The 51,369-nt window shown below is 36.7% G+C and overlaps 2 protein-coding genes across 3 annotated transcripts; one reads left to right on the plus strand and one right to left on the minus strand.

The window, feature by feature from the left end:
- Window positions 1-314: 314 nt before the first annotated feature.
- LOC149775897 (putative methyltransferase DDB_G0268948) lies at window positions 315-47,043 on the minus strand. 2 transcript variants are annotated; one of them, XM_089942936.1, is made up of 6 exons: window positions 47,011-47,043; window positions 41,448-41,508; window positions 18,283-18,967; window positions 17,386-17,483; window positions 3,690-3,821; window positions 315-3,040 (listed from the first exon to the last, which is right to left on the minus strand). In XM_089942936.1, exons 3-6 carry the CDS (start codon window positions 18,958-18,960, stop codon window positions 2,929-2,931), a joined length of 1,020 nt encoding a protein of 339 aa, XP_089799062.1. In that variant the 5' UTR covers window positions 18,961-18,967; window positions 41,448-41,508; window positions 47,011-47,043; the 3' UTR covers window positions 315-2,928. The 2 variants fall into 2 exon arrangements, with proteins under 2 accessions (XP_089799062.1, XP_089799063.1); XM_089942937.1 differs by lacking the exons at window positions 41,448-41,508; window positions 47,011-47,043 and adding an exon at window positions 30,436-30,578.
- LOC149775898 (uncharacterized) lies at window positions 22,398-38,511 on the plus strand. The gene is made up of 2 exons (XM_089942935.1): window positions 22,398-22,644; window positions 35,772-38,511. Exon 2 carries the CDS (start codon window positions 36,786-36,788, stop codon window positions 37,959-37,961), a length of 1,176 nt encoding a protein of 391 aa, XP_089799061.1. The 5' UTR covers window positions 22,398-22,644; window positions 35,772-36,785; the 3' UTR covers window positions 37,962-38,511.
- Window positions 47,044-51,369: the final 4,326 nt, after the last annotated feature.

The raw sequence follows: 51,369 nt of genomic DNA on the forward strand, positions 1-51,369 counted from the left end.
ATCTTCACCTATCAATGATAAAATTTTCTACCAATGGTGGGTTTGTCTATTTTTTTCCATGTCACTTTTGTTCAAACAAGTGACTTTGGAAAAGCAATATGTCCTAATGTTTTACTGGTCCCATCTTTAGTTCGTTATTGTTTTTTTCTTGCAGTGTGTAATGTCTATAATGCAGTCGAAGTTGGGTATGACTGCATTGCTTTCTTCAGTATCATGTACGAGATTATGTATTGCAATGTAAATTAGCTATGCGTTTAATGTGTGAAGTGCTGTCGTACATACATGCAATTTATATTTTTAGAATAAATAACCCGTTCACGTTACTGTTTTATTTGCCTATTTGCCAGAATAGCTAATTATATTTAGCAAACTTTCAAACATAAATGAAGTTTCTTATATTTAGTACCACCTCAGCCAATACACACACACACACACACACACACACACGGTACCTGACATTCGACAGTCAATGACAAAAAACCAGTATCGGTATGCAAACACGAAAAATGGCGGTAACCTTTAGCAATCAATGGCATACAAAAAAAGAGCTTTTTTCTAGATGAAGCAAAGGTACAAATAAGCAATGGGATTCGTGCCGGTGGATTAGACACCGCCGGGCCTAAATTTTCTTCCTATCGGCAACTTGTTGGAATTTTATTTTCTGCCTGACTCTGACAGCATCTTCAACGACATCAATAATATGTACAGTATGCAGATAAGAATTTTGTTATATATGAAACTGATATGCACTTTGTTATAAATTAAACGAATGAAAGTGTAAGATACATCATAGAAGACGTACTTATGAAAAGATAGATAAGAAATATGACAATTTTGTTAGTACAATGCATGCACAAAGAGCATATTAATAATTAAGATATCAGAAAATGAGGGCAAAAAGATTTAAACTACATAAAATACATAAATAAAACAGCATAAAAGCAGGACTTGAAGAACAAAAACTCAGTAAAACCTGATATACACTGAGAAGGTTGCCGCTGATAGCTAAATAAAAGGACAATAATCACATTTACATTGAGGCTCTTTACTCTGTCCAAATCAGCCAGCAGAATTCTTAATTTTTTGGTCAAACTGTTTCTGACTCTAGGGACTTTACGTTTAAAGAAAATTCGCCGTACCTTTTGCTCTGTACCCTTGGTATTGTGGTCCAGAGTTGGTGTTTGAAATTACTCAAATATGACCAAATTATTCAAGTAGTCAGGTGTTTTTTTGTTAAGTATGTTGTATGCTTAAGCTGCCATGTATTTTAATACACTAATACGTAAAGCGGGAAGATGTGATTGTCTTCACAGAAAATTACATGAACTATTATAATTATGAAAATCCAGTCGTACTGTATTATACTGCCAAGTAAAGGCGAAATGAGTGTCAGAATTTGAAAGACAGTTGTTAGATGCATATTACAATATGTTTCTATGGAATAAGGGTTTCGTGTTTTCACTCAACGTCGCCACCCCACCCTCTGTACACAGAGTAAGCTTCAACATAGCTAACAGGCCACAAATATCTCCTAATCTACGGACTTGATGTAATAAAACAAATCTATCTTTTGTTTAATCCACAACATCAAGAATATTATCTAATCTGACACATATGGTGTTTATTTTTACCCTTGTGTCTTGTTTGCACACATATCAGTTTAAAGCATGATCTAAATATAATTACTTACTGACGGTCCCAAGACCCTATTTGTTGTAATTCAGACAAGCTGTTTTTTTTTACCACTACATCTTATGCACACACACTCACACACACACACAATATATATATATATATATATATATATATATATATATATATATATATATATATATATATAGAGAGAGAGAGAGAGAGAGAGAGAGAGAGAGAGATACACGTAAGTACAGAGCTTAGAAACGCCCTTTGGTTGTAGTACGAACTTGTTTCATGTTAAAGAACAATTTAAATCGAATACCAAGATTTGTAAGCATGTAAAACAGTTGTCTTATCCTTACGATTGGCGTCCTGGATTTTTTTTTTGACATTAAGGAGCCCTACTGTACAAATTTCAACGTTATTAGATTGAGCACGAGCCTAGTTTCACAATTTTTCGACATTTCGAATGAAACAAGGTAAATGAAAGCAAAAGAAAAAAAATTGGAAAAATCATGCAGTAGAACCCCTTTAAGAAATACTATCTGTGAAGATTAGCTCTGATACTTACTGAATGAAAAGTGGCACTATTGACCTTTGACGTAACGCTAAGAACGAAAACTCTAGTAGTGTTACTGAAACACATTTGCGTTTTCCGATAGAGTGCATAGCATTTGAAAATTAAAGTAATTGTATATATAAGATTTCTAATTCTTTATTATCAATCAATACTAAATCAGAGAGACAGATAGCGGAACAGCAAGCTAGCCCTCCAAATAGAGACTTACATACGTACGTAATTATGTCAGTACATAGACAATACATGCATACATACATACATACATACATACATTTGATCATGCTCGGCTAAGACAAGCAAGTGTAACGTCCTCCAGGACGCGTAGAATATGAGCAATTTTTAAGTCACACGCTACGATGTCAATATTCGAGTCTCGGATTCGGCTAAAGTGGGTATGTGAGAAAGCTTGCCAGTAGCTTATCGTGGGTCGATGGTTCTTTCCGGGGGTTTTCCCGGGTTTTTCCTCCGCCATTACTATCGTGTGCTCAAAAATGGCGTTAAACCCTACAACAACAACAACAACGATATCAATAAGCTGATTAAACGATGTCCCGGGCCATAGGTTGCACATGCACGGGCTAAGATGAGACTAGACATACATATAACCAGATATAATGCAGTCCTAAAGTGATTTCAAATGAAAACCTTGAAGCTTTATTGTTTTGTTGAAATGTACTAATAATAATGACATCACTGGCGCTCCAAGAAGAGTGTCACAGAGGCTTGGTTCCAATCAGCATAAACACTGGCCATTTGACACGCATAATTTTGTTACTTGGTATACTCACAGGGTCGCTTAAACCCTCTTCATATATTGTCTTCAATCTGCAAAGTTAACAAACATGTTGTTAAATGAAACTTAGGCATTTAAACTTACATTGTCAAGTATACACGATGCAAGCTACAAGTTCTATCTCAGCCATAATGTTGGATAAAAGCAAAAACTTACAAATTCGAGAAACTATATATGTTTCGAACATTTTTATAAACGCGACGACTACATCACTGAATGTGAGTGCGGTAAAACACTTGTAACTGATAATCTACAATGTATGGTATTATTGCGTATACTCGTATTTGACCCGTTTTAATTCTCTTATCTCAACAAAGGACCTCTTACATAAAAGAAAAATTGTGCGTGAAACCATGATGGGAAAGGATACTGCAAATGGCATATCGTCCAAAAGATCATATATTCATTTTCAATAATAATAAGGTCAGGTTACATTACCTTTGAAACATATACAAAAAATCACGGCATCATCATACAATGCTGGAATAATGTCGAGAAAATAACACATCCGGCACATAAAACTGAGGGGTTCAGTATTACAATAACTAGAGTGAAATAAATAGTAGAAAAGAGAACTAGAGACAGAGAGCGCAAGCGCGCGCGCCTCTGTGTGTGTGTGTGTGTGTGTGTGTGTGTGTGTGCATGCGTGCGTGTGTGTGTGTGACTTAAAATTACACGTACTTCAGCTTTAATTGATTGAGAACGTCAGTACCCGGGTTGTCCTTCAGATACTTTTGCCAGCCTGACCACGTTGACAGATAGCCAATGTACTCATCTAGCGTCATTTCCTTGTAAATCAAATGACTATCGACTCTGAAAAATAACACGTTATGAAGACGGTGCAAGTACCAAATGAATTTCTACTGGGAAAAAAAAGAACAAAACACATATCATTTTAATAGTATTTAAAACAATTGTATGTATGTATGTATGTATGTATGTATGTATGTGAAAGCGATAAGCAGGAGAGGGATTCCGTGTGTGTGTGTGTGTGTGTGTGTGTACGCGCGCACGAAAGTGATAAGCAGGAGAGGGATTCTTTTATTCAGAGGGAAATAAGAGTCAGGAATAATGCTGATGCCATAGAAGAGTCCGAGATTATTTCGCACTGACCGCCACGGGTTATTCACCACCACCGTTTAGCAAAGAGCTATGATCAATTTGTCTCTACTCAGCAACATTGTGACTCGGATTATGTTCCCAGGAGATAGATAATAAGAGGAGAATATATAATGATCCTGTCTATGAATCAGATACCTATCCTCTCTCTCTCTCTCTCTCTGTGTGTGTGTGTATGTGTGTGTGTGTGTGTGATTTAGACTTTTAACGTAGCTTTAACAATTTTTCAGTAATATCGTTACGATAGCTGTAGTGTGGCAGTTTAAAGTGATGTCTAGCCTGGGGCATCATGCCGCAGACATGTAGCACGATGTCCCACCCAGTCACATTATCCTGACACCAGGCCGACCAGTCCTAACACTAACCTCTTAATGATGAGTGCCTAGCGAGACAGCTGTTAGTACTATTTGTATAAGTCTTTGGTATGACTCGGCAGGGGTTCGAACCCACGACATTCCGCTTCCGGGGCCACTAGGCCAACGGCGCGGTCTAATGTTCGTTCCTGTTTATGAGTGAGATACTGGTACTGTCTAATAATGAGATACTGTATGTGAATATGATACAGATCCTGTCTAAGAATCGGATACTGATCCTGTATATAAACCAGATACTGGTCATATCTATGAAAGAGATTCTGATCCTGTCTAATAATGACATATTGATCCTGTCTATCAATCTGAGTCACAAGAAAATAAACCTATACAGAATAAGGTATATAATTAACACATTCCGACTCTGATGACTTATTATGTTTTAAAGTAAAGTTGATTTGGTTTAAATATATGTTGCTGGGACTTTAACTCTAGGACCAACAAAATGCATGATAACAAGTTGGCAGGTATGCTAGAATAATACATGCCTGGTAAGTTTTTGCATCTAGCTTCTCGGAACAACGGTCAAATGAAAGCATAAGGTCATGTACATTTAGTACTCATGGGCGCCTGCATGATTGTTTGCAGTGGGAGGGGGTCAGTCAGTCACGTTTGGGAAAGTTAGTATAGTAAGCAGTCTGAACCTAAATCTAGCATTAACTAAGCGTTTTGAACAGAATCTTGTGACATATTTTCAGCTTCATTTGCATGATTAAACGTGTCGGAATTTATATATACTGACGAATGTTCGAGGATTCGGGTTTAAGCGAATTTGCTTTTGTAAAGAACGGAGGCATAATACTAGTCGATTATATATCATGTAATTAGTCACTATTTGCAGTTATAGTCAATAGTTTAAGATTTATCATTTACAGACTTATATTAGTAAACGATTTGACGCTTTTTCAAAAGTGTGTCAGTATGTCTAATCATCCCGTGATGATAACAAACAAATAGATTTATATTATGGCTATGCACTATGCGACAAAAATAGTTACATTGTTATCAATTAAATGCCCATATTTCGCCTGAAGCTATTTTTATAAATAAAAAGTTAAAAATGGTAAAAGCAAGGAGCCATGATAATCTATTTAATAAGCTTATGGTATATGGCAAGGTAGTGCTAATAAACGTGTGATATATGGTAAGGTAGTGCTAATAAACTTGTGGTATATGGCAAGGTAGTGCTAATAAACTTGTGGTATATGGCAAGGTAGTGCTAATACACTTGTGGTATATGGCAAGGTAGTGCTAATAAACATGTGGTATATGGCAAGGTAGTGCTATTAAACGTGTGGCATATGGCAAGGTAGTGCTAATAAACTTGTGGTATATGGCAAGGTAGTGCTAATACACTTGTGGTATATGACAAGGTAGTGCTAATAAACATGTGGTATATGGCAAGGTAGTGCTATTAAACTTGTGGTATATGGCAAAGGTAGTGCTAATAAATTTGTGGTATATGGCAAGGGAGTGCTAATACACTTGTGGTATATGGCAAGGTAGTGCTAATAAACATGTGGTATATGGCAAGGTAGTGCTCAAACTATATCAACTCTATACTTTTAATGTCATTTTCTGTAAGGGTCGCTTCCCAAATATGTAGTTAGTGTGTACTGTTTTACCTATTTACAAGAAAAGTTCTGTAAATAACGTAGAAAATTACACGGGTACCGCCCTTCTGATCGTCATGGGTGAATTGTTTAATAGAATTCTAAAAAGCAGATTTGTTAATCATGCAGAGAATTATGGGGTGTTCATCAAGGCGCAGTCTTGTTTTAGGACAAATGTGTCCACAACTGGTAATATTTTGTTTTTACATTTCATAGATTGATAACTCATTACAATTATTTAGGTAACATATCTGTTTTGTGCTTTTGTCGAATTTACTAAAGCGTTTTATCACATTGTTTCCCATATTCTACTGTACTAATTACTTAAGCTAGGAATAAAGGTAAAATGCATAATATTGTTATTCTGTGTTTGAAAATGTCACAAGCAGTGTAGTCGATTATGTATCATATAATTACATGATTACCTTGTCCGAAAAATATGTATTTGTAACAGGTATGCATCAACGATATGCTAACATAGGTATGGAACAATTCAGGAAAATTTTCTAATAGGATGCTCTAGTAATATTTTCTGAGTTAAAACAGTGCCTACAATTGGGCCTAAGTGCATATTAGGTCCAAGTACATATTAAGCCTAAGTGCATATTAGGTCTAAGTACATATTAGGCCTAAGTGCATATCAGGTCCAAGTAAATATTAGGCCAAAGTGCATATTAGGCCCAAGTACATATTAGGCCTAAGTGCATATCAGGCCTAAGTGCATATTAGGCCCTAGGACATATTAGGCCTAAGTGCATATTCGGCCTAAGTGCATATTAGGCCCAAGTACATATTAGACCTAAGTGCATATTTGGCCCAAGTGCATATTAGGCCCAAGTACATATTGTGATAAGTGACTCCTAACAGTTAATACAAACAAGTATCCCTCAAAGTGTAGGCGCTATACTGGCCACAATGAATGTACAGGAATTAAAGACATCATCATTTCATCCTTTTAAAAACTGAGTGTTGAAACTGCGTCTGAATTTCTTTAGCAATAACAGATTTCCAAATTAGCTGCTGTGGTGGACATAACGGGTGTCAGATTGGCACCATTTTCGTTGAGGACCAAGCAGACATCATTGAAAGTGTTCGGACGAAACCCCCATGTCAATATGACCATCTATGCATTGGAAGTAGTCATAACGGCGATAATGCCATATTAGATATAAGAATGGTACAGGCCAAGAAATGTTTGGTGAAAACATGACATGTTGATAAAACATCATTTTGGAAGGAGTACAGATAACAGTATTTTCATGATGGTCACCACGTTGTTTATATTGTCTATACTGATTGTCAGGTAGCATCATTTTCACACAATAATAACTTGTTCTGTTGAATACCCATGCCAAAGTGACCTTTCATTTAACAAGAATTTTGGTAACAAGATTTCCAATATTGCCCTCGTGGTGGCCGTATTGGATGACTGATGGTGAGCATTTATATTTAAGATTAAAAAAAAGACATCATATCTTGTAGTGAAAACCTTATGCTTATTTGCATTTCTGCTTTGGAGTAGTATCGATGACAAGATTCTCAAGATGTCTGCCACGTTGGCCGTATTGGATATCAGACTGGCACCATTTCCATTTAGGAAGAACTATATATCATAAGAAGTCTTTTGGTGAAAGCAAAGTTGTCGAAATGACCAGATATCTAGGAGAATTGGTATGACAAGGTCAGATGGACACCATTTTTATTTAGGACCAACCATATATCATAAAACGTCTTTCAGTGAACCCCCAAGTTGATATGACCATATAAAGGAAAAGTAGTGATAACGAAACTTCCAAGATATACTATATGAAGGCCATATTGGATGTCTCAATGGGAACATTTACATTTAGGATCAACTATCCATCATATAATGCCTTTTAATAAAAACCCAATGTTGATACGACCTTAAGTTCAAGGGAAAAAAATGACAAAAACATTTTCTAAATGACCTCTGTCGCGGCTATATTGGTTCTGCGAGAAGTACCATTTGTATTTAGGGCCGAATATACATGATTAGAAGTCTTCTGGTGAAAAGCAAGTGTCAACATAACTTTTTGTTCAGAAGAAAATAAGATAACAATAAGTTCAAAGTGGCTACTGTAGCAGCCATATTGAAAATAAGACTGGCACCATTGTCATTTAGGAACAACTAGATGCCATCAAAACTATTTCAGTAAAACCTCTCGTGTATATATGACTATCCATTCAGGAGGTATATGGATAATAACTTTCTCAAAATGTCCGCTGTGGTGACGATAATGTGCATTAAATCGGTACTGTCTTTTCAGTTAGAACAAACTATACATCATAAGAGATTTTCTGGTTTAATCCCCATGTCAATATTACTTTCCGTTCGGGAGGAGTAACTTTGACAATATTTTCCTGATTGCTGCTGTAGCGGCCATATCGGATGTCCGATCATCGTCATTTTCACTTAGAATCTACAAGGCATCATAACAAGTCTTAAAGTCATAACCCAATGTTGATATTACAATTTATTCAGGAGGTGAATCTATAAGTAGATCTTCAAGATGGCCGCTAAGGCGGATATACTGTATGTCCGACTGGTACCATTATTACTTTTTTTGCTGTTGAGTTTAATTATAGTAGCGTGCGCACAATTGTGCATGTACCACTCTTTTCTGACTGCTAGTTGTTCCTGGGGAAGGGGATGGTGCCACCTCCCCCAGGCTTTTATGGATTCAAGGAACCCTGATAGTTTGGCCTCAATCTGTGGGTCCATAAAGGTCCCTACAGTTGAATGGTTGGCTGTCATTAGTGGGAAGGAGAGCTCGGGAACGGTCCTGCTAGCTTTACATCGCTGGTTTCTTGTGCATTTGCCTGGTGTTTCTTGAAAAAAAAATTTTTTTTTTCTTTTTTTTTCCAAAATGTTCTAAAAGGGGGGGGGGTTGTTCTATGCTGTTTATAGAGGTTCTTAGTAGAAATCATGTATGAAGAGAGATTTTCAAGGTTATTATGGTATTACTACTCGAGGTGTTTAGGGTGTGTTTCCTACGTTATGTTATTTATAAGTTTTTAGATATTACCTCTTTAAGTTATTTATTAATTAATGTTTTTAGAGATTGAATGTTATTTATACTTTATTTAGCAAGAGACCGGAGTCCTAGCCGATTACACGGTTCGTTAAGTACATCTAGGACCGGAATCCTAGCTGATTACTCGGTTCGTTAAGGACATCTAGGACATCCGATTTTGCGGTTTCCTTAGTTTTTTATTGGTGCTTCGTAAGTGAATTATTTATTAATACTTTTATAAAATTGAAAGATATGTTATGGGTTTTTATGTGGTGGCTTCTAAATTTATTTAGCTAGTTACTGGGTCTTTTGGTTTTGTGGGGATAGTAATTATATTTTGTTCCTAAGTCCTGCTGAGTCTATGAATTGATTTATATTTTTATATGCTGATTGTTTATTTTTATTAGAGTCCATGTGTGTGGTGATCCAATCTCATTTTGGTTTTTGATAAATATTTTCCGAGCGGGTTGATATTTTGGGCATATATTGAATACGTGGTGTAGATCTTCGGTGGTGTGGCAGTTAAAGCAGTTAATGGTTGCTGGTTTGGGTCCTATAAACCTTCCAAAACTGCTTGCTAGTTTAGTTTTTCCAGTTATTATCCTGTTTATGGTTTTCTGTTCTAAATAGGTACCCTTAGGTAGCTGTGTGTTCTTATCTACATTTTTGGGGGTTTCATGGTGCTTTTTACCTTTTGTGGAGGAGTTCCAAAAATCTTGCCATGTTTGGTCTATATATGTTTGTGCAAAGCTTATTGCTTCTGTAGAGCTATAGTTAAGCTTGATAGAGTTTTGATCTCCTAGTTTGGTTTTTGCAACTTTGTCTGCTGTTTCGTTGCCAGAGATTCCAATGTGCGACGGTATCCACATGAGCTCGACTAATTGATGTGCTGTGGTGATATCGTCGATTAATTGGCATGCTCTGTCGAGGAATTGTTCCCTAGAATGTGTGTTGCGATTTTGGATCGATTTGATAACGCTTAGGGAATCGCTTATAATGACTGCTTTAGGTATTTGGTTGTCTTTGATCCATTGTAGTGATTCAAGTATAGCCCAGAATTCAGTGGTGTAAATGGAGCAATAGTCAGGTAATCTGGATCCCGTTTGTATATTGAATTAAGGGATGACTATTGCTGCTGCTGTTCTTGGTGGGTTGTTTGTTTTTGATCCATCGGTATATATTTTAACATAGTCCGGGTATTTTTGGTTGATTTCGTTTACCAGTACAGGTTTTAGTAAGTTTTCTTGTCCTTCTTTATTGCCTAATTTAGTAGCTTCAGTGTTAATCCTTGGTGGTTTTTGTAACCATGGTGATTTATTCTGATCTGTATTGTTTGTTACCTGTTTTTTTTAGTAGAGGTATCCTTTCTCTTAGTTCAAGGATTACTTTGCCACTTGGTGTGATGGGTATGATTTTGGGTTTGAAGACAACTTTACACTTATTTATAGCTATTTTGGTGGGATGGTTGTCTGGGTGGGTATCTAATCGAATGGAGTATCGGAGGAGCAGTTCTTGCCTACGTAATTTTAAGGGTAGTTCTCCTGTTAGTGTTTGTAGTTCTTCTAATGATGTTGAGGGGAGTGTTCCTGTGCATAATAGTAAGGCTTTTCTCTGGATAGTGTCAAGTTTTTGTAGTACAGGTTGCTTGGCCGAGTTATATGCTTGGCAACCGTAATCCAGTTTTGATCTAATTAGGCTTTTATATATCGTGAGGAGGGTTTCCTGGTTGGATCCCCAGTCAGTCCCTGTGATGTTCCTGAGTACATTGAGATCTTTGTTACAATTCTGGGTGAATTGTTCAATGTGCTCTTTCCATGTGAGGTGGTTGTCAAAGAACATTCCTAGGAATTTTACTACTGTTACGTATTTGATTAATTGATTTTGTATATAGAAGTTTGGATAGACTAGGTTGTTATTTCGTTTGGGGGTGAATATGATTGCCACAGTTTTTCATGAGATATTTTGAAACCCCATTTGTCCGCCCATCTCCCTATGTTGTCTAGGCTCTGCTGGATTTCTTTAACTACTGTGTTATTGGCAGGATTTCCATTCCTCCATATGCCACTATCATCTGCAAATTGTGACAAGTTTATTTTTGCGGAGGCTGCATTGAGGTCAAGGTCGTTTACCATTTGGTTAAATAGTAAGGGACTTATTACACTGCCTTGCGGTGTTCCAGTTTCAAGTGAAAATTCTTCCGAATGGGTGTTGCCTATTCTTGTGGTAATTTTCCGGCCTGTGAGGAAATCGCCAATCCAATTGAACAAGCGTCCAGTTATTCCAAATTAGTTTAATTTGGCCATTAGTCCATTGGTCCATACTAGGTCGAACGCTTTTTTTTTCTAGGTCTAAAAAAACTGGTATGAGGTTGCGATCGGTTTTGCTATGTGCGTTAAAAGCGAGTTTGATGTCTGTTTCCAATCTGAGAAGTTGGTCAGTGGTGGACCGTTTGTTCCGAAAGCCACATTGATTTATGGAGAGTAGGTTATTGGTTTCTAGGTGGTGTTTTTAACCTATTTGCGATTATTGTCTCCATTATTTTGCAAATATTGTTTGTAAGGGAGATGGGTCGGTACGAATTTATGTTGTTGGGATCTTTACCTAGCTTGGGGATTGGTATTACTATGGCGTGTTTCCATTTGGTGGGTAGTTGGCCTTTATCCCATATCCTATTAAAGAGTTTGATTATGGCTATTGTTATATTGATAGGTAGTTTTTTGTGGATAATGTAACCTAACTGATCCTTACCAGGGGATGTTTCGTTTTTGGATCGTAGGACTATCTTCCATTCATGTACTGTGATGTCGCTATTTAGGTGAGATTCTTTTGTTCCTTGGTCTTGAAACATTTGAGGTTGGGTTCCCTCCATTAGTTTTTTGTGTTCTTGAAAGTTTCTGGTGTGATTATTGTTGCTACTCATGTTCGAAAAATGCTTCGCTAGGAGGTCTGCCTTATCTTTATTTGTTATGGCATTTTTAATTTTTGGGGCTGAGGTAGTTGCTTTCCCTTTTATGGCTTTTATCTTGTCCCATATTTGTTTTGAGTTTGATTTTAGACTCAGTTTAGAGCAAAAGGTTTGCCATAGATTAATTTTAGCAGTTTTTATAGTTTGTTTTAGTGCTTTTTCTTTATCTTTATATTGCTGGAAGTAGATAGAATTTTTGGTGCGTTTATATTTATTTAAGGCCCTTTTTTTGTCTTTATGTGCTATAGTGCACTGTTCAGTCCACCATGGTACAGGGTTTTTATTTTGGATATTAGTTGTCTTTGGTATGCATCGGTTAGCTGCTTCTATAATTGTGTCTGTTATGTTATCATAATACATGTCAATACTTGGGCTTTCTAAGTTATCTGGATTTACTCTAGCTAGTAATAATTGGAATTGATCCAAGTCTGCCTGTTGGTGCCTCCATTTAGGTGGGGTTTCGTTTGGAATGTGTTGAGTTTTTGTTTGAATATTGATTGTGATGGGAAAATGGTCACTTCCTAACGTATCTTCCTGATCCACCCACCAATTTGTGATTTGAGCCAATTTTGGGGTAGTGATGGTTAGGTCTATGGCTGAGAGAGCGCTATCCTCAGGGTTTAATCTAGTGTTCGACCCGTCATTTAAGATGACCAGATTGTTCTCAGTTATCCATTTTTCAACCATTTTCCCTCTTTGATCTTTCTTTTTACCTCCCCATAATTCACTGTGTGCGTTGAAGTCGCCACAAATCATTAGATTGTTGTTGTTGTTATTAGTGATTGCCTTTAGTGAGATTAGGTTGGTAGGGCAGAAGGTACCCCCTGGGTCGTATGCATTTATTATCTGCCTGTTTGTGGTTCCTATATTTATCATTACTGACATTATTTCGATGCTATTATTGATGTTTAGGTTAGGATATTCTATTACTTCATAGTAGATTAGTGTATCTATTAAAAAAATTGCTAGTCCACCCCCTTTCTGCCCCATGGGTCTGTTTTTAAAGATTCCCTGGGTATAGCCTTGTAGTTTGGGCTGGCGTTTGTGTTCTTGTGTTATGAGGGTTTCCTGTAGGCAGATTACGTCTGGTTTTACGGCCGTATTATTCAGTTTGTTCTGCAGTTCTGATAGGTTTTTAAAGATTCCTCTGCAGTTCCATTGCCAGATGGTGATTTTATTATTTTTTGTACTATTCATTTTGACGTTGTCTTTATCTGTTAGTCTTGTGGTCCAATCAGCTAGTATGTGAAAATGGTTTTGAGGGTTCTCATTATGCTACTGAGATCTTGCATTAGGGTTGCTGTTGTTAGGTTCATTACTTCCTGTATTAATTCTGTGTTGGGGTGTGGGTTAGGTTTGGGGATGTTTGGGGTGAGTTTTGTTTGTATCTGGAGTGTTATCAGGGTGGTCATGGTTTGTTACAATGTGGGTTGTAGTTTTTGGTTCTTTTGTTTCCTGATTCGAGGGTATGTTTTGTGGTGCAGTGTTTTCCCCTCTGATTCTGCGTGGAGAGTTTTGGTGCTCATTGATTGTTTCAGAGGTAGATTTTGGTGTGTTGGGGTTGTTTTTACAAATAATGTTTATGGCAGAATGGTAGGTGAGGTGTTTTTCGTTCAGTAAGTCCACTATTTGTTTCTCTTTTATTGCAAATCTGCATTCTGCCGATCTAGGATAATGGTTTTCTTTACAGTTAGCACATTTTTGTTTAATTGTGTGGCATTCTCCTTTGTGTTGACCTCCGCAGTACTTACATCTTGGTTTGAATCTACATCTGAGGGCATAGTGTCCCCAGTGCAGGCATTTGGTGCAAAATCTTGGCCTATTTATGTAGTTTTCCAGCTTATGGCACACTCCTGACTGTCCTAGTTTTATTATTGAGGGTATTGGCTCGGTAGCCTCTATAACTGCTTTGTTTGTTCCCTGTCCCTTGTGATTTTTAAGACGATATACTTTGGTGGTCTGTGTTCCATTTGCTGTGAGTTTATGAAGTAGTAGTTCATTGCTTATGTCCTTGTTGTATCCGTTTAGTGCTATTACTTTTTTAAAGATAGTGGTTTTAGTGGGTTCAGCCAGATTAGTTGTGGTTTCACTGTGTTTGGAGTTCGAAGTGACTCGTGTTTTCCTCTGAGTGCTATGGTGTCTCTCTACTTTGATTTTTATTGGGTCTATAGTTTCAATTTGGATGAATTTTTCCGGCTGTTGAATTGTGCTGCATTGGACAATCAGGTAGTTTCGACTTGGTCTTATCAGTTTGAATTGTCCAGTGTGAATTTTGGCCAGTGCTGTCATGATACTATTGGTACTTAGACTAGTAATTATGTTGCACCTGCTGCTTATGTATATGGTGTGTTCGATGGAATGATAATTGTAATTTTTGTTTTGGGGGTTATGTTTTTGTTTTATTTCCTGTTTTGACTTAACCTTACTTGTGGGGTTTTCTTTGGTTGTTTTGAGGTTTTAGCGGGCCCTTGCCATTACTTAGGTATGTGTTTTGGGTTGTTTGGGGTCTTTAGGTTGCCATATTATTGATGCTGCTGGGTAGTTTTGTAGTGTCTAATTCATTGGATTTGTTCCCATAGGTTGGTGGTTCCCTTGCTGTTATTATCCCAGATGGTCCAGGAGTTTGGCTTGAGTGTAAAGTTTCTTTCCTAATGTTTTGATTTATTGTTGTTTGCTTGATTTCCTGTTGTTGGTTTGTTTGCATGTTTCTAGAATTGGTTATTTCATGTTTGGTGAATTTTGGGGTGCTGGTTATGGTTATGTGGTCTAATTGTGGGGAGTTTAAGGTATGTAGGTTACTGTCAAATTCATTTGTTAAGTTTGGAATAGTGGTGTCTATATCTTCATTTGTGTTTGGTTTTTCCGCTTCCTTGAAGAGGATTGGCGATAGTATTGGCATTGTATTTATATTGTTCCCTGGAGTGTAGTTTTGTATTTCTAGTAGTTTCTGTTGGTGGGGTAGGGGTGTGTTAGTTATGTCTGCTGGTTTGTGGTTTGTTTGGTCTGTGTTTGTGACCAGAATTTGGGGTCCCAGTGTGAAGTTGGTTGTATTCGAGTTTGCTGTGGTTGGTACGACTTGCGTTAATCTTACTTGTTTTACATGCTTTATTGGTGCTGTTTGGAGTTGTGATACATGCAATATTTTTACTGATTTATTGATAGGGTTGTTTGGTGGTTTGTGTGTTTGGGTGTTTGGACTGAATAGAGCCATTTGTTTGGACCTAGTTTGCATTCTTCTACTTAAATTGCGTATAGCATTGAATGATGACTTATCTTTTGTTTTTGTCCTAACCCAGTCTGCTCCTCCGCTAGAAGTCTCTCCTTTGTTCCTTTGTTTTCTGTTACGTGTTCGTATCGTTCCTTTGTTTGAGAGTTCCTTTGTTCTGTGCAATGCCTTTATTCACGGCTTGGCGGTTTTCTAATCGTTTCCTCTTCTTGGTATTATTTCTTTGCTCTTGTTTTCATGTTCCTTTATTCTATTTTAATTGGTGATGGTGGTGGCCGCACTCAGTAGAACTTTTAAAATTATACACCAAGCCGGTTTTACACAGTAAACAAATCAAGCAAATTGAGAGATAGTTTTCAAACTTGACTATATGGGAATGTCCATTATTACTTAAGACCATCTAGACATATGGTATGAATGTGCGTGCAACGTTTAATAGCAATCCGCAACGGTGTTGTTGTTGTTGTTGTTGTTGTTGTGGGCTAATGCCATTATTCAGCACATGATAGGCCATACATGTCGGTCATTATATATGGTGGAGTAAGAATCAGGGAAAACACCGTGGAGAACCAATGACCCACGGGAAGCTATTGCCAAGCTTTCTCACGTACTCACGAAACTCAAACCCACGCGGACAAAAGTGAAATGTCAGTGATCTGTAAAGGCAATCGCTTTAGATTACTCAGCCACCCGAGGTCCCAATCCTCAAACTAGTGCTTGAGAAGTAGCAATTATAAACTCTAACGACGGACGGACGATGGACAACAGACTATCACAGTAGAGCTAACAAAACAAAAAATATGGTTTCCAAAAATGATGAAACAATAGCACTTGACGATTTATTCTTCTGTATACTGAGTTAGAGTTAGAGGTCGCTAATACAATGCGTTTCTGGAATTGTCGTTACAGCTCAAAGTTCTTACATTTCGACTACAAAATTTAGGTGCGCAAGCAACAGAGGCATTATTTCAAACGTTTATACACTTTTGGAAATGTTCCCCCCTTCCAAAGGTAAAAATGTTAAATTTCGGTCACATTCATTTAGCCAAAAAATCTTAATTATTGATCAGATGCACATTCATTTATTGACGGAAATGCTGTGGAATGGCTGCACTTTAAGTTTACATCTAGTTAATCTCTACAGACTCTCTCTTATATATATATATATATATATATATATATATATATATATATATCAACAAATTTTGACGGTAAAGAGCATTTATATATGGAAACTCGGAAATACGGGTGACTTCTAATACTTTACATACTGAGCCAGGAAGATTGTAAGAGTCCATAATCTACCGCACTAGATCAAGGGACTTGTATTTTGTGTAATGTGCTGGAAAGTGAGTATCATTTTGTTTTAAAATGCCAGTCTTATGTGCCACTTAGAATGAAGTATGTGAACTTTGGGTAAGCCTGAGTATATTGCAATTTCTCAATTCATTAACTCGATAAACTCAGACGTGGTTACATATATGTGTGTGTGTGTGTGTATGTGTACATGTGTGTGTTGATATATCTTTTGTATTGACTGAATACTTTTGTACATGCGGTTGATTTCTTTAACTTTATATATCAAACATGCCACCATTATTTTCTGTTACAAAGTTTGGAGAATATATATATATATATATATATATATATATATATATATATATATATATATATATATATATATATATATTCTTGCTGTTGGTCAATCGGCTATATGCAGATTATCACATCTGACTACATAGATGCATAGACAGGACCTATAAGATAAATGGGGTGTCTGCTTAAACTCAGGAGAGGAAAAAGTGCAAGAAAAAAAAAACCCACCTCGAATTGCAACAAATCAAGCCAGTACGGATCAAAAATGGCAGGTTGAATATTAAAAATTAGTGGATACGAGAATGATGCCGTCTGTTCTGAAGCCTTTTCACTGATCTCATAAAAGTGATATAAATCCATGAATACTAGAGAACACACACATACATGCAGACGCACACAACCATTTGTTTTCATAAGGTATATTATAGGGGACCAACAACTTAATTCCATACCTTTTCCATCCTGGAAACGGAAGCCTGAATCTGACATAATGATCATCTACGTGATGTCGCTTGGGGTCCCAGTGCCCATTTAGCGTACCCGCATAAAACTTTAAAGAAATTATATAACACGAGAATAGTATTAAAGGAAAATAACATACCACAAAATTAACATTTAAGTATATTACCTCCAAGTTATTAATATATTCACTTCGTTCATATCTAACAAATAAAAACGAGAAGAAAAAAAACGAGAAAAAAACAAACACCAAACGAGTATTATGTTCCTGATTTTGATTTACCGTGCATAGATAACGAGATACATTTATGAACCCAGAAACCCAATGATAAAAGTATCAAAATTCCAGTTTAACGTTGTCTACCGTTGCAAAGGAGTATTAACTAACCTTTACAATTAGCTTAGATTTGCATGATTTGGAGCCTAGATGTTTCAACTCCTAAACGGAATAATTTCGTACTTTATTAAAACTGATAGACAAGATTATTTTGCTAAGGCTGTATCTATAACCTTGATAAAACAATATCCAGGTTGTTGTCTTGTCACACGATCAGTTCAAAGAAGATACCGGATTATAAAGTTTGGAAAAGTGTAAAAGTTCAGTCATAAAAAAAAAAAAAAACATTTTCTTTAAATTGAGTAATTGATCATAATATATTTGATTCCCTATTTTAAAAAAAATGCATTTATGGCAAACATGTGATTCGCCGATGTCTAAGTTTGATCTGAAATCATACTGCTATATCAAAATGTAGGAAAAGCAAACGTTATAAACTGTAGACGTGATCAAATGGGCCAAACAGTTGTACATTATGCATTCTAATGACTAAGAAATTATTGCTTCATCTATGGTTAGATTTCTGAAATACTAACCAGTCAGCAATTCTTACCTGACTTTGCAATGCGTCTGCTTCCGGTATATCAAGGATATTGTTACCATATCCATAGGCAACGAAGACGCCACCTGGTTTCAAAGTCCTCTCGACTTCAGGGTAAAACTTATCGAGATCCATCCAATGCAGAGCCTGGGCCACAGTGATCAAATCTACCGTATCATCTTTCAGAAAGCTCAAATCTTCTGATGGCCCAGCTTGAAAAGATACGTTACTCATATTTTGTGGTGCATGTTTGATCTGTTCCTGGCTTATGTCTACTCCGATCACCTTCTTAAAATATTTTCCAAGCGGTAAGGTGCTCTGCCCTGAACCACACCCAACATCCACGGCAAGTTCAAGCTCTGCCTCTCCTAATCCCGACGATTGGAAACAATATTTTAATATTGTCTCATACACAGATTCAGGATATGTTGGTCTGTATAAAGCATATGCCTTGGAGTGGTTACTTTCTTCAAAATACCTGCATGCCATATTGTTATTAGATCTGTGATAGCTCCTTTGCAGATAAAATGCAGTATTAGCTGATGCCGATCTTTGGAGGAAATTCCTGTCAAAGTTCCTTCTCAATCTATATGTAAAAGCATTTTCAGAAAGTGCTGCTTTCGTCAAAATGGAGGTCGAGACAAACGTTCGCTTTGCATGTGAAAAAACTACAGTCAAGACAAATTCCATATACTTCCTGAAAATAAAAATTTCATTTGCTATATTGGCAAAAGCTAACTATATCGAATTTGACCATCGGTAAATTTACGAATGGCATTCAATCCTGATGAAAATTACGAACAAAAGAAACATTACAATCGAGAGAATGTGCCTCATGCATCAGTAAATCCCATTCAGATTTTACATAACTAGAACCATTGAAATAATTAAATACATTTACAGTTATGTATTGGCATTTAAAGTTTGCTTTTAATTCCAATTAAGAAGCATGGATACACAATATAATATAGAATAATATAATTCTATTGTTCTACCAATAAATTGACCATGTCGGTAAATTTTAATTTCACCTTCCACGCTTAAAGTTGCAAGCAAAGACATGCAATGTACATTTTGTTACTAAGAATACGCAAAAGGCCATTTTCAAATACAAATCGGAAAGACAAAAATTTTGCGTATTCGTTAGATTTGCCAGCTGTGCTAATTTGTAACATCCAAATCATTAAGCGATATTGCAATTCAAGAGCTCTTCAGACTCAAACTTATGTTTATCAATACTGTCTTCCTGGTGTCCGCCAAAAACTTCTGGATTTTTCTACGAACGTGCACTTTTGCGTCGCATTTGACAACAAAACAACCTTTTCCACAAGTCATTTTGAAAATTTTAAAAATTTCTTTACACTTAATAGAATTTTCAAAGCGCTTCTGACCGGTAAATTCGAAAATGTGAGATCCTCTTAGATAACAATCACCTGCATGTTTCGATATATAAATATATGTATACAGGTGAAAGATCGCACATAAAGTAAAATGATTTGTGAGAAAATGAATTAGTCTTACACTCCTTTTGCTCGAGAAGTGGACTCTAGGCGCAGTAAGGTTTAAGAGTTAATTGCTAGGGATTTTCCTTTAAATATTTGCAACCTCCCATTGATAATAGATATTGAAACCATTCTTACACAATTATATACGGGCCACAGGTGACCGAGTGGTCTAAAGCACACACCTTTACCGATCGCTGCTATCTCACCTCTGTGTAGGTACCAGTTTCGGGGTAGTCTAATGTGAGTACACTCGTATGGAGACTGAATAGTCTTACGTTTTCTTTCACTATGCGAAATTTTAAGAAAATTCGTATCAGTTGGTATGCTTTTCTGCTTTCTAAAACTTGATGTTCATTTTGATTCCATAGTTTTACATTCGAACGCTATGCTAACTATGAAAAGGTGGAGTGGAATCTTCAGCGAAAGAACATATGCTGCAAAATAAAATAAGGAATCGGGGGACATAACGTATAGATTATGACGCGGATTGCTGGCAACCAAAGTCAATAAAGGTATCATTATTATACTGACTGACATACTATATCTGTAAGTAATATTACTAAATATTTGTTTCTTTTTGTAGGTTTTAACGACCTTTTTAACACATTATTGGCTATAACATGCTGTGGTAATGTGAGCTATGCGTATTTCCCAAAAAGCAAACAGAACAAGCTGACCTGGGCAGGTATCAAACCCGCGACCTTTGATTTGCGAGTCCGTCGCTCTACCAATTAGGTTAACGCGGTTCCGTTAGAGACAAGCCGCGGAGAACAACTCATCTAAGCGATAACGCGGAACAACTGAAAATAAATCTTTCAAGTTTAAATCGAGATATGAATGAAATCAAAGGAAGCTTATTAACGTTTTGCTGCGGTAATAAAACTGAACATGCTGGTCAGTCAGGGGCCATACCTCACGTAAATGATTTAGTGATTCGCTGAAAACCAAAGTTGGACAAGGCCGCACAGATTGGAAGCTATATGCTAATATGGTTCAAGACCAACACTTGTTTGTGAATTTACCTTGTAGAAACCAAAGTCAGAAGGACGAACAATCTGGCATCAAAAATGACCAAACCCATATAGATACATGCAAGTGTATTAAACAAAATTCATACCAAATTGCATTAGAATATGTTAAATGGTTATGGCGCTATCACGCAAGCAACATCACGTATGAAGGCAAATTATGTCAACAGGTATTTGAACATACTAAATGCCAAGAGTCATAATTCCAAGGGTCATAATTCTATTCAAAACAAAATTAAGGCAAACTCATAAAATGGCACACCTATGTCCTTGATACAATATACACAACAAACTGGATCAGAATTTGCTGAAAGGTCCCCACACTATGCTGATTATAAAGATCTGCTGTGGTGCAGATTTAATACTAATAGTAAAGGGGATATAACTCAATCAACACTGAAACTAACACAGCAAACTATTAGGACTCAAGGCATTCATTGTATCAAAGAGTCTACAATGGGTGAACATGAAATAGAATAATACTATATATATATATATATATATATATATATATATATATATATATATATATATATATATATATATATATATATATGGGTGTGTGGGTGTGGGTATGAACGTGGGTGTGGGTATGAACGTGTGTTTGGATGGCCAGGATTAGTTGATAATAAAAGCAACATTTTATTGACATTATTCTTTATAGCGTTTATTTTTTTAATCTGACAAACAGACTGTTTCATTAATGGAATTTCATTCCTTTTACAGACCTGGGGTTGGAAAACCTATACTGAAATTAGCACCTGATACTTTGGTGCGGAACTGAAAACACGTTTTCAACATGTAAATATAGAAAATGCTCATATGGGTTTCTCTACAGGGAAGCTTGCGTCAAGGATATATATACTGATAAATATAGACTTGATCATGATTATTCAAAAACATAACGTTATTAAACTGTTAAGATTATGATGTTTCAAAACGAATGTTTATAAATGTTTATAAAGATCTGCTGTAATAGTGTCGTAAACTCAGCCACATTTAGATCTATGAGGGAATATACACACCAGGCTTTCCTAATAACAAATGCTCATCAATTCTGGTCACATAGAACTGTAGTTTATATATATATATATATATATATATATATATATATATATATATATATATATATATATATATATATATATATATATATATATATAATGCAAAAGATGAAATCCTTAAAAGACACGTCTACGCGTCATAGGAAATACAAATACCAAATTGTATTCACTTATGTGCAAGAGTTGCTCTTATCTATTGGTTACAAGGCGAACGGACGGACGGAAAATATCTCTATGCAAGGCCCTTAACACCCGTTAATAAGTAAAAATTCAAATTCTCATTAAAAAAAAGAAGTTTGTTTATATAAATTTAACGCACAAAGGAAATGCTCCACACGTTTGTTACCCCACATGAACCCCAGAGCGGCAACCCTTATAATGTGATTGTCGTTCGATAAAGCAAATTATGTCAACAGGTATTTGAACTCGACAATAAAATTTAGTCTGCTCCCATCGGAATAGTGCATACTGATAATCGATCACTGCATATTATACAACAGGTCTTTATCAAATATTTTCCTTAACACTAAATACAACTCAAAATCGACTCGCACGCTTCATTTCGTCCCTGCATAAAGCGCTTGACGGCAAGGCTGACCTTGCAAATATATTCCTTCCACAGCTGACAACACATCCCGTAAGGTCAGGTTTGGATAGCCGTGTATACATAATGTGGTGAACTGTCCTTGAACAGGTGTAAGAATGTGGTTTTAACATGGAAACAAGACTGCTGTTTAAGCTGCAAAATGAATGGCTGAATAAGAAAGAATGGCAGTGGTATGTACATTTCCTCATTATTTCATTATTACGGCGGTGTTAAAAACATGTATTGTATGACAGGTACACATTCATGAGGAACTCGTCCAGGTAGACGACTATCACTGACAGGAAGATCGGTAGCCTTCAGGTAAATAAATAACGCCGAGTTTACACGTATTTGTAAGTCACTGCAACCAAATCTCTAATCAGTACAAACTTATGCAGGATTATGTTTCGATCAAATCATGCAACGATATGCGTCACTTGAAGTGGTATTTGTTATGCCAATACAAAATTAATTTAATTCACCGAAATTACCAGCGCGTTGGACACTAAAAGATGTGGGAAAGTGAAGGCTAGCGATACATTACGCTCAGCAATTTAAACGCTGTGCAGATTTTCACATGTTTCATCATGCTGTCAAATTAGAATGTTTGAGCATTATTTCAGTCGATTACATAGTTTCTGACTTAATTGGTGGTAATATATGAAAGCAGTTTTATTATATATTTCATAATGACATACTGATAATCAGTCGGATACCACATTTATCGTCAGTGGTGATATGACCTTGGAACTACTTTCTTTTTCCATCAACTATAAATATATCTGCCGTTTTGTATCTTATTCAAAGTTGTATGTCCACCCAACCACCGCCAGCCAACCCAACCCCAACCCCCCCTCACAAACATAAAACATACCCCAAAAGGAACTCACAATAAAAAAGTAGGCATCAATTTAAAAAAAAATTCCTCCACATGTATCGTTCAAACTGTAACTGAACTTGCACAACCTGTTTTCCTCCATACAACGGTGGTTATGCCATAGAAACACGAATTTCGCAATGATTTGTCTGCGATGACCTCTTGCCATGTACAAAATGCGCGTTCAAGGCATGACAATGATGATGGACTGTTAAGTGTCGCCTCACTTTGCAAGTTACAAATAACACAATTCCATGATAAACATTGATGAAAGTGTATTTAAGAAAAGTGCCAGAGGGATGGGGTGGGGTGATGTAACAGACAAACACAAGGAGTGATCTTATATCGTTTTAATCAACCATTTATGGAAATTAAATTATAATCCTACGTACATAAAAAAAGAAAAGAAATTTTTTTTTCAGTGTAGAATTGGTGAAATGTATCATCCCTTTAAATAAGAGCACATGTCTGCCACGGGTTAATATCCGTATGCCTAACACGTTAAGTACAAACAGAAAGTGTGTGTTCTGTGTTACTTTTATCATGGCTTGAATACAACAAACTGGATATTTGTATATGCTTGGAGAAAATAAGATTGATTGATATAGGGGTGGATGTTGGCAGCCCTGGTGACCCACACAGAGGATGTCCTCCAGTGACCGGGAGACCGTTTCGCTGATGTCTGCAAGCAGTTCGGGCTCACCATCAGCCTGAACAAGACAAACATCAGCGCGCAAGATGCCACAACTACCCCATCCATCAAAATTGACGGTGTCACCCAGGAAGCAGTCAACAACTTTACTTACTTGGGATCAACCATCAGCAACACTCTCTCGCTCGATGTGGAGCTGACAGAAGACTTGGAACGGCAAACACCATCATGGCCCGACTAATGAAGAGGGTGTGGGAAAACAACGCGCTGACAGGACACACCAAGATCCAAGTCTACCAGGCTTGCGTTCTCAACACCCTACAGTATGGAAGTGAGACCCGGAGTACCTACATGAGGCAAGAGCTCCGGCTCAACTCCTACCATATACGGTGCCTAAAACGCACCCTGAAAATCAGCTGGCAAGACCGCGCCCCACACAGAGAGATCCTGCAGCGTGCAAGCATCCCCAGCATGTACTCCCTGCTGAGCAAACGCCACCTTCGATGGCTGGGACACGTCCGACACATAGAGTATGGGAGGCTGCCAAAGGACATCCTATATGGACAGCTGGCCACTGGCACCAGATGAGTCGGCCGCCCCTTACTCCATTTCAAGGATGTGTGCAAGAGGGAACTACAGGCATGCGACATTTCATCGGACGGCTGGAAAGTGCAGGCTGAAGACCGAGACACCTGGATAATGACGGTCCGCAAAGGCATAGCAGTCGCTGATGTGAGGAGAGGCCAGCTGGCAGCAGAGAAACAAGAGAGAAAGAAAAGAGTGCGGCAGAAACCCCAGTTACTCAGACTACCCAGTACGTCTGCACCAACTGCAATAGGGACTGCCACTCGGGCATATGCCTGCACAGCCACAGCAGACTATGCCAAAATTCCAGAGACAGACGACAGTCCAAGGGCGCTACTCGCATGGTCTCCCGAGACTGAGCCGCCAATGATGATGATGGATGTTAGCGGCCCTGGTTGACATAATTTAGCTTTCTTGATAAGTGTGTGTGTGTGTGTGTGCGTGTGCGTGCGTGCGTGCGTGCGTGCGTGTATGTATGTATGTATGTACTATACAGTAAGTAATTACTCGGTACAGGTCATAATTATTTCACAGTGGTTAAGAGGATTCATAATACATCACGTGCATTCTTTTTAATAAGTACTTAACGACATCAGTCATTTAATAAATTGCTAATGAGATAGAAAGCAACCTTGAAAGTACAAGTTCTGATTGTTATGAAATACTTTCCGCTGTTAGTGTTTGCTGCATACTGATAATGGGACACAGCTGAAAAATGCAAATCTAAAGCGTTTAGTATAAAATGGACATTTCGTTTTCTTAATATTGCATTTTAATGGACATATTTTCATCCTTTTAAACTTCCGTATGTCGAATTCAGTGGAAAAACCATTGCTAATTGGATGATTATATTATTCTAAATTATTAATATTTGCACATCATGTCCTTTTGTGTGCTGAGATTCCTGGCAGTGTTTCTCGTAATACATGTTTTAATTTAGTTTTCCGCAAATCGTCTGAATAACATAAACTGGGTTAACTTTGCTACTTGATCATTCTGTTCAATATCGGCCATAATTTCCCTACATTACTGAGAAATCAAGGGTAAGAGCTATGGACTTCTGTCATTAGAGTCGGTGCGGGTCCATATTTTTTTCTTCTACCGGTTGAATTTGAGAAAAAGATTTTAGTTTTACTTAAAATGACAATATTGCCCTTCCTTAGTGTAACAACCACTCCGGTGGCCTAGTGGTTCGAGCGTCCGCCTCGGATGTGGGAGAACGTGGGTTCGATCCCCGGCCGAGTCATATCAAAGACTTACAAAAATGGTACTAACAGTTGCCTCGCTTGGCGCTCAGCATTAAGAGTTAGTGTTAGGACTGGTCGGCCTGGTGTCAGGATAATACGAATGGGTGGGACATCATGCTACATGTCTGCGGCATGATGCCACATTGCTAGACATCACTACAAACTGCCACACTGCAGACATCGTAGCGATATGACTGAAAAATTGTTAAAGCCACGTTAAAAATCCAAATCACACACACACACACCTTAGTGTAACTTGTGCTTTTTTAGGCTAAAAGAAGAAAAAGGACGGGTGGGGTGGGGTCATGAACCACTCGCACTCTTCTTCAGCCAGTGAGCCAGTGAGATAAAAGGATCTACACAATGAATATTCGGGTCAGTTAATATATTAGTCATTAAAACCCTCTTCAACCAATGACAACCATTCGTTTGACAAAAACAATGTCTTCCGGGTTCCTCCAATTACGCAGTCTATCGAGACATCGTCTCATTAACCTGAATATGGTATTGTATAATTAGAAACGAGCTTTAACTTAGACAGAACTATTTCTTGTTTAAACACTGTATCTGAACTTTGCTAGAATTTTACTACAACTGTCCAAACGTTTGGTAGTTGGTAAACTGACTCGTATGACATTGCAGCTGGTAAATTACCTATCCTTCTCGGTAGAATAAAATGAATTCACAAAATTTGGATGAATTACTTCAATGACGCACCAATATAACATATGGACAGGAAGTCGTCATTCTCTTCGTTAATTATAATCGTTAGAATCCCTGGAAACTGTAGATGTGCCCTATTTTTTCTTGTCGAGATTGTCATCTTTTCCAATTAACATCACGTTCACTGACTTGTATCATTTGTTTTGTCAAAGCTAAAGATCATGTTATGTGTACGGTAGACGTATACACGTGTTCTGAGAAATCTTAAAGAGACACAAGGTTAAATTGTACTAACTGTGAAAGTTTGCGCAGAGAAAAAAATCAGTGCACACGCATGTTGTGATCAGAATAGTACCCTGATTATTAAAATCAATTTCTTTTTCCTCATATCTTAACATTTTCAAGTTATTGTTCAGGCCACACTTTCAATGAACATAACAAAATTTCTAAGTTTTAAAACATCTTTCATATTACTTGTGCAGTTCTTTTCATTTGCTATTTAAAATACACTGTTACGATTTCCTCAATTTGAGGAATTTTTCAACTATTTATTCAAGATTTAAAAGGTTTCCATGTATTAAATTTTCAGACTAAAAGGTAGATCTGAATCACTTCCACTTCGTTTTACTCTTGACGTTATTCTATTCATACTTGTATGAGTAACACTGTTTGTTATCTTGGTGTAATACTTGTGACGGATTTTAATAAATCATGCAATTCTATGCCAGAATTATACTTAAGTTTGCGCATGCGTCTCAAAATCAAACGACAGGCGATTTATATTTTCTTGTAAAAATCAGAAATATTTCGGTTTTAGGAGAATAAATAAGGCTTTGGTATTCACTTAACTTTAAAATATACACGCTTTTTCCATGCTTGCATTCTCTGTATGGCCTTAGAATTGTGAGTAGGAGGTATACATAATGAAACGCTAATGTTGATTTACCGTCCTTTCTTCTTTCATGCAATTTACATTAGTGAGCACCAGAAAAAGGCAGCTGAAATTCACGACAAAAAAAAAGTATCTTTTTTGACAACAATTCGATCTTTACATTATGATGATTGAAAAACCTTTTAATCTGAGATAAAATAAGAGAGACTGTTTCTCACACAGATTTCATTTACCCATCTCCAGTGCTCGCAACCATGGACCATGACATACGGGTCTATCCCAAATCTATCAAGACTCCCACGTGATCTTTCTTTATATCTGCGTACGCAAATTGTTTTAAATATATTCTTACACATTAATACTTTCCCCTGTAAAAGTAGTGCCACTTTATGAACAAACATATTACCAAGTTTGGTGTAGCAAATAAGGAGTCACAGACGGGCGGACTGGTTCAGGCCCGGATTAAGGCGGGGGGGGGGGGACATTTAAGATAAGGGGGCCCTTACAGGTCTACAAATACATCCTCAAAACAGTCTTTAAGCTGTCCTTTATGTGTATACTTATTACAACAATATTTGGCTAAGTATTAGAGGGTTTAGATCTGTATCTGGTTTATTTAAACACGTACCCCTGTGCCCCATTTCCCCTTAATCCGACCCTCGATAGACTGACGTGTTATATTATTTTGAGACTTTTCTGATGGAATTATATCTACATATAATTTACTTGTACGCGTTAATTAAATATCAGCGTAACATTTGTCCTCACCGTGGCAAGAATCAATAACATTAACAGTTGTCAGTCATTGTTCTCATTCCAATCGACCGACATGTTTGCTCATTCGGAAAAAAATCACAAACTGTATATCCTATATCACCGTCGCCCAATATCATCGCCTGAAATGAGCATGCAACAAAAAACGAATCACGTTCAGAAAGTCACACGAGGTTCTGTTGCGAATATAGAACGTCCAGCATAAGACTGTCAGAATGGGTGAGTGTAATCGCTTCATTCCTACAAAATAAAACTTAGAAAGCTAACGTTTTACGATGCTAAATACACCTTATTAGACTAAATGACATTAACCACAAAATGTCTTATCCGAGACTTGGAAATTACAACAAAGAGTTGATCACTGAAAGCGTTTCCCAGGAAATGTCTTTTGAATTTCAGGCTGAAGTTTTTAAGAGATTATTCTCCTTTATATTACTGATTCAGATAAACGTATCATTTATATCTGACCCCGGGTGGCAGAGTGGTCTAAGGCACTCGCCTTTACATATCACACATCTCATCTCCGTCCGCGTGTAAGTCTCGGCTCCACCAAAGTGGGTATATGAGGAAGTTTTCTAGTAGCTTCCCATGGGTCATGGGTCGGTGGATTTCCCCGGGTTCTTCTCCCACTAAATATACTGGGCGCCATGTATAGCCTATCATTTGTTGAAAAGGGGCGTTAAACATAGAACCAAACCAAACCACTTTATATATGGTTCCCGTGGGTACTAGAATCCTGAAAAAAGTTTTGGAATTCAAAAAAAATATCAAGGTCCTTGAAAAGCGTGGGATTTCTCAAAACAATGCAATGTTTCGGAAAAGTCAGGAATTTCTGACAATTGAGTACAAACAATTGATAACTAAATTTCACTGAGCGCCAAGCATCGATTAAAAAAAAATTATTCGAGCATAGCAATTACGATTGATAAACGGCTTCATTTCATAGTTATTCTGGACTTTGTGTGGTTCTTGAGTTTTGTGAAATGACCTTGAAAAAGTTTTGGAAAAGTCATGGAATTCGGTTTTGCTAAGTCTGCAGGAACCCCTTTTATATCTGTTCAAAATGTGAGGAGTTAAAGAAATTACAGCATGATCTCGGCGTGGATCCTTCAACATACAAAAATCGCAATCAACGAAGTTTGAATGACGACCTTCTTTTCTTTAAGTGCTTATTTCTGAAATGTAATCTCTTTTGCAACTTATCAACACCGATCAATAAATACCAAAACTGGAAAACTTTCTTTAAATTTACACAACTCGATATCGTTCCTTTATTTTCATATGTCTCGAAGAAAAACGCCAGGAAAAATAATGCCATTGTATTGTCAAATATATCAGTTGACTAGTACTAAAATTTATAGCCTTATGAAATCATATCTATTAATTCAGTTTGTTATGATTTTGCATGAAACAGGTTAAATACAGTGGTGACTTACACGTCATGAGACAAGATAGACAACCATGAGCATTTCTCGTAAAGTCCACTGGTTCAATTATTTTAACTATGGTAGAGCTTGTGACAAACGGAGTGTTGAAAGACATTGTCTCTGTCAATGTCCAAAGTCCGACACTGTGAACATTTAATTAACAGTAAGCAACTCTGTCTTATCCAGATTTTAAAATGGTAATAATTTTAGTCATATTTAAAGGGGAAATACAGCGACAATTTTCTGGTTTGCACCTATTGCTTTGTAAGCAGATGGCGCCAATTATTTTCGGGCATTGGCCTCAGAGTCGAAGATTTTATAACGTGATTGTCTTTACGTTTGCCGGGTATCTGAAATCCAAACTCCACAAACACGAATTAGACTGAATCTTAACGGGGGGAAAACACGCTACACTCCCCCCATCCCCACCCCCAAAAAAACAAACCTTAATGATAAGTGTTCAACGCGTAGTTGAGTTTTTTTGTATCGAGTATGTTCCCTCAAGAAAATAACCGCTTCGGTGGCCTAAGTGGTTAAAGCGTCCGCTTCTAACACAGGAGATCGCGGGTTCGAATCTCGGCAGTCATATTAAAGACTTATAAAAATTGTAGTTGCAGCTACCTCGCTAGGCGCTCAGCATCAAGCACTTAATGTTAAGACTAGCCGGCCTGGTGTAAGGATAATGTGACTGGGTAGGACATGATGATTCATGTCAGCGGCTTCATGCCCCAGTGCTAGACGTCACTATAAAATGCCTCACTGCAGAAATCAAACATCGTCGCGATAGAACCGAAAAAGTCCATCGCTAAATTGCTTTAAAAATCCAAATCACACGAACACCCTCAAGAAAATAAAATAGACTCACACGCTTCAAGTCTTCTTTTCCTACAGCGCTTATGACTAGGTCAACCCGCAAATGTTCGCCATACCGTCTACTTCACAACCAGCAAAATCAGGTGTGTATATCTACCGTATTTGCTCGCTTATAAAACAATTCCAGTGGCAAGCTACATAGATCCAGATCTGTCGTCGTATAATGCACTGGCAGATATGGGTAGATGTAGTTTGTTGAAAGTAATTAGTAGAAAACAACATGGACCCTGTTCTTTTGGCGCATATCAAGGTCTATGTTATCTTAAGTTTTGCTCGTATTATGCGTATAGACGGTATGTACACTGAACTTTATCCTTACATCGATGTATGATAATATTGTTCCAAGATTGACAGGAGACTGCGGTAAAATATGTATTTATGTACATTAACAGGTACATATACCCGAGACAGGCAAGTTAACCAGACCTATCTCAAACACCGCACGGCAAGGTTATTTCTGTCATTAGGGAAGATTATTTCTATGTCATTAGGTCAAGTTTGTTTTATGGGTTTAACGCCATTTTCAGCACATTATAGGAAATACATGACGACCAGTATATGCTGTGAAGAAAAAACAATAGCAAGCACCACGGGTAGCTACTTGCAAACTTTCTCACACACACTCGACCCCACGCGGACATAGGTGAGGTAGCAGTAATCTGTGTAGGCATGCGCCTTAGCCCACTCGGCCACCCATATAACTTTTGTTAGTCTTAGATACATGGTGCTACAGAAATTGTAATTGTTACACAATGAACAATGATTCGTTTTTGCTAATATTGTATAGCAAAGCAGTCGTTGAAGTCATAAACGTCCAAAAACTTGCCCATTTTCTGAACCATGATATCTTAAAATATCATTCACTTTATGAATGAATCATTGCAAAGAAATCTTTCATCATCATGTATAAACCAGTGTAATATCTAGAGATAACGGGTAGGCAAGTGGTTCACTTTAAGTGTGCTTGAAGTTTTCATGCTTTATCCACGGTATTTGGACTATTTAAGCTAAAGTGGATTATTTGCACCAACGGTTCCTATCTAGGATGGGAAGTCAACAGATGAAGCTGAAGTTAGAAAACGAAATTTTTCTCATCACTAAAATCAATACAGCTCATCAAGGTTTGGATCGGTTAGTTTAATGAAGCGCCAGTATATCACCTATTGATTGGAAAACACCTTTCTCTTGGTCGAATGATTTATTTATAATCGGTAGAATCCCAGCAAAAAGTAGTTGTGCTCAATTTGTACCTGCCAAGTTATCTTTTCCTCAACATCGTCACATCGTTACATACGGGTATCTACAACGGATGAAGAAAGTGATGCTGCTATTTTTACTGTGGATGAATGAAATGCATGATAAATCTTAGATAAACTGATTACAACTATTTCTGCAGTCTGTCCAGTGACCGTATGTACACAAGTGTGAATACAGAAGGCTTGATTCGTTTCAAGAAAAAGGAGGGACGAATTTTCGAAGAATGGGGATATTTTAAAAGCAAAATGATGAGATTTTTGTAAATTACTGAAAAAAATAAAACCTTTATTTGACTTACCGTCGTAAATTCGTTCCTGCTGGTCTTTTTATTCCAGCTTGCTTAGACATTCGTAAAACCCTGCTCCATGTCATAGAGACCATGTCAACTTACAACGATAGGGTCGTACATATTTAGTGTAACCGACTTTCAACATAAAACATAAAATAAAAAATAACTTAGGAAAAATAAAGAGTCGGACAAAAAGTAGAAAAGTAGGAATAACTACGGCCGCTGGAAAATCTGCGTATAGCAAAGAATCAATATACATATATCGTGTACTTAGGACAGTGCCTTAAAACAACAATTAATTTGCATATCTTGAAATTTTGGACGGTGTGCTTTGAAACTATTACTACTAATGTTGATTTATTGCCAAAACTTTTATTGCAGCTTTTATGATGGCACTTGATAAACCATGCGAATTATTTCCGTGATTTCTTTTCATTTTGCAACTTATGTTTTGAAAATTCTACATCATGTGATTTACATAATCTAAAGTGACATTTTCTGAAGCAATAATTAAAATATTTCTTAAAATTAATATTTACAACTAGCGGCTCAAACAGGCTCGACTGGCCAAAACGAATGACCTGAAATTGTTAACTACTCAGTGTTGAAACCATGTTTAGCAATATAAAAGATAAATCCGTCAATATGACAATCCATTCAGGAGGATTAACGACGCTAAATTTTCAGATTTTCAAAAATGTCTACCATGGCAACCATATTGGAGGTTATTCGGCACCATTTTAATTTAGAACCAATTTGATATATAATAAGTCTTACGATGGAACTGCGTGCAGACATTACTTTCCACTGAGGTGTAGCGATAACAAGATTGTCAATACTGCGGTCATATTAGATGTCAGAATCACAGCATCGAAAATGTCTTGTAGTAAAAAACAATATTGATACGAATTTCAATTCAGACATGGTGCCCATATTGTATGTCAGATGGGTATCATGTTTATTTAGGATCAGCTAGACATTATAAGAAGTCGTCTAGTGAAAACCCCATGCTGATACTACCATTCATCAGAAGGAATAGCTATGACAAAGATTTTCAAAATGGCCGCTGTTGTGGCCATACTGCATGTCCAGGATGCACCATTTTCATTTATGACTGACTAGATTATGGGATGAATATGTGTGCTTAAAGTGTCATGGCAATCGTACAAGTAGTTTAGGATACGTAGCGATAACAGCCTCGTACTAACGGACGAACGTTGGACGACGGACGAGGAACAACATTCTACCCCATTAGCCCTTCTGGCATATCACAAGTAAAACCGACAACGGTTTTCGAAATATGACAGAGGTTCATACCCATAAACGTTATGTCTCCCTTTATGCTAGTGAAACAATTTTTAAGACTTTACAATATGATATTTTCTATGTAGCAGAATTGTTCTCATTCTCTGACATTTTTAGTTCACTGTCGTTTTACCCATGTTATGTCACACGCATTTAGCTACCGCCGACATTTTTAATTAACTGTCGTTTTACCCATGTTATGTCACACGCATTTACCTGCCGGTAACATCTTTAGTTCACGATCGTTTTACCCGTGTTATGTCACATGCATTTTTACCTGCCGCTGTCCGGAGTGCTGCTGCATATCATTTCATAGAAAAAAACTTTTTACCTATCGATCGGCGTTGAATTTATTGACATGTTAAAAGAAATTATAACAGAATACTGAGAGTTTCAAATACAACTCTTAAATGAAACTCTGTCAAAAATTGCTGGTACAACGTAAGTTTTAATGGAAGACGCTTTCATGTAACGTAAACAATCTAGGAGAAATACTACACAAATGACTGAATATATAGTCGCTACAGTGCTGGTTCAAAGTTAGTAGCTACCCCGGCGAATCGTCAGCTACGGTGGTGTGTCTTTGTGCAAGAAGGCACTTTACTCTACTTGCCTCGGCACTAAATAACTTATATGTGTTGTTGTGCCGTAAAGCACCAAACCAAATACCATTATAAATCATTGGAAGTACGTTGTTTATAGATTTTCAAAACCTTTCAGACATTAACATCTAACAGACAAAAATGCTTCTAAAACAAATATTGGGCGAGGTTCACAGTCAGCAGAACTAGTTAAGGTCTTCGCACTTATAAACACCTACATTTGTCTTTCGTTCTGTGTCCCAGCTTTCAAACAAGAGCTCGCTAGTTCGAAACTCGCAGCATCATCCCACTTGTTCTGATTTTTACAAAACTTTTTTTTGTATTTTAATGTTAAAATTTGCATTCAAACTCGCTCATCACAATTTTTTAATCTTTTGTTTTACTTTTTATATTCCCGTCCTATGACGTGAAATTTAGCTTGGAGAAAACTACAAACTTAGAACCAGTCAGGGCTATATTTCTGTCTGTTGTTACTGAAATAAATAAACTAAATCATCTTTACCGTGACAAACTTTCTTTCATTATTATCAGTACATTTTAGACAGAAATAAAAGAAATATATGTAAGGTTTGTACATTACTGAATTTTCAAAAACAAGCAACATGTCGATCGTAAAGTTCTCACGTTTTGTTAGGAGTGCCCCACGCTTTTTACATGTTACCAGTATTCGATATTTCTTGCAAAATGTCATACGCAATTTGGACTGATAACGTTCTTGCCGCTCATTTCATGCTATGTTTATTCATGACGTACATAACCTTTTCTGAATGAACTTTCATCTTTGCATGCAAGTATTGTTGCAGCTTTTGTTAGAAAGGACACAGCCAGTCTAGTGAGACGATACTACTTCCGTCAGCCGATATGAACTGCGATGCCGAAAGGAGTTATTAAAATGACAATAATTAAAGTCTGGGGAGTTACATTTTTACATTTAGGAGAAATGAAGCAGCAGAGTATGGTGACTTCAGATTATATAATGTGTCCAGAAAATAATACTTCAAAAGATGAATAGCACTGAACACCAGGCTTATTTGGAGCTCCGGTAGTTGTCAAAACCAGGGAATACACACCAGTCGATGGAGGGGGGTGGGGGTGCGCAACATGTATTCACAATAGCAGTATTTGATATTACTGGCGAGTAGAAATTTCCAACATTCAATAGGAAATATTAGAACAAACGAGATTATTGACCTTTCATGGTCGTACATTTACTATAATAAGTTATGACTGAGGGAAATGACCACAGTAATGCTTAATTGTCTATAACATACATACATACATACATACATACATACATACATACATACATACATACATACATACATACATAGTCAAGCTTGTCACAAAAGTTACCTTTATTAAGTAACCACTTATCTTAAACAGAAAAAAAGTATGTTAATTGTAGAAAGAAGCATCTATTGAGCAACCACCTTCCTTGTCGGGCCATTTTTCTCACTTGTCAGAGGATGCTACCTAAGACCTAAGATATGGTTAACATTCGATAAATATCTAGATAGATAATTTGGGGGTGGGGTCGACTACCCAATTATTGTTTTATATAATATACATTCAGTTAGTGTAAAATATATATTCCCTTAGCATATGGAGAAAGACAATAAGCTTCATTGCGTGAAAGTCAGTATGACCATATTTATTAAGAAAAGTTTATTAGGATAAAACTATTTACTGTACTTATCAATTAATATTTATTTCATTCTAGACATGTATGACATAATTACATAATCTGGCTATATAGGTAGCATACACTGTCAATGCAAAATGGCGTTAGACATTAGTGGTGCCTTAAAAATGTCAAAGAATTCTTGCATGTTAATTTTTGAAAAATTTATTAAGAATATATTTTTTCCCTTACAGGCCGAGTTCGTAGTTTCCTGAGCAAGGAGAACTCAAGGACATATCAATGAATCAACAAGCCCAATCATGTGAATTGTTCTTTTTAAATCTTACGGCTGTTACGTGCCATTGTAATGCCAGGATTGTAATGATATCCCATTAAACCCAATGCAGACATAACCCTAAAACTTATTAAGTGAGCAATTTCAAACACTTTTAGACAGCTCTTACCGGTGTGTGAATAATGTCTGAAATTTCAGTGCAGAATGCGCCGTAGAAAACAATGGCTGAAAGCAAATATTGATCTTGAAAAAACAATTGTGTATGGCTTTTCACGATAGAGAAGTGGCTGTCATATCAGTAAAACAGCGGTACCAGTTAAGTCAATACCTAGATAGAACAAATTCTTTTAAATAAGATTAAAACTGCTGAATAAGCATAATATTAGACTCGTTTCGGGTCAGACACTACTGTTCTTCATTGATTTTGATATAGAGCTCTTCATCTCGAGAAATCGAAGTATATGAAAATAAGGAAGGCGAACAGAGATGGTAAAGAGTAAGAAGGACTACTGGAGTAGCCGACACACTGACATGGAGTTGTTTCTTTGTTAATATAGAAAAGGAATTTTTTTATAAACATCTGGACATCTTCACAGTTCGTAATGAAGACCAAAAACGTTTCATTCCCAGAAAAGACAACACTGAATTCATAAGTTTGCGACTTTATTATGATAGTGACATCCCTCAGTGAAGATTCCATATATTTTCTATGCCAGTGGATTTTTATGTGGATATTGCACTTTCAAACACGAGCTTTGCAAACACTCACAAGAAACACAAATCTGCCTGCTGGGAGGTTTTTTCCCGCAATTTACAGAGACTATCATCAGTGTATCCTTGTATTTTTTCACATTTGCTTTATTGTGTGCAGAAAAACGAAAAATTATACAGACCAGCAAATCAAAACAGTTATTTCACTGAATGGTGTTTATTCTATTTTCTGTACTGAAAGACAAATCAAAACGTAAATAAAATGTCTGCACCATGTTCCGTTGCAGCTATTAGAAAGCGATGCTGCAGCGGTCCTGTGATCACGTGCTTACTGACCTTGAATCTGGTTGGAACGTTCATAATGATATTACTACTCATGGACGTGAGGAAGATACACAACCCTCTGTCATCGCAGGACAGGTTGCGGAGATTGTATGAAGAAAGGCAGTTTTTACCAGTTTTTGAGGGTGTTCATTCTCATAACCGAATATTCACAGAAAACGGTACTGATAAAGATATATTCGAGGAGCAAGAACCAGAGAAGGTATTGGATTATATACCTCCAGTGCCAAAGATTTCCGATTCTGACGTTGTTCCTTCTCTCACAAAAGAAATTATGGAACAGCATTTGGAACTACCAGATAAAAACTATACCGATACTATTGTGATATTCACACCAATGAGAAATTCAGCCGAACATTTAGCAACTTACGAAGCTCAGCTGGCAAAACTTACCTATCCGCATCACCTAATTTCACTATATTTTGGCGAGGATAACAGTGATGACAGGACATTTATAATAGCAAAGATGCTTGCCATGCGACTTACAACAATGCATGGATTCAAAAGGTCTAAAGCATTTCATTTCAATATCACCGGAGGGGTGCACGGTGTCTGGGGAGATATTCACGAGAGAACAATGCAGTTTGCTAGACGAAAGCACCTTGCCAAATCCAGAAACATGTTGCTGCATCGAGGATTAAAAGATGAAAAATGGGTGTTATGGATTGACTGTGACATTTCACAGCTTCCTAAGGATTTGATTCAGCAACTGTTATTTGCAAATAAGGATGTTGTATCACCATGTTGCTTATTTAGGTATAAAAATTTTAAACGAAATTATGACAAAAACATTTGGCGGGAGACAGACATATCACTGGAAGACCAAAAGCATATGTCACGTGACCAGCTCGTATTAGAAGGTTATGGTCCCACATCACGAATTTATCTCCCCGACCTACGGGCTGAAGGGAGGGTTGTGCCAATTGACGGTGTCGGCGGCTGCGCCTTACTAGTAAGATCAGACTGCCATAGAAAAGGACTTGTATTCCCAGAAGATGTTTATGAACATGTCATTGAGACTGAAGGCCTTGCAAAAATGGCCAAGAAGATGGGATATAGTGTTTATGGAATGCCTTTCGTTGAAGTATTTCACTGATATAATAAACGGTTGCATTTGTAAAAACACTTGAATTTCTCTTCACATCAATGACAGTAACACTCAGTTTGTAATTTAATCAGGAAAGGTTTAAAATCAAGGTTAAAATGTAGTTCGTATATTAAATGCACTGCATTTAATGAAAACAGGTTATCTCGGTGTTCAAAGTTCAGACCGTCAATCCAAGGTTTATATAATCATATTAGAATAGTCTAAAGTTCACTAGGCTGATACGTAGGAATTATTGAAGTCAGCTGAAACACACACACACACACACACACACACACACACACACACACACACATTTGGGGGAAATAATTAGTTTGATGTGGCTAATGAATACGTCTTGGCCTGACGGCCTCGTCGTTCATTTACTCTATCTCAAACTCTTTTTATTCACCGACTCAGAGCAAAACACGAAAGCGGTTCTGTATTACATACACTCTAACGCTTCGAATTATTTTAGCTTTTGTATGTGAATGAAAATCAAAACAAAAGGGTATTCATAAAAGATCGATTCACAGTATTTAATAAATATATTGTATTATCACTGTAATGCAGTCTTGATTGCCACATCACGTAGTGTTGTCAACATAAGAAAATCCGGTTCATTACAAGTCCCTTACATGTCGGTATCAGAAAGTCAGGATCATAATGCGGATTTTTATTACCCTTACTATGATAATATTTTTGTTGCATCAATTTTAGATAAATGAATAAAATCCCAAAATGTAACTGAAAAAAAGAAATTGCTTAAGATTTCTACGTTTCTGATATGAACATATTAACCCATGAACAGAATTTAATTTTGTTTTAACAGCAGATGTGCGGATGAATATTAGTTTTATGAATGAAACGTGTATAACAGCAATCACTCGTTCTTACATCTGTCTCACTCCATCTCAGGATTAAGAAGACCGCTCCGGTGGCCTATTGGTTAGAGCGTCCGCCTCGGATGCGGGAGGTCGTGGGCTCGATCCCCGGCCAAGTCATACCAAAGACTTGTAAAAATGGTACTAACAGCTGCCTCGCTGGGCGCCCATCATTAAGAGTCTAAGTGTTAGGACTGGTCTGCCTGGTGTCAGGATAATGTGACTGGGTGGGACATCACGCTACATGTCTGCGGCATGATGCCCCAGTACTAGACATCATTATGAACTGCCACACAGACATCGTAGCGATATGACTGAAAAATTGTTAAAGCTACGTAAAATATCCAAATCACACACAAACGCACACAATATTAAGAACACGAGTTCTGAGGCATCTGTGGCAGCGGACCCATTATGTGTGATTTATGGCGTTTGTGCAGTCATCAAATTTGTATTTCATAAGTTAATTTTATATCAGAGACTCCGCTGATATCGTTTGAACTATTGGGGTGGGGATGTGAGAGGCTCCGATGGGGACTCGGCATGGCGGTTACCAATTTTCTTTTTACAGTCATTTACAACGGGACTTAACATATTGTTGGAACTCCATTTGTATATCCAGTGACGCTACGGCATAGTTATTAACGCTTGTTCCGCTGTAACTAAGGAATCTTGAGAAGAATCATGGGCACCCGCACACACGGCGGGTCACTTGACCCTCACCTCTGGATTTCACCTCTAAACATGTTTTGGCCTAAATCCGTAAATCTTAATAGCTGACCACTACATGCCCCCACCCGCCCAAAATAATTCTGCGGCTGCCCGAAACCAGAAAAAGTCAGTATCGTTTGCCTCCGGTTGATATTTGTCGGTAAAATTCTGGCTCATTACTCGGAGGAAAAAGACAGGTTGATAATAAAACCATTGATTACACACCTATTTAATCTTAGTTATTGATCCGGCCTTCGATACGGGTGTTAATTACTATGTCTTCATTTCGAATAGAAACTACAAATAATTCCAAACTAATTGTAAAACTGAAGTTAAGTAAAGAGCCTATTCGTGTTTTGGCTCGTTGTAAGGGCCTCGACGTATCCGTTAAGACTGTTCTGATATTTATTTTTTGTTAATATCACGTCATGATGTCACAAGTTAAAGCCCACCGCTTATCATGCATTTCACTAACTAAAGTTAGAAAGAAGTAAATGATTAGTTCCAACAACAAAAAAGCTGTCTGACATAAACCGTTCCGATATAATCAAGATGTTCGGTTTAAACGACGTTCAAATATTTGGTTTAAAACTACGAGGTGCCACCCCTTGATTCAGTCAACGATGTCGCACTAATTCTGTTCTTTTTCGGGGTGCTCCAAAAGATGTGGTGTGATACATTCGACAAATTCCGCACTAATTCTGTTCTTTTCGGGAGCGCTCCTAAAGATGTGGTGTGATACATTCGACAAATTCCGTTACAGACTAATCTAATAATAACAACATTCGCGCGTGGTGTACAAATTAATTCGAGGTGGGGAGGGGTGAAAAGAAAATGCGTGCATTAGCTAAAAATAAGACTCGGGTGAATATTGGTGATCAGCTGGGCGCTGCCATCTTCGCTAGTCAAGGTTCCAGTAACCCTATCTACACCTTGGCATATCGAACAAATATGTTTTGCCATCGCATTCAATCAAAATTAAGATGTTCACTGTTCCTACGTCATCGAGACAAAGGGAGCACACAACTTGACTGGACTAATAAATAAGCATTTTTTTAGTGTCGGTACGTGTTCGCACAAATAACTTTTACTTAAATGCACCTGTAATGGCTTTGCTCTTGTACATAGTCATACTTTCGATGTTAAACTTGCAAAGTATCCTTTTTAGGTCAACTGCAACCACCGTTTCGGGCCGATGTACAATGCACCACGCTATTGGTTAGTTGGCATTACATACTAAGGGAGGCAACACATGAAATCCAATAGATGTCGCTAGAACAAAGCACAACTATAGCTTTTCAATCCGCCAAAGTGTAGATAGGGTTATTTGAACCTTCTCTAGCGAAGATGACTTGGGCTGAAGATAATCGCAGCGTGGTGTTGGCTTCTAATGTTGGCAACGGTGACGTCATCAAATCTTGTGTTCCAGCTTTCGGCTGAAATCGGTTGACCCACGGATCTCACCGATCAACATCAGATTGATCCGAACATATATGAGAGAAATGTTAGGGATTCTCAGCTCGAGGGAGACATTATATGGCTCATAATGTGATGAAACGTCGATATTATCTGGCTTTAATAGAACCCAGGGACGTTTAAGACCAATATCTTCCAAGATTTAGCATTATTCCGACGATTTGGTATATACGACTCTTTACACGTAATGGCGGCATTGTGTCTTTAAGAGCAGCTTCATAACGTCGATCTCTTCACAGCTCATACTCTTTCAGAATCTTTAGCTACCTTACGGATTATCTAACCTTAGAACATCGTTTTTGCGTATTAATACGCAAGTGCGTTGACTAGATTCGATCTTTATCTATTATAATATTGAAATCCAATCGAAAATGAGGTATAAACAGATTATGTAAGATGGCTCAGATGTGCCTAATTGTGATGTTACCTGTATACTGTGACGTTTGCCGTGTACTACCTTGTAACGTCGTCAGTCCTATGCCCCGACTCTGAAAAATTAAAGCATTCCTGAAATTTATCTCCAACATCTTAGGTAAAATCTTTACATTTTTTCTAGATTAATTGTAGAGAAAAGATAGCAGAAAATGCAATATGAATTGTGTGTGATACATTTCATCAGAGCATATAGTTTTCTCCAGGTGACATTCTGACATTAAATTTACGTCGTTGTGGCAGCGGTATCACCACTGCTAAAGGAGGCAACCTCATACATTTGAAAGTCTTAGCGATGGAGGTATCGAGATGCATCTCAACGTCATTTCACTACACGTTTAGGAGGCTTGATCTAATAAAATCTATCTTCGTCATGCGATAATCAAAATCTTACAAGTGTGCTCAATATAAATTAAACGTATGAAACGATTTCAATACTATAAACGCCAATTAATTGCCCCTTTTCAAAAACTGATTTAAAATGAGCACTTACATAAGATTATCGATATAATACTCTACTGAAGAATATTTCTGATTATTTTCCCCAGATGTGATTATCAGTACAAAACAATTAATATGCATATGGAGCCATACTTTCAATTTCAGATCCGACAATGTACGTGTTAAGGAAGACGAAAATAGGTGTCCTGAGTAATGGAGGTAAAAACTCACAGGTCAACATATTTTCTTAAATTCGTAGGTACATGTGATTCATTTTTCTTTCTTTAAATTAAAAACAAAATCATGAAAGAAATGATTAACCTGCTTGAATTGACTGCTAACAAACAGCTTTTTGTGTCTAAACATGTTTCTCTAGAAGTCAGCAACGCGTTAGACCGTTTCATGGTAAGTTGTGCGATTACTTACTTAACAGAAAATCACTTTTAATATGGTAAATAGCCAAACTAATATATTTTTTGTATGTAGTTATTTTCAGTTTACAGATGGCTTAAAACCTCAATGCCGTTACGTGCAAAAAGTCGTATATGCCAAATCATCTGAATAATACTGAATCTTGAAAGATATTGGTTCTAAACGCCGTTAGTAGCCCTTTAAAATTTATAATATCGAGGATTCATCACTTTATGAGCTATGTAATTTCTCCCTCGAACTCAGAAACGATGCCATTTTTCACATGCGTACGAATTAATCCGATGCTGATCGGCGACATCCACGTTTCAACCTATGTCATTCAAAAGGTGGAACACAAGGTTTGATAACGTCACCATTGTAAACAGAAACGCCAACACCACGCAATGAGTGCAAACTTATTTAGTTTCAAACTTCTCAGATTCGCTTAAAAATGGCATCAACAGTGTGTAGCTCATAAATGAGTTCACAGTTCCAAAAATCTCTGATTCTATAGCAAATTTGTATGGTGTACTTCGACATGTGTTAGTGTAATTTGCACATATTATTTTTAGCAATGCAAAGAAAATTATTTTCAACAAATGAATGTTCTTAAAACAAATAAATGGAGTTGCACAAATGCTCACATATAAAAACAAACCTATCAATTCGTTCAATATCAAAAACTTTTTATTTCAAGTGTTAATTATTATAAACGTCGGGGTTTGGGACGTGGAATCTCACGTATTGCCATATATCGTACACGAAACGGAAATGTTGTTCATGATACTGGTATCCTGGAGAGAAAATATGTAATAAGTGTCTTTTCCAAGGAAACACTCAATCAGCCGACCCTGATATAAGCTGTATCATTGATATACCAAGAGTTGTATTAATTTTTCATTAAAGGAAAGGGGGCTTGCTGAGTTTCATTTTAATGAAACATGTATACAACGAATGGCATATCAAAGATAATGCGTACATATTATAAATGCAAGTACACATACTTGTATTTCATACGCAATTAAGATTGACATTTCAAAAACAACAACCCACCCACCCACCCACCCCACAAAAAAGTATTTGTACCATAACTCGTAAGCATCCTGTCAGGTACTGTTCCTAAGAACTATTAACAGGCTTAACGAAAATGGAATTTCATTTATTTTGGGTTGGGGGACTGGTAAACAAGACTCAGTCAACAATCAGGAATGATAACGCTGGTGTTAAATGCATGAGAAAACACCAGGATGAACGCAAACACTAAAACCGCTCCGGTGGCCTAGTGAAATATGGTGTTAACAGCTGCCTCGCTAGGCGCTCAGCATTAAGATGTTAGTGTTAGGACTAGTCGGCCTGGTATCAGGATAATGTGACTGGGTGGGACATCATGCTACATGTCTGCGGCACGATGCCCCCATGGTTCCCACGCTTTTCTAAAGATAAATTTCCAGGTCATTTCCAGGATTTTTCCAGGTTGAAATTACTTTTTTCAAGGTTCACATATGACCATTACTGAATGGAACTAAAGAACATTTTAGATTATAAAACATCCATTTTCTAAATCTAAAGATGTTTCTCTTTCAAAACTCTCCAAAAACATCAAAGTCAGAAAAGATGATCATGTAAAAACCACAAAATGTATCGCACGAAACAAGTTTGATTATATTCCTATAAATCAGCATGTAAAGTCATTTCAATGTACTGAATAAAAATTCTAACTTTGGGTTGCTGCATTATTTTGCTAAGTGAGAACAACATAATGAATATAAATTATGTTTTGTTTCCTTTCAAACAATTAATTCTAAAGAATTCTAAAGCAATATATAAATGTATTTCATAGAAAGTAACATTTCCTATTACAGTATGAAAAATAGTAAGGCAAATAATTAAAATCTTGCCTTGTAACGAAAAGAGTTTAACCCTGAATTTATCTGTGTCAATAAAATTCCCAAAAATATTTTTTAAACAACCTAATCTCCTTAAGACGATCTGGTTAAAAATCCATCATTTGAAGAAAAAAATTCAAAAGGTTTGATTTAAATTTTGACAAAAGACCTTCAAAATTACATACTGTTGTATAAACAAAGGACTGAATTTTCTGTAAAATCAACTTGTCTTCTTGTAATTCGTTAAACCAGGCCACAATCATGTATTGATACTGGAACTCGTGTCGTTTTTTAATATATATAATGCTGTCGGGCATTTCTGCGCACCTAAGGTTTACGTCTCCAATACTGAAGTAAAACGCATACCGAATTCGACCGATTGTCGAAAATAAGATACTGTAATGCTTACCATTTGAAAAGAGGCAACTGTCACAACACAATTCTGTTCAAAATAATATTAATTCTGGACATACGGGATACCACCACCGTGTTTCCATGACTCGCGATATGTCGGCCAATTCTGCGCACAGCTTTGAAAAGATGTAATGTTTATCCACTGGGCTATAGAAATGAAATACATCACTTTGGACTGTTTCTGTCAGCAGTTCAGTCGAGTAATTTGATTAGGTTTATAGCTAGTTTTACAAAATTGAACGTAACAATACCAATAAATGGCAAGCGATATTAAGCCAACTAAACCGATATTGTAAAAAATTTTGTTAGTAAAATTCAATATTTTATATTTTTAAAAAAAGAGCTATTATGTGGAAGAGAAACAACAATGAATAGGGTGTAATGTGTTTACAATGTCTTGTTTATGGGGAAAAAATACTAAAGAATTTAGAAACAGACTATACGCCGGGAAATTCTGTGAGAATCCCGTTCTAGTGGCAAGCTGACATGTTGGGCAGCAGACGATTTTGTACGTGTGGGACAACTTCTTGCAAAATTGGAAACTTTGATTAAGATACAAAATTTTTTAAGGTATACATTGCCATCTTTTATAAAATGTAGGTAGTTGTATGATTCTAAATATGATTTTCTGGGTTACCTGGTCAAACACAGCAGTCTGACGTTTTATCAATAAATAAAGTACGACGAAATCTCTGACAACATGAAATCAGCTTATCGGTAAGGTAAATGAACACAAGGAGTGTGCAAGCGTGACCACAACCCTTCGCTCGATTCGACTTTTCTCGCGCGTCTTTTATCGCTTCAAAATCGCATTGAAAACTGAAAAACTACACATATACATTCAAAAGACAGTGACGTACCAATGCATAACTCTCGGACGAACATTGCACGAATCCAATCCGGTGAAATAACCTTTATTTTCACCATTCTTTTCTCAGAAATGGCAGTAATATAACCGTTATGTCGTTAATCCGCAGTCAAACAAGACGAAACTACGGCGTAGATGAAACCTGACCTAGTACTCGCCATTTGCATTACTAGTCACATGACTTCACACATCTCAAATGAGGACATCAAAAGTCCAACATTCACGTGATATCAACAACAAACTTCTTTATAATGTTGTTGTACAGAAATTCAATTATATTAAATGAAAGTCAGATACTTTTTGCAAAAACCAGCAATCTGGCCAGTCTAATTTATCAAGCAGAGATCACATGTCAACGTGGTGGTCATATGATAGAACAATACTCCAAAAGTTGCGCTCGGAATATATAAATTGGGAGAATTTTGTGTTCTTTCGTTAGTGTATTTTTATTACAACCATTATACGACTTTCATTTAATATTTTTTAAATATTTTTTTCTCTCTACAACATTTGAAAAGGTGGGTTGTTAGATATGTGTACAGTACTCATGCGACTAGCAATGCAAATCGCGAGCACCTGGTCACATTTCATCAACGAAGTAGTTTTATCTTGTCTTTTAGCAGATTAAAGACCTAACGATTTTACTATTCACAATTTCTGAGAACATAAGTAATTTTCATATCGATTTCATGCATGTCTCATTCGATCTAGCAATGTTTAAAGTTTGCTAGGCCATCCGGTAATCGGCTACGCTTTGCCACGAACATGTTGGCCTCCTGTGATGCTAGATTGGTTCTCTTAAGATAAGGATATCGCGCTGACTTTGAAAATAAAAGTGTACTAGACGAATCTAATCCACTGGGCGTTTGGATTGACTCAGCATATATGTTTATTGCAAGCAATCAAATAATCCATACTGCACCCTTAGAATATTCTGGTTAGAACTCGATAAATGTAACTCACTATCAGTTTAGTTACGACCCAATTACGTGCTTGTTCCGGGCGTCAAGTGGTAACGGAAAATTCCCGGGTTTTTCCCGACTTTCATCAATATTTGCGAAATTCCAGGACTTTTCACGGTCGGGAAAAAATTATCATTTCTCCAGACTTTTTCCCGATAACGTGGGAACCCTGTGTCCCAGTGCTAGACATCACTATAAACTGCCACAATGTCAGAGCGATGCGACTGAAAAATTGTTAAAGCTACGTTAAAAATCAATATCACACAAGCAGACACTGAAACCTCATATGTTCTAAAGCAATGTCACTAAATATGTCACTAAACAACCCAAAAGCAATATATATCTTGGCTGTATAAAAAAATATCAGGTTGACCGCCCTTATGGAATCATATGGGTCGGTCCCTTATGCCTATCCATGACCATTTCCGCATAAACCCGTCAGGATCGATAGTTATCAATAACAGTTAAGGCTAAAGTATAAGTTTTATTTAATTGCGTTTACTTATCACACCAAAACTGGCAACCAAGCTTAGATTAATAAGTAAAATTATAATGCAAACGTTTGAATCTTCTTACCGAGTATGACACATCCGGCTCGAAGCGGCAAACACTAAGTCAGAATCGTAGCTTGCACACGTAACTTTCCAACTGATTTCAATAAAACTCAGATCTGGAGAAACGTTTTTGATATCATCTTACTTTATTTTTTACATCTTATTTTTAAGTACCATTATATTACTGATAAAGTGATAATTACTCAGCACCACCTGTTAATGTATAATACCATTTGGGTATTTCAGTATGTCATTTCTAAAGTTTGCAGTCATGATTTACCAAACGAAGAAAAAAAAATGTTTTGAGACATTTAGTTAATTCAGTTTAAATATTTAATGCCATATAACGTACAATACTTGTGAAAGGATATTGAAGAATTTTGTGAAAATATACAAATTATCATCGATTATGCAAAATCAAAATCACATGATGAGTAGAAATAATAAACAAGTTAAATGGACAATTAAAAGAATAGAAAGGACCAAAATATACAGAGAATGATAGAAAATAGCTCACTGCATGGTTGTAGCAAGTAAAGGAAATTGGTGAAGTTTGGTCAAAAGTTATTTTGTATCAATTTCAAACTTTAACCCTGTATATAATTTGTACTTCAACACATGCATACAACAGAAAACTGGTACAGCAAATCTTAAAATTTTTTATCAACCAGTCATATCCAACACACACACACACACACACACACACGCACACACACAAAAGTAAACTTTTACGAACTTAATTCACCAATGACTTGAAAATAGATCTAAAAGTTTACACAGATTTTTATAGTGTGCAAAATATAAATAAAAGCGTCATAGTAACTATCAATATCATTCATTGTCATGATTGTCATCATCAGAAGTAATGACATCATCATCACTCTTAAGTTCAGTCTACCAGATCAAGTTTCTTGCTGCCACAATAAACTTTTACAAAACAACTCATTGCTACTTCCAGTAAAACTGTCCCAAGAGCTCAATAACAGTTTCTGCTGGTAGCCATCCCTAATGAGCAGAAGCATGTAGCACCAGCTATGGCCACCTTTGCATGTGATATGATGTTCTGTACAAGAGCAGCTTATCAAAAAGGGTTTACATACAGATGGTGATCATATTTTTTATTACAGGGATGCATCATTTGCCTTGTTCAAATTAACTTTCATACAAAAAGAAAATAAAAAATTCTCTAGTACAGCTAGGCATGCAATGCTCAAAGATGTCATCTGCAAACGAGACAAACTGTCAAATAATGTTGCTGTTGCATCACAGGACAAGAGACGGTTTTGTTTTGCATGCTTCCTGCTAGTTCTGCATCAGTGCTTTCAAAAGGTAACAATACTCACGTTTCTCTTGTTAATAACTTTAAATATTTTGCTCATAGAATGCCCATACTACTTTGTTCACTTTCACCTTGGCAAACCACCATTTTGCATGTTTTATGAAAGTCCTTCCTTACCCAAGAATCAGCATCTGAACTATTGTGGTACTACTGATAATATATTAGATTTGTCTACACTTGCCTTCTTGAATTATTTGAGGAAAAGTAAAGGTATTAATCAGTGCGATGCTGCAATATGACTGTTTTAGATAAAATGTAGGGCTTGCCTAGTTTGATGAATAAAGACCTGATTTCCTCCCCAGCTTCTGCTATTTTGCTAAGTGAAAACAGACAGCTAAGATTTTCATCTTTGCTGCTTATAGATTTTGGTCCAAGGTTACTTTTTCAGTTTTATTTCGCAGAAGCAAAGACTGATAGTGTGTCCCTAAACAGTGTGATTTGTTCTTGTGTATGATCTCATTAAATTAATTTACACAATGTTTTCACCAGTACAAATGCTTAAGTCCCATTTCATTTCAAATAGAATGACAAAAGTCCTAACATGAATATTTTTTTATGTGAGACACCAGCTGTCATTTTATCAGAGATCGACTAACTTTCAGAGTTGGGGGTCAGGACTTTTTTTCAGCAAAAATATACAATATATCCAATATATTAATTAAAAAATTAATTATCTTGAAGTAAAAGAGAAAAAAAGTATTCCAGTTGGACCAAAAATCCCATCCTCCCATCCCCAGACCAAGAAGGTTAAATGACAGTCCCTCAGAGAAAGGATTACTAAGGCCATTGACATTGTCCACAAAGGACTTTGCACATGTTGTGAATTGACTTGATAACTAGACATCATTTTGCAAAGTTGAGTGTTTAATCTTTCATATATGCATATTTTCTTTAAACTTTTAAGTGAGTTAAGGAATTTCTCTGCCAATGAAGAGTTTGTGGGTTTTCTTTCCAGCAAATGGCTCCACCATTATTTCATTTGATTCTTTTGATTGTGGGTTTTCTTTCCAGCAAATGGCTCCACCATCATTTTAACATTTGATTTTTTTGCTTGTGGGTTTTCTTTCCAGCAAATGGCTCCACCATCATTTCAACATTTGATTCTTTTGCTTATGGGTTTTCTTTCCAGCAAATGGCTCCACCATCATTTCAACATTTGAATCTTGTGCTTGTGGCTTGGTTTAGTGATATGGCAAAGAATGCTTTTCTGCATTGGGGAGTGTGAATCTGACAACTGAACATTATTTTTTAAATTGTGTAGAATAATTCAGAATTCTAGAATGACAAGTATGGAGAGAGATAATCATTATTAATAGAATGTACTGATGAAAATCCAGTGCAAAGAAACATGGTACGAGTCTGATGGGGGTATGAACATACATTTTTAAATTACAGCTGATTTCTCAAAGACATACCAAATACAATAATGGTCAACTTTTAATTCCATAAAAGTTGAGAAGTATTTGAAGTGGCAAGGGATGATTTCCCTGGCTTTACACCAAGTGTCTAGGTTCAATCTTTCATTCATGGCCTTCAAATCTTTAGTATAATTACAGGTCTCATGCTAAAGGACATATATACAGGTTGCTGTTGCCTCATGGACAATACTAATCTAATCTACCAATTCAGATCTGAAGCATTAATATTCCAGTCAGCTTTCTCTGATGTCACAACATCTGGATGAAAATTGTATGCAGATCCACTTTTTTCCCAATCAAGTTCCCATCGCCTACCATCCTGTCTCATCAAGATATAAAACTTCAAGGTTAGTAAAACTATTTTCCTTATGTTTTTTCAGCCACAGCCATTCGGTGTTCTTGGCATTGTTTGTAGTGCTTCATTACTAGCATGAACTGTGGTATAGATTTATGTGTTTCAGTGTATCTCAAAAAATTGTAATAGAATAAGACCTCCATTTCTACTGTGATGCTGCATATACTAAGTGGTTACAAGAAAGTTTTGTGGGTACATCTGGCCAATATGAGTCACAGTAAGCAGAAGCAGACCCACCCACCCCATTGCAACTTGACTGCCTTTCTGTTTTGATGTACATGTCTGCTGCATGTCTATTATCTAATATTGTTTTCTTCTAAATAGAATTCATAATATTACAGTGTTTAATCTGCTAGGATATTGATTTTTTTTAATGCTAGAGACTCCTTAAATTGCTGTAGACAGAATGAAGGAAAGGAAAGTTACCATGGGCATGAATTACATTGCACCTACAGCAGAAAGCCAATTCCACAAATGCAAATGCACAGCCAGATATACTCATCACTTGTCTATGATACACGTTTGCTCACAAGGGACACCAATGTAGTCAGTACCTATTTACTGATTCACAAAGTTTTATCAATACACCTCTTTTCATGTAAGGTTGCAGGTTTGAACCCTGACTGTCTCAAATCAAAGGCTTATAAACAATGGTACAAATAGATGCCTTGCTGGTGCTCAGCATTAAGAGATTAGTGTTAGGACTGGTCAGCCTGGTGTCAGGATAATGTGAAAGGGTGGAACATGATACCACATAAATGTGACATGATGCCTCATTGCTAGACATCAATATAAGCTGCCACACTGCAGACATTGTAGTGATATGACTTAAAAGTTGTTAAAGCTACATTAAAAATCCAAATCATACACTCAAATATACACACACATCTCTCTTCATGTGATATTAATCAATATTTAAGTCATTTTCCTTTGTCAAAACCACCTGGAATACAAGTAGTATGGCCACAAAATGTCAATAATATCATTTCTTTTTTCTAAATTTTCATAATCAAAGTTAACAGTTTCTATTCACCTGTTAAATAAAATATATTTTAATTCATGTCTCTATATGACTACTAGTGTGTATTGTTAAAATACACTGTATGATTCATGGTCTATTCATATGTGAAACATGTTCAATAAGTTGTTTGTCAGAAAATCTGATGGGCGTGGCTTCTTTGTATGTCAAAAGTTTGTGAAAATTTGTTAGTGAATGAAAAGGATGATATAGATTGAACATTTTTTATCTGCAATGGTTCTTCATGCTAA

Source organism: Sinohyriopsis cumingii, chromosome 19 (genome assembly GCF_028554795.1).
Source record: "Sinohyriopsis cumingii isolate HCF-2022 chromosome 19, ASM2855479v2, whole genome shotgun sequence".
NCBI classification, from domain to species: Eukaryota; Metazoa; Mollusca; class Bivalvia; order Unionida; family Unionidae; genus Sinohyriopsis; species Sinohyriopsis cumingii.

What these genes read in the sequence shown, in the direction of transcription:
- LOC149775897 (XM_089942936.1), bottom strand. Translation starts at nt 18,960, where the DNA reads ATGGAATTTGTCTTGACTGTAGTTTTTTCACATGCAAAGCGAACGTTT. An exon ending in CCGTTTCCAGGATGGAAAAG is followed by an intron (nt 3,822 to 17,385) that starts GTATGGAATTAA and finishes GTTATTTTTCAG; the next exon opens with AGTCGATAGTCATTTGATTT. An exon ending in CTCAATCAATTAAAGCTGAA is followed by an intron (nt 3,041 to 3,689) that starts GTACGTGTAATT and finishes TTAACTTTGCAG; the next exon opens with ATTGAAGACAATATATGAAG.
- LOC149775898 (XM_089942935.1), top strand. Translation starts at nt 36,786, where the DNA reads ATGTCTGCACCATGTTCCGTTGCAGCTATTAGAAAGCGATGCTGCAGC.